The 64,191-nt window shown below is 33.6% G+C and overlaps 1 protein-coding gene across 1 annotated transcript; it reads right to left on the bottom strand.

Annotated features, from left to right (window-relative positions):
• Window positions 1-7,298: 7,298 nt before the first annotated feature.
• Window positions 7,299-35,077, bottom strand: LOC123653393 (peroxisomal acyl-coenzyme A oxidase 3). Its single transcript, XM_045589378.1, has 13 exons — window positions 34,891-35,077; window positions 34,631-34,759; window positions 32,869-33,030; window positions 30,555-30,713; window positions 27,517-27,664; window positions 17,965-18,139; window positions 12,745-12,887; window positions 11,771-11,904; window positions 10,968-11,090; window positions 10,064-10,183; window positions 8,873-9,107; window positions 8,210-8,649; window positions 7,299-7,895 (listed from the first exon to the last, which is right to left on the bottom strand). Exons 2-13 carry the CDS (start codon window positions 34,754-34,756, stop codon window positions 7,800-7,802), a joined length of 2,061 nt encoding a protein of 686 aa, XP_045445334.1. The 5' UTR covers window positions 34,757-34,759; window positions 34,891-35,077; the 3' UTR covers window positions 7,299-7,799.
• Window positions 35,078-64,191: the final 29,114 nt, after the last annotated feature.

Below are 64,191 nucleotides of genomic sequence, written 5' to 3'. Positions count from 1 at the left end.
GGTATCTAATACATATAAAACTTCACACTCACAACATATGAATTTAAAATATGTAGTTTAATAGTTACATTGAAAGAGTTCCTAATAACCAGTATTATCTCCTGATAAAGCCTAACAGTAACTTAAATGCTGGATAATCGATATTCGCAATCGGTGAAATAGGCCCTAATACTTATTTAACATGGCCATTATTCTGAATCGGACCCACTACTTAAACAAACACATCTAAATATAATTTATTTGGCTATTCTGTATTAACTCGCAATATTTTTCTACTTACATTTATTTCTTATTTTATAAAGTAATGTAATACGATTATTGAAAGAAATCAAATTAACATGGACACAGCCAGAGGTGCAGAGAAATGTTTAAAAAAATATGACTAAAAAACATAGTAAAATTATATAGGTTATACACGGATCAGTGGCGTAGCGTGGTTGTCGGCCGCCCGGGGCGGAAGAAAATTTTGCCGCCCCCGTAGGTAGGTTTAGGTATTTCAATTTAAACTATACTAAAACTTACGGTAAAGCTTTAGATTAGGTAAAACCGAATTTCGGGACCGTGGGGGGAAGGGGGGGGGGAGAGGGTGGTGAACGCTACCCCTGGTACCACTGTCACACCTCAGAACCCCATGGTTATGGAGATATCCATAGTTTAAGTTTTGAGGTTAGAAGAAGAATTTCGAAAGTTAGAGGAACGCTTGGCTCCGGCGCTGCGGGAAGTGCAACCCTTCCTCCGCGCCTCCGCGGCACAAAAAAAAACACTCTAGGGGTAGGACAAACCAAGACCACGTGGACAGCGGGGTGCTTCGATTCGGTTTTGGGTATTTTTCGAATTTCTAAACCTATATTCTAGGATGCAATGTTACTAATTTTATTAGAATATTATGTCTGACGCGTTATTTTGTTTAAAAGTGTCGATTTGTCACACAATGCAAACAGTACGAGCTCAAAGGTATTATAATAGCTTTAAATTCTTCTTCTAACCTCAAAACTAACCATGGATATCTCCATAACCATGGGGTTTTGAGGTGTGACAGTGTTACCTTGTATAGATTCCCCTATACCCTCCACCCTCCACACCTAAAAACCCCATAATTCGGTTTTTCTAATTCGATTTTACCTAGTCTAGATCTTAGCCAAACTTACTTAGCTGAGTGGCTACGACATATAGAATTTAGCCACCCCATTTCATCCCGTGGGTGTCGTAAGAGGCGACTAAGGGATAGAAAAGTTCCAATAATAATAATAATGATAAAGCTTTATTTCATTCCATGCAAAATTCATCAATCCTTATCTCAATTTGCCCAAATCAAAATTTTAATCAATTAAATAACTAATAACAATACAAAATAATTAATAGTACTTATTAGATTTTATTAGATTAGTGATCATTATTAAGCCATACTATTTAATGTAAAATAAATAAATTAATTTAATATATAAAATTCTCGTGTCGCGGTGTTTGTAGTTAAACTCCTCCGAAACGGCTAGACCGATTCTCATGAAATTTTGTGTGCATATTGGGTAGGTCTGAGAATCGAACAACATCTATTTTTCATTCCCCTAAATGTTAGGGGTAGTCCACCCCTAATTTTTTATTTTATTTTATTTTTAGATAAATTATTTATATTTTTATTTTTTTATGATACAACATTAAAAAATACATACAACCCTAAATTTTCAACCTTCTACGATCAACCCCTATACTTTATTTGTTAATTATAAACTTTAATTTTTTTTGGCAGGATTTTTATATTTATTTTGTCATGACTTAGAATAAAAAAAAATTATATTACTCTTAATTTTCAACCTTTCTACGATCAAGCCCTATTTTTCCATCGCAATTTTTATTTTTTATTATTTTTAATAATATCCTTTAATTGTGATTTTTTTTTTCTCAATTCAATTTGATCTCCTGCCTTCGCCGGTCGATAGCTATCAATCGATCAGTTATCCCCGCTAGATGTCTACATTACGTTGTCACCTCTCATCCAGCAAACATCACGAAGTAGGGATGAGAATAAAGCCGGTCTGTCCTGTCTTACTCACTATACTGTTTTCGGCCATTGTTTTTTTTTGAATTTATTTGTGTACCGATCGTAGTAGTGACTGTTATACGTATTATTTTGATTTTTCTGTGCACTAAATAAAACATACTTTCATTGTCTACAACGCTTTCGTTTATAAGTAAATCCCCGCACACTTATAGTAAATAGTTTATTGGCAAAACAACGTTTGCCGGGTCAGCTAGTTAATAATATGAAATAGCAAAGTTCCAATACCACTGTGGAACTAGCGAAGCCGACCGATGGCGGTATAGCCATCCTACATCTAGCTTTTTAAATACACAACCGAAGACGAGCAGCAGCGTCTTCGGTGCGACAAAGCTAGCCCTGCGATCACCAACCCGCCTGCCCAGCGTAGTGACTATGGGCAAAAACCCTCATGAGTTCGCGGTAGAATTTTAATCCCTCAGTTCTCGGTAGCCCCACTATTCCCGGCTACAGCAGCGGCCGCGGTAACGGTGGGGTGGAGGGTGCTGAGGATCACCGGGATACGGGAGGCTGCCACTCAAAACTACAGGTACTACGTACCGGTTACGTATAATGGAGGCATGTTACGGCTGGACCACAACCTTTCCGAACTGGAAGTAAAACCGAGTCTTAAACTTAAACTTAAGTGAAGCATACTGGGGTTGTCTGAAGTTTGAAGAGAGGGCGAAGACACGATGATCCTGGACTCAGGGGACTTGTTCTGCTTCCGTGAAGGTGATGGGCTTTCCCAAGGTGGCGTCGATTTTCTGGTCCACAAGACTCTCACTAACAACGTTGTGGAAGTCAGCAATGTGTCGACCCGGGTAGCGTACCTTGTACTTAAACTCACTGACAGGTACTTCCTAGAAGTGATACAGCTCTATGCGCCGACCTCAGCACAATCTGACAATGAAGTCGAAGCCTTGTATGACAATATTACTAGGGCCATGCATGGGACTACTTCGGCCTTCTACAACGTTGTTATGGGAGCCTTCAACGCTAAAGTGGGAATACAAGACCGCGACGAATCGAGAATCGGACCACGCGGGTAGGGGCGCAGGAATCGCAGGGGGCAGATGCTCGTCAACTACTACGAGTCAGAGGGGCTCTTCTTGATGAATTCATTTTTTTTTGAGAAGAAGCCCCAAAGGCGGTGTACATGGCAAAGTCCCAACACTATGACAAGGAACGAGATAGATTCATCATAGCGGATAAAAGGCATATATTCAGAGATGTCTCCTTGGTTAATTGGTTTAACACTGGCAGTAACCACCGGCTATTGCGGAGCACCTCCGAAAAGAGCGGGCCCGCTTAGTGAAATCTACTCTCCGACGTACGCTGCCCTAATTACTATGTGGCTCCGAGCAGTTTCAATGGGAACTCCAGTACCGTTTCGATTCGGAAACTACTGGCAACGTGGAAGAGATGACCGACAACATGGTGAAGATGGTGTGTACACTAGGTCGTAGGCACTTTCCGCCGACGAAGTCAACAAAGCAGTCCAACTCTCTTCCGAAGCCTTGGATCTAATGTGGCGGAGGCGCGAGTTGCTCACTGCTCAAGCAGCTTCGCCAGAACAGAGGGCTCTTTCCAAGAAGATACGAAAACTTGTACGCCGAGACCTCCACTGCTCAAATACGAGAGAGATTGCTACTCTGATTGAGCAGAATAGGGATGACTTACTCGTAGTTACGACTGAGCTACTTAAAGCCGCAGGGCGACCTGCCCTAAAAGTCTTGGCGAGAGTCTTTCACACTGTCACCCACCGAGGTACCACGCCGGAGGTGTGGTCCAGTAGTGTGTTTGGTGCTGTTCTTTAAGAGAGGCGATAAGTCTCTGTCAAAGAATTACACATCGATCTCACTTCTGAGCCATATCTATAAGCTGTTTTCGAGTGTTGTTACGAATCGTCTGGCCAGAAGACTCGACGAATTCCAACTACCGGAGCAGCGAGGTTTCGAAACAGCACTGTAGACCACATCCATACTGTTCGATAGATTATACAAAAGGCAAGAATATAATCAGCCGCTGTGTATGGCATTTGTGGACTACGAAAAAGTCTTCGACTATTGCTTCTCAAAAGGGAAAAACAAAAAATACTGTTTATCCAAATGTTTTGGATTAAGTTTTAAAATAGCCTAGCAACTAATATATATTTCTTTTTGTATTAATAAATGAAATTGATGTAATTTTTTTTTATTATTTCACTTTATACGTAGCCAAGCACGTACCGGGTTGCTAGTATTTACTAATTTTTATTATTATTTAAGTGTTGTTCAATTTTGCCGCCCCCTAAAAAGTGCCGCCCGGGGCGGGCCGCTCCCCCCGCCCCCACTACGCTACGCCACTGACACGGAACAGTACCGTTTACTTGTATTACTACATACATACATGAGTTCGATTCCTAACTACGTTCGTTCAAATGAGGTTTTATATGTGTAGATCACGATACGCGCGGACAAAAAATCTAACCCATTTTAAAACTTGGCTTTGTTTAAATAGACGGTTAAACTGAGGTAGGGTACAGCAGAAAATTTCCTGCTCAAAATATGGAGCAGCCCGACTGGGTTAGTACCTCGACCTTACAGAAGATCACAGCTAAATAATACTATTTTCAAGCAGTGTTGTGTTCCTGTTGGTGAGTAAGAACACCACAGTTCCTGAAGGGAATCGTGGATAGGGTCGGCAAGACGTCTATAAGCTATCGTAATCGCTTACCATCAGGTGAGCCGTACGCCTGTTTGCTACTTAGTTATATAAAAAAAATTAAGAACCCCTATCAGATCTATAAACACCTACGGAACCCCCCACTTACGGAACATAGTTACGAGTCGAACACTCTGTATAATAAAAAAAGCTGTTATATAAAAAGACGCTTGTACAATAAGATAAAATTTACCGAAAAAAAAAATTATATAGAAAACACTAACTTTTTCTAGAAAAATGTTGGCTAATGTAAATAAAATACTAAACGGGACCATTGTAAATATGTGCTTATTTTGTACCCTGTGTATATGAATACTAAATTATGGCAATACAATTTTTTTATACCATACAGGGATGCTATATCGGAATAACTCTATCCCTTCTCTGGACTTCTCCTGAACGTATTTTATGCATGACCCATAATTATCTGTATATACAATTCCTTGTGCATATAAAATTATTATATTATAATGATATTATTGTTTAAAACAAAAATATTAAGAAGCGAAATGACGAACGCAATATATTGATTTAAAATAATAGTAGGTACTTTGAATGTAGTAAATACTTCAATTTCTTATTTTTCATTAATAATAATTTCAAAAAAGTTATAATTAAAAAAAAAATTACGGGCAACTAATTTAAAATCATAATTATTTATTGTACAATATAATAAATAATTAATAAATCGTTTGAAATATTTTTGTAGACTTTCTGCGCATTGATTTTATATTTAAAATAATTAAAATTTACAAATTCTTAAAAAATATGGCAATACCTGTATTTGTTTTAACAATACTGTTGTTCATATTGTTATCCTAGATTTATCATGTAAAAAATATATTTTTAAAATTCTGCTTACATAGTAAATGTATTGTTATACATCTACTTAAAATGTTATTTTGACACAATAATATATACTTTTACATTACACTCATACAAAAATAAAATTCAAAAGCTGATACATAATTCAGAAATTCTAGCGAGTTACTATTTTGGATAAAGTATAGTTTATAACCATATAAAAAATAAATGATCTAAACTTACACTGACCATTATATGTTTTTTAGAAGTTGATATTTAGGACTACCGAAGATTGATACCTATAAAAGCCTTTTTAAATCTTAAAATAAAGTCACAAAAATACAAATGATAACCCAAGACCAAATATGAAAACACCAAGATACGATTTAGCGGCATGATAATTGAAACCAATTTTCATTTCAATCGCCGGCTGTTATCAAATTATCATACTTAGTTAAAATAAGTGAAACTACCTTCTTTTTTTGAGACTAGTGTAGAGCTGGGAATTTTATTTTCACATAGAACATGCTCTATCACACCTACAGAGCCCCCCATTTGAAGGAACGTATTTATCAAACACCATACATTAGCGAGACCAGTTTTTTTTTTATCATTGATTATTTATTCCGTTCAAATATTCCAGGTTCTCATTCGTGCTAACTGGATAGGATGAGATAGTTACAAATGGTATTATTTTATTTTCACATATCGGGTCGGAATCTGGTTGTTTCATCATGAACTCAACAAAGTCTACAGTTTGCTTAATAATACTAATTATATTATTTTGGAAGTGTGATTATTGTGGGCGAAACAGTTTTAAATCTGACCTATGTTCTCACTAAAACGTATACAAGTTTTAATTATAGAATACTGACTCTACCCTGCGCGCGTTGCTACGTTTTATTTTCTCTTTCTATTTTATTTTTTTGGTCATACCAACTCAGAAACCTTTGTGGGCTCATGCACAACACTTTGCTGAAGATCATGACATGATCAAATGCATAGTTTACGATTTTACAAAGGACATACAGACAAATATTCATTTTTATATATATAGAAGATGCCCACAAAATCGATACCTCCCACTTATATTTATTAATACGTCTAATACTTTACTTTGATACAAAAAATTAAATAATAAAGTAATAAAAAATTTTCTAGACTTCACCTAATCTTTGTCACTTGGATTCTCACGACATATCATTACATAAATGCTGCAAATTATACTATATACTATCGGATGCTCACTTCTCTGTTTGATGACGTTAAAATTAAGTTCATACATAAATTTTAAAATAGTGGTCAGCTCCAATCTTAATTAAATGTTGTTCAAAAACAACTTTATAATTAGTAAAAATTATTAAAAAACAACATACGCTTCTACTGAATATTCGATTTAATTCCTTTTAAACCTAGTTTAATTCAACGTAAATTCTTTTAAAATAATTTTCAGTTCTTCCCCTTTCAACAAATAGTCTATAATAAAAGAATTTTCACGGAAATGTTGCCCTAGATGAAAATGACCAAAAATTAAAATAACTTACTTTTAAATAACGTCCCGAACAGAATAAATATTAATTGGCAGTGTAAAATTAATTTTCTATTAATAATAATAAACAAAAATAGAATATTACATAACTAAATATTTGTTTAAAGTGCTTTTTGGTAGCTTTATTTATTTAAAAAATAATATTAGTATTTTGTCGTTAATAATAGATAAAAAATGTATTGGTAAGTTTACTTAAACGAAATGTAGCAGTATATTATTTCATTTGTAAAAAAAATCCAATTTACCAAGTTAAGGTTTAAAAAGTACATTTGAAGTACTACGCCATTAATAAGGGGACAATTTTTTAAAAGTTTATAAAAATAAATAAAAAACATACAATAAGTATTATATATGGCGTAAAAGTAATTTGAAATAATCTCCTGAGAATGAAATCTAAGAAAGAAATGGTATTTTTGTTCTTACTACAATATTTTTATGTCAATATTTGTACCACTTCCTTTCAAGTACATCATTACCTTATTTACTTTTTTTTTAAATATACATTTCGAATAGCAAAAAAATGTTTTAGTGAGAGATTTTAAAACCTAATAAAGTTCTGTTTTTAATTTACAAAACTTTTATCAATAAAATATGATTTCCTTTAATATTTACATACATTATTTCTTCGGGTAACAAAATAGATATTAATTTACTTATACATATATACATGATGTTACATACATATAGTCAATATGTATACATTTCTTACAGTTTAGAAGACGGTATTACTTCGCGCCACCAAGCTGGTCTCGTAAACGCTCCAGGTTCACTGAAGAATACTTTTTGGAGATTTTGGTATAGCTGAAAAAAAATCTCTATTGTTACATCTAAATATACCATTCGTATACACGTTTACGGTATCCTAGCACAACGTTATTCATGATGAAAAATTATTTTTCCTTTACTATTTTCTTAAATAGTAAGTTTACACTAGTTTTATATTAAAGTGTTCAAAAAAGGTTTCAAGAAAATAGTACTACCAAGCGCTGGCTTAACCTGTCATATTCATTATAACAAAAAATGTACTACAATTTTTTTTACCAATTTCTTTTATACTACTAGTAAATATAATTTATTGCTTCATATTAATAAAAACCACAAAATAATCAACTCACCTTCCCATCGCTCTTCCCTAAAACCGAATTCAAAACGAAATCAGTCGGCGCAAGCGCATCTACGACACTAACGGCCTCTGCTTTTACATCAGCGCACATTTCCATTAAAGCATCCCGAACTAATCTCGCCATTTCCTCCCCTTTGGAAAAACCACCCTGATATAATTCCACTAAATTTTCGTCGATTGTTGAAAGACCATAAAGACAGAAAAATTTCATTAAGACTGGCTGCAAGTCTTTTTCCTTTGCTTCAATGTTTTCCAAACAGAAGGTCATTGTTAGATACTCTGCGTATACTTTTGTTAAGTTTTTCCATCTGTACACTTGGGAGTTATTTCTCGCTTGAACTTTGGTGAGTCCTTTAGCTAGTTCGGCTTCATTTTTCTCATATGTATATTTTAGTAGCCAGCATAGTAGCCATTTGTACGTTGATAATATGACTGTGAACAAATTTAATTAGATCAGATTAGAGTTTTTTTTTTTTTTATAGAAATCTTATACTTGATAAAAGTTATAATGCATATTTAATTGACTGTTTTACTGTCTACCTACATATTACTTGTCGATATAATTGAAATCGATGCTTTTTCGTTAGCGGGAAAATAATTATTTTCCTACAGAAATATAAAAAGACCCTTTGAAGTAAGCTAAAAACAGACTTACACTGAGGGTTTTTAAGGTCGTTTGTAGTTTTACAGTCGAAGGTCCTGCCCTTGACGGCCGCATAGTCCTTCAGGAAGGTCAGCGTGCCCAGTGGCGAGTCCACTTGCCCGCCCGAACGCGCGCTCTCGTACTGCCGCAGCAGCCAGTTGCCGGCCTGCTGCGACAGCACGTTATTGTCACCCTCGTACGTCACTGTGGCCTCGTGGTTGCTCCGAATGTCGCCTATGTTTGATTTCTGAAATTAGCGACAAAATTATTAGATTTCTATGCGTATATGACGATCGCTCTGGTGTAATATACACGTGTGCGGGTTCGATTCCCGCTCGGAGTGGATATTTGTTTTTATACAAATATTTACTTTCAGTCTGATGTAGTCCTTGTGGGTCTCCACCTGAAAGCGATCGTTACTCTTACGTTCCTTTTAGTAGGGAATATATCCGCCAACTCGTATTGGAGCAGCGTGGTGGGTTAAGCTCTGATCCTTCTCCTACATGGGGAAAGCAGTGAAATATTACAGGGTGAAGCTGTGAAATGTGAAAGATAATCTCAGTGACAACTCAAATAGCGCAATCATTTTTTATTTATTTTGATTATACATGAATGATTCAATAAATTATTTATTAATAAAAAAAAGGTTTATTTGTTGTCATCATTGCCAGTAAAATTAATAACATGGCAAAAAAGAATCATAATGTATATTGTGCGTGCGTGTGTGTACGCAAGATCCTCATGACGTGTGCACGTGCGCGCGCGCACGCGTGTTCTACGTACACAAAAGTGTGACATAAATGAGTGATGAATGAATGTGTGTGAGTGTGTGGTTGTGTGTGTGTGTGCGCGCGCGCGTGCGTGTGGGTGGGTGGGTGGGTGGGTGTTTGGGTGGGTGGGTGTATGTGTGGGTGTGTCTGTGGGTGTGTGTGTGGGTGTGTGTGTGGGTGTGTGTGTGGGTGTGTGTGTGGGTGTGCGTGTGGGTGTGTGTGTGTGTGGGCGCGTGTGTGTGTGTGTGTGTGTGTGTGTGTGTGTGTGTGTATGTGTGTGTGTGTGTGTGTGTGTATGTGTGTGTGTGTGTGTGTATGTGTGTGTGTGTGTGTGTATGTGTGTGTGTGTGTGTGTGCGTGTGTGTGCGTGTGTGTGCGTGTGTGTGCGTGTGTGTGTGTGTATGTATGTATGTATGTCGGTGTGTGTGTGTACCTTCAAGTACCCATGTCCACCGCATGCCTCGCGACACTGTTGAGCGGCGCGCAGAGCGCCCCAGGACAGCAGCGGCTTGCAACACGACACGATCGCATGGATTTCTGACACCGCTTCGCTCTGTAATGAAATCAAATCTTTTACTACTAATCTATATTGTGAAACAAAATTCTTTTACATTTTATCCCCTAAAAAAGCCTTTCCCAAAGTGGGCGATAACGCCCCCTTGTACCCACAAGGGGGCTGCAGGCCTATAGGGGGGCGGTAAGAGACCCAGAAAAAAAATGGTGGCGTTGTGTAGATGCTTGGGGAGCGATTTAAATCATCCTTCACATTAGTTTTTATATTAGAATCGATTATGTTTGTTTTATTTTGAATAAACGATACTCTGTCTAAATACTATAAAGTAACGTTTCAATAATTATTCTCATTGGCGGGTGTAGCCCGTAAGAGTTAACTTGAGACTTGACCGCCATTGTGTACTACCTACTGCGCTCAGGTCTCAAGATAACTCTTGCGGGTTATAGTAAAAGTCTCGTTTAGAATTAATGTTTGATCTCCGTTAATATAGCTCGCAAAAATTAATTTAATTTGAAGTTATAATGGTTTTAAGTTGGTGAAAAAATGGGGACACTATAAAATAATTTATTCTCAAAGTGGGCAAAAGACACAATTAGTTTGGGAACCCCTGCTCTAAACTGTAAAGGCGCTGACGTTGGCCATGAGTCTCATCTGCTATAAAGTAGTAACATTTATTTTACTGGTGACCGCAATATGTAAGACCAACGTCTTCCACCTTTCTAAGTTCTGTCTCTCAATACAGATGCATAATAAATACCAAAACTAACTAAAATTTTATTTGCTCTAATTTAGAATTAGCAGAAAATAATTTTATCAAACTTACCAGATTATCAACCCTGTGTCCAGCGTTTGATTTCTCAACGATGTTTAAGTAAATTTTTGTAAAGTTTTGTATGTACAATCGGAAGACGACGGCTGATGCCATGTGACCGAACAGACGCCATTGCTGTAACAAAATATAAATGTGTATTTTTTTATTAAATATTTTAAATATGTATACTGTGGAAATGGTATATCAAGTCTGTTTGGAGTAGATAAGCTATAATTTTGCTAGAACACAAAGAATTTTGTTCAATAATTTAATCAAGTCAATCCAGAACATGAATAATACTCTCCTTCGTTTCACTTTCGCTATTGCTTACTTGGTCACCAAATAATTGAAACCGTAGTATTATCTTATTCTAATTCATAAGTTTTCTTCACACTCTTCAGTAGAACATGTAACTGACAAATGATTTATAAATTCTCCTAGTAAATGCTTTAGTCACTAAATTATTCACTACTCGACTAAGCAGCCTAGTGTAAACAAAATTACCTAGAAGGGTAAATGAAAATATTTTACTGTTCGTGATAAGTAACCATAAGTAAAAAGTGTTAAGTGGTAAGGCGGTAAGTGTAAGATGGTGAGGGAGAAGAAGGTGGTATATGTAGTGTAGCAAATGCAATATTATTAGTATAATTTGGCGAGAGTGACGTAGTAAGGGTAAGGTGGTAAGTGAGAGACGGTACGCATAAGTAATGTAAGCTGTTAAGTGAGTTAGTAAGTTTAAGGTGATAAGTGTAGAGGTAGTCAGCGTGAGGTGGTGTAATGTGGTAAGTTTAAGATGGTAAGTGTTAGATACGTACATGTAGCGGGTACTCAATGAGCGGCGTCTCGCGCCCTCGTTCGCCGAACTGCGTGCGAGTGGCGGCGTATCGGACCGCGATACTGACAGCGCTGGCGAGCGACTGGCAGCTCTCTTGCATTATACCGATGCGACCTGACGTACAAACAAACGTCTCCATTTATTTATACATTTAAATTACTTTCGACACAATTATATGGTGGAGTACTGAAAAATTATTTAACTATTACAGTTGATGTGAAGTTAATAGCAATTCGTTTGTATATATATATATATATACTTAAGGTTTTTTAGTTTAATGTAATTTATCTAATTATTATTACTATGTTATAAGTTACTAATAAATGTTCCTTATATTCGAAACGTTGCTTACGCTGTGAAGAATAAGCGAAGCTCCATGATACTACGGACTTATAAAAGTTTATTAAGTACTTAATCTATACAAATAAATAAAATTGGAGTGTCTGTTTGTAATATTGAAATAACCACTTTTTACTAAAGTCATTTACACGGTACATATACCAAAATATTTTTTTAACAATTTTTATCTGTCTGTCTGTTTGTTCCGGCTAATCTCGGAAACGGCTGGACCGATTTTGACGGGACTTTCACTGGCAGCTGATATAATAAGGAGTACCTTAGGCTACTTACACTTTAGTTTTTTTTTTGAACTGCGAACTAAACAATATTTTGTTAAATTTCACGAAGTCACGGGCACAGCTAGTTTATTAATAATAATAGATAAAGTGATGCTACCCTCGACTACTTTTATTAAATTAAAATAGTTATTTATAGGTAGTTATTTACAGGTTACCGCACATTCAGCAATGTCTTTGCAATCTAATGACCTTCTTTAATTGTTGTCATATGTCGTCTCTCACTCACTTGTAGACTGTAATGATTACAAGTTATATAAAAATTGGTGCTATATCCTGCATGAAAGACAGCTTACAAACATAGCTAGGTGATATTTACCAGCTGATAAGTTCTCCAACGCCGCACCGAGTATTCTGGAAGGTTCTGAGAATGAACTTTCATAAATGCCGTCTTCGGTGACATCTGCCGTTCTATTGAGAAGATTTTCCCTCGGTATTCTGTATTGGTTGAACATTATGAACCTGTAACGAAAATAAATTATATATTTTTTAAACTAGATAATTGCAGTTTTTAATATTTAAAAGCATGTAAACATTAGATTGCATCTTATCTGAGTTTAATTTGAAGACCTTGAAGCTATGACAGACACCAAAGTTTTTATATGATATCAAATTTTTTAAAATATTATTTCAATAGATTGTGATATTGCGGAAATAAATAATGTAATATCGATACTAATATTGTGAAGCTGATTAGTTTGTTTGTTTGTTTGAACGCGCAAAAATTAGGGACTTCTGGTTCGAGTTCTATTATTATCTTTGTGTAGGATAGTTCATTTACCAGGGAAACCTATATATATAATATTAAAGTACGTTTTTCCTACACAAGGGGCACAGTAGTTATAATATAAATAGTAACAAATGGTACAAAATGAAAACTCAAATCAAAATCAAGAATAGCTTTATTCAAATAGGCTTCAAAAGCACTTTCGAATCGTCATTTTACAAATTAAAACTTTAAAAATAAATTATTATTTTTGTAAAAGTTAAGCTACCACCGATTCGGAATGTAGATTCTGCAGAAAAGAATCGGCGAGAAACTCCGCAGTTACTCTTGAAAAATAATATATAAACTGTGTTTTAGTGCAAAATTAGTAACATGTTGCATAAAATACAGCGTCACTAAGTCGAAACATATTTATCAACTATGTAATCCTGCACCGAATAATACGCTTTATCTATTATTTTTTTGTACATCTTTCATTTTATGTTTTTTTTTTTGTTTCTTTTAATGGTGTACAATAAAGAGTATTATTATTACTATTATTCTTTTTAATAAAAACTTTTAAGTTATATTAAGACAATTGCAAAATTGTTTGTGGGATTTTATTATGCATGTTAATGCCATAATCCAGAAAGGAGACGTAGAAAAGAAAAATTAATAATATTCACTTTAATATTTTTTTATTATTATTATTTTAGTTTATAATATTAAATTATGTATTGTTTATATAGTGTAAGAAAGAAGAAGAAACAACATGCAAAGCAGGATTTTAATGTTCACCAGCAACTAACGTGCTATGCCCATAAAAAGGTAGAGAAGATTTGAAGTCAAATACTCTACTCTATTTCTTCTCTTCAACTCTTCTTTTTGATACTTTTGAGGTTTAGTGACCAATTTACAGTCTCTAAACGATTCACTGCTTACGATCACATCCCTAATTCTTCTTTATCGATTAAAAAGAAGAGTTAGGACCTAGTACGTCATGTCACTTTGTGTGTTTGTGGATAATTGATGACTAAACATGAAGTAAATATAGTCATACGATATCTGTCATGCGATATTGATGAGTAATGTTAATGATATGATATCAAAATGGATATTGATTTTTTATTCGGAAATTATCTGTGACATAGATATGCAGCATAGCTAATTTTTAACCGACTTCCAAAAAAGGAGGATGTTCTCAATTCGACTGTATTTTTTTTGTTTTTTTTATGTATGTTACATCAGAACTTTAGACTCGGTGGAGCGATTTCGACAAATTTTCTTTTAATCGAAAGGTGGTGTGTGCCAATTGGTCCCATTTAAATTTATTTGAGATCTAACAACTACTTTTCGAGCTATATCTAATAATGCGTTTTTACTTGACGCTTTTTTCGTCGACCTACGTTGTATTATACCGCATAACTTTCTACTGGATGTACCGATTTTAATAATTCTTTTTTTGTTAGAAAGGAGATATCCCTAGTTTAGTACCGTGATAAGAAAACCAGGATCTGATGATGGGATCCCAGAGAAATCGAGGGAAACTCTTGAAAATCCGCAATAACTTTTTACCGAGTGTACCGATTTTGATAATTCTTTTTTGTTGGAAAGAAGATATCTCTAGTTTAATAATATGATAAGGAAACCAGGATCTGATGATGGGATCCCAGAGAAATCGAGGGAAACTCTTGAAAATCCGCAATAACTTTTTACTGGGTGTACCGATTTTAATAATTTTAAATTTAATCGAAAGCTGATGTTTGTCATGTGGTCACATATAAATTTTATTGAAATCTGATAACTAATTTTTGAGTAATCTTTGATAACGCGTAGTTACTTGACTATTTTTTCGTCGATCTACGTTGTATTACTCGTCGATGTAATTTAAGTCGGTTTTTTTTTCGTTTGCCAGCAAACACAATTATGTTAGCTTGTTATGTTTGCTAAAATGTAACAACTGTAATGACCAATTCCGTACGTAAAATGCAATCTGCGGAAATAACGCACCAAATAGCTATACCGCAAAATTAAAAATGTTTTGTGCGTAGCTCTATTTGACAGATTTTTATATACTTTAGACACATATGTGGTTAGATTGGCCATATATACTTTTAATAAAACTGTAATAAAACAAATTCTGTGTATAATTAAAAATTTGAAGGGAATTCTATACTTAGAACCGAAACTTAAACGGTTACTTTTTCCATTTTGTATGTCAGTACGCATGGCCTCTCATCCAAACTACTCGTGATCATCATCATTACAGCCTATTGCAGTCCACTGCTGGATATAGGCGTCCACAAGTTCGCGCCAAAAATGGCGGGTGGCTTTGTCGCACCTAAGACACTCAAAACTATACTATAAGGGTTTAAATTAAATTTAGCACGATTTAAAACCATACGAGGACGGGTACTGAATACTTTTTACCGAAATATTTAGTACGTACGCTCCCCTAGGAAAGGGTATGAAAGTCAGAATGTGTAATCGCGATTGTAGTCGCGAGAAAATCTTATAGATTTCCTTTTTTACAATAAATATTATATATTGAAAAATTCTTTTATAGTCCGGTCAATTTAGACATTCGAAACTACATTAATTTACAACAAGCTGAAAATTGGTGAAATCGTATTATCGTTCAAATATAATTTGAAAGTTCCCCATCATTCCCCTGTATGGAATTTTATTCAAGGTCAAAGTTAAAAAAAATGAGTTTTTTGCGATTTTCAGCTAAACGGTAAGTTTTATCATTTAAATACTTCAGACAAAAATTGTAGATCATAAAATTATCTTTAAAAATGTTTAAATACTTTTTTCCCTACGAGCCACCGTTTTTGAGATAAAACGATTCAAAAATTTGTAAAAGTTGTAATCGTCATAATTTCTTATCGAATGATATCCGAATATGGTCAAGGATGATACGAAATAGTAATTATTTTTCTAACTGTCTTTATTTATTCGATATCGTTATATTTTTGAGATTACGTACTCATTTTAGAGATAAGATAAGGAACTGTGCGGTACAATGACTGTGAGTCATGTATTCGCGATTCAGGTAGACTTTATCATTCGCATTCATTCCATTGAAATATTTAGACATGGCAAAGAAATCTAAGGTAACCGCTAACTATAAAATAAATCATTAACTGTTTAAAAAAATATATATGCTAAATTGTCGTAAAAAATCGTTCGAAAGCCTAGTTATTTTTGAAGTGAAACTTTTTTACGCACGTTTGACTTGAGCTGGTGAATGCGTGACGAGAGCGTTACGGAAAGTGTGATCGGGCGACGCAAACGGAGCAAGAGAGAGGTGCGAGCACAAATTTTATTTCTCTCTTTCTCTTATAGCCAGTTACGTTTCACATATCTAAGACACAGTGCAGGGCTATTGTGCAGAAGTGTTACTTCAGTAGTGTGGTCTAAAGCGTACTCGTTTTTTACATATATTTACACAACTAAAAGATAAAAAATAATTACTTAATGTGTTAGCAAAATTCAGAAACCGTTACGACTATTTTAAATTAAAATGCAAAACGGAACAATTATCAGGGCCTGGCGAAATTATAAAATGTCAACTTCTTCTCTTCATAAACAAAACATGTAGTTATATTTTTAAAAATTCAGTCAACTTTTAATCGCACAATATTTTATAACTATGCAAACAAACAAATAATTAAGATTTCGTAGAGGATATGCCATTTAAATTGGACTGGAATTTATGAACAAAAGTTTAACTAACGGAACTCTATTCAAACGCATTCATTATTTAGGATTCTGATTAAAATTTTTAGAGATCGTTTTCCATTTTGAAACGATTCGTTGGAATATGGAAACTGGTAAAAATGGGAACTGTATTTTAAAATTATACAAAACTGAATCTCCGAAATATTTATACACGGATAATTTCTAAACGACTGCATCAAATTGATTTTTTTTTTATGAGTTCATTATATTTAGGACAAGGTTCGTATAAAATATAATAAAAAAAATCGATATATTCACAAATAAATGGTGGTATAAAGTTCACCAGGACCTTTTCTATTTCAGAAAAAAAAAACTAAGAGGCTTGAAACTTATTCTCCGACAACTACGCCATCACAGCATCATCGCAGCAGACTTTCGCAGTCCACTACTGAACATAGGCCTCCACAAATTCACGTCAAAAATGACGTGAACTTATGTGTGTTGCCCATAGTAACCACGCTGGGCAAACGGGTTGGTGACCGCATGGCTGGCTTTGTCGCACCGAAGACGCTGCTGCCCGTCTTCGACCTTGTATATTTCAAAGCCAACAATTGGATGGTTATCCCGCCATCGGTCGGCTTTTAAAGTTCCAAGGTAGGAGTGGAACTGTGTTATCCCTTAGTCGCTTCTTACGACTACGTCAAAATCAAGAAATCATTTCCGGGTAAAAAGTAAAAAGTGACACGATAAGATTAAAAAACAAATGATTCATCATTATCATCATTACAGCCTATACAGTCCACTGCTGGACATAGGCCTCCACAAGCTTACGCCAAAAATAACGTGAACTCATGTGTTTTGCCCATAGTCACCACGCTGGGCAGGCGGGTTGGTGACCGCAGTACTAGCTTTGTCGCACCGAAGACGCTGCTGCCCGTCTTAGGCCTGTGTATTTCAAAGCCAGCAGTTGGATGGTTATCCCGCCATCGGTCGGCTTCTTAAGTTCCAAGGTGATTGTGGAACCTTGTTATCCCTTAGTCGCCTCTTACGACACCCACGGGAAGAGAGGGGGTGGCTAAATTCTTTAGTGCCGTAGCCACACAGCACAAATGATTCAAGAAATGTTAATACTAATTTCTATCGCCTCACCCGTTATCAATACCGTTGACGCCAATCTTCTCCCCCATATCACCAACAATGAGTCCAGGGTACGCTTCCAGGGTGCTAGGATCTCTGACCGGGACCACGAACCCATGTAGGCCATGGTTGGTGCCATCTGGGGTTATCAGCTGCGCGAATAATAGGGTATGGGTGCATGTCTTACCTAAAAATAATTTTAGAAATAATTATACATAAATAAATATCTTCTCTACTGTAATTGTACTGTCTCTACTACACGTATCTTCGTGTGGTTGTCACCTAAGTACTCCTAAACGGCTGGACCAATTTGGTTGCAATTTCGTGTGTACATTTCAATGGGTTTATCGATGGTTTGAAAACACAATTGAAACCGATAGGTGACGCTGCTTTCAGCTTGTCAGCAATCAAATTTGGTAGCTGCTATTCCGGACAGGAAAACATATGTTGAGTCCGTTAGTACGTAGATAAACATTGCACTTTGACTCGACGTTCTAAAATATGAAGCGACTGCACTTAACGTATGTCTCGCTTCAGCCTGTAATATCCCACAGCTGGGCATAGGCCTCTTTCCCCATGTAGGAGAAGGATCAGAGCTTAATCCACCAAGCTGCTCCAATGCGGATGGCTGATATATTCCCTATTATGAATAACGATCGCTATCAGGTGTACATGATAACAACCGGGACCAATAGCTTAACGTAGCCGAGGCACGGTAGGGAGACCCACAAGTACTAAAAACCGGACCGGAAATAAACATTTGTATAAACACAAATATCCACTCCGAGCGGGAATCGAACTCGCGACCGTCGATGTTTAGGCGCAGCCGACACGGCACACGCATCATTACACCAGAGCGGTCGTCATCTCTCGGATGGGCATTCCAGAGTCTTATAACTTTACTTGTATTAATAGAATTTATTAGGAAAGGCTTTATACTCAATACGCATTCAGGATGAAAATTCTTTTGGAGGTCCAAAGTCCAAGCACACGAAACAAAAACAACATAAAATACAAAACGGCGCATATCACGAAAGAATCTATATAGCATACACAAATATTTTGTCGAAATCAAAATCTTTACTCACTTAGGCTTCATAAGAGCTTTTGAACCGTCATCTTACAAAAAAATTATATACTTTATTGCACTCAAAAAATAGATATAAAATATTTAATAGATATATTATATTAGTGATAAGTAAATTAATTATGGTTAATGGAATGTAGTCTACAGAATTGGCAAGAAATATCAATTATAAAATATGTCGTGTAAGGTGATCGAACCCGCTACTGTTAATGGATTTAGTCAGTTGCTGTGTCACCTCCTAGGTCAAACATTATAACATCTATGTACCTGACCTCACTTGTTATAAAAAACATTAACTTTATTATTAATTAGATAAATAATTATCTAATTACGTCCAAGGCCTTTATATAAGTTATTAAAGTTATATTAATAAAAATAACACCGACCGTTATCCTCTGTTTATATTAATAAATATAATTATAATTATAAAATAATAATTTTTATCTATGTGTTTATGTTTTATTACATGGATTGTATGAGTATTTATTATATTGTATAAGTTTTACAGTTTCTCATTATTATATATAATTGTTTTTGCTCGTAAACGAAAAAAACCGACTTTAATTCCGATAAATAATGCAACGTAAGTAGACGAAATAAATTAACAAACGCACTACTCGTCACAACGATTTTCGAAAGTTTCCCTCGATTTCTCTGGGATTCCATCATCAGATCCTGGTCTTGTTATCATGGTACCACACTGGGATATCTCCCTTCAAACAAAAAAAGAATTATCAAAATCGGTTCAACGACGAAGTTATCCCCGAACATACATAAAATATATATATAGGTCGAATTGAGTAACGTCCTCCTTTTTTAAAATCGGTAAAAAGCTATATAAACGATATAAACATGTTTCTTATATTCAATAATTGTTTTCGTTATCAAACAAAAAAGAACGACATTGATTATTGATTTGATGAACGAATTGATTCAAATAAGCAATAAAATTTTAAACAAATATCATATCTCAATTATAATAATTGTGTTTGCTCGCAAACGAAAAAAAAACCGACTTCAATTACATCGACAAGTAATACAACGTAGGTAGACGAAAAAATAGTCAAGTAAATACGCGTTATCAAAGATTACTCAAAAAGTTGTTATCGGATCTCGATGAAATTTAAATGTGACCACATGATAAACACCAGCTTTCGATTAAATCAAAAATTATCAAAATCGGTATACCCAGTAAAAAGTTATTGCGGATTTTCGAGATTTTCCCTCGATTTCTCTTGGATACCATCATCGGATCCTGGTTTCCTTGTCATGGTACCAAACTAGGGATATCCTCTTTCCAACAAAAAAAAATTGTTAAAATCGGTACATCTAGTAGAAAATTATGCGGTATAATACAACGTAGGTCGACGACAAAAGCGTCAAGTAAAAACGCATTATTAGATATAACTCGAAAAGTAGTTGTTAGATCTCAAATAAATTTAAATGGGACCAATTGACACACACCACCTTTCGATTAAAACAAAATTTGTCGAAATCGGTCCACCCGGTCAAAAGTTCTGATGTTACATAAAAAAAAAAATACAGTCGAATTGAGAACCTCCTCCTTTTTTGGAAGTCGGTTAAAAATAAGAGACCGAAAATGATAATTTAGATTATTAAACTTTTCATTTAATTGTCCTATTTTAATTGGTTGTAGATATAATGTCGATAGTTTGGTATAATTCCACGGAATTATTCAGTGAAGGTACTTTTAAAAATGTTCACTTACGCAGATACTAACATTGACTATTTAAATATTTGCTCTAGTACGGATTTTATCGTAAAACTTCGAAAAATTGTTAAAATCGGTACACCCAGTAAAAATTCATGCGGAAACAACGTAGGTCGACGATTTTATAGTCAAGTAAAAACGCATTATCTATACATATAATAAAATGGTAGGAAAGTCCAAACTGTACATTGAATATATTTTTTTAAAGAATACTTGGGGTGTGATCTGCAATCGATACCGAAGCCAAAAATATAGTTTTTAGAATTTTTGTCCGTTTGTCTGTATGTATGTCCAGGATAAACTCAAAAAGTACCGCATGGATTTACTTCAAATTTGGCACGAATATTATTAAGAAGTCGGGTCAACATTTGGGCTACATATTATCATGCTATCACCTACCGGGAACGAGCAGTGAACCTTTATTTCCTCAACGCATTCTGTAACAACGTGTAATCTAACGACGCATATTTGAATGTTGTTGTTATTATGTTAATAAAATAACCATGCTATATAAGCTAGCTTCACACCATAAAAATCACGCAATATAAGTAACTAAGCCGATAAACATAATTAAATGAATATAAGTAGACAAAACAATTTTAAAGCAGCGCCATCTATGAGATTTTTCTGTAGATACGAAATGTAAAGAAAAAACGGGTAAATGAATCTTATTTTTAAAGGTATAGTCGTAGGTATTTTTGGTGCTGTATAGCGTTCACGCAGACGACGTCTCGAGCAGCAGCTAACTAGATATAACTCGAAAAGTAGTTGTTAGATCTCAAATAAATTTAAATGTGACCAAATGACACGCACTACCGTTCGATTAATTTTTTTTTATCGAAATCGGTCCACCCAGTCACAAGTTCTAAAGTAACATACATTAAAAAAAGTACAGTCAAATTGAGAACCTCCTCCTTTTTTGGAAGTCGTTTAAAAACTATGAACACTTATTAAAAATTTCAACCCCTATTTCACCAACTTTACGGCCTTAACACACTTAATGAATGTTTCGAGCTTAACGGCTCCAATTCACACAACTCAAAAATAAATACGTCAAGGTCACACACGTCTGTGTGATCTATACAAATTATATCATGAGCGGAAATCGTAGACGCGACAGCTAGCAGTAGTTAGGGTTGCCACGGAAAATCTATTATTATACTTATACGGCTAGTTTTTATACTGTAACCTGAATCCAGCACATTATCGTTAAATACAGGTACAAAACAAGGAGCAGCCCAACTGGGGAAGTACCTCGACCTTACAGAAGATCACAGCTAAATATCTGCTTTCAAGAATGGTGGGTTCCTTTGTGTAAGGTGACCAGAGCTTCTGGAGGGAGTAAGGGGGTAGGGTCGCCAATGAGCTTGCGATACTTCTGATGTTGCAGGCGTTTATAGACTACGGTAATCGCTTAATTACAATCAGGAGAGCCCTACGCTGTCTGTTGTTGTCTGGATATGTGTACGTGTTACAAATTTCCAGAAAGACATTAAGGGGTCTACCCTCTTTAGACGGGCTAAGATAAGGCTATTTTCACGAATTTTTTTGACCGGTATACGTCATAAATATGGACATAAAAAGTGTTAGACCTAAAAAATACACTATTTGATTACACAAGAAATTTTTTTTTATATTTATTTTAATCAGTTTTTATACATAAAAATGAGGGAGAAGACTGGTCCAAAAAAAAAGATGAGTGTGCGCTGTTGATGAAATATCTGGAATGGATGATCTGAAAAAAAAAAAAATAGTTTTAGATTCAGTAACTAAATGGCTATAGCGCATATCATACGATTTTTTTTTTTTTCAAAAATGACAAAATGGCAGCCATTTTTCGAAAAAGTACGAAAAATCACGTTTTTTCCGTCGTTCTTTGCCAAAAATAAATAGTTAAACTCAAAATTTCAAAAATCGTATGATATGCGCGATAGCTATAGTCATCAGGAGCATGTGGTTAAATTTTGGTAAGGTTCGGTTGAATAGTTTCGGAGATTTTATCAACAAGCCGTCCAAAAACGTCATTCCGAGAAAAACGCGTTTAAAGTTTTCTGTAACGAAAAATCGTGAAAAAATTTTACTTACGTCTAATCAGCGATGCCTGCACCATACATTATGCCTTCATCTTCTTCATAGTGCACATTTTCATCCAAAATAGCCTGCCTTCGTTTCGTTCTGGCTTCCTTAGAGGCATCGGTGCTGCGGCGGTTTGCAATTCGTATGCGCGTTCTGTCACAGTCAGCAGCAAACTGTGCGGCGATCGGGCCGATTTTGACGCCCATTACTTCCAAGATTTTTAATACTGGATGAAATCCCTCGTTAAAAATACAAGCAGCTGTTTGACAAGCTATTTCAACAATTTTTTTTCCGCAAAAGATGTGTTTGGGAGCCATTGACCAGACACAGTTGTTGAAAGATTCGTTATTATTCTGCGTGTTGCCACCGAGGCATCTTTCAAGCAGTTCTTGTTTTGTCAAATCGTCGTAGATCGGTTTTAAAACTTCTTGAACATCTTGAGCAAGGGCAGGTGGATGTTTGAATTTATGAACGGAGTTATTTTTTACAGCTATCTTGTATTTACACCAGGATTCAGAACAGTATGAATGCTGTGGATTGCTGTCAGTTGAAATCTTATGATAAAATCCTGCCCAGATCTCTTTGCGCATTTCTTCCACGGAATCGGGATGTCTTTGAATCGCTAAACCATAGTTTCTTGATAGTTCTTTCATCAATTTTATCGTTAAATCCTGAGTTTTTACAGCAGGAATTTTTTTTGCGACGATTCTTCTTTTTTTCACGACAACTGTTTTTGCTGCACTTTTTTTCACTGGGCTTTTTTTCTCGTCCTTCTTTGCAGCTTTCCTTGCCTGTGTAAGAATTTTTTTAGCCTCACTAGCGCGCTTGAAGACTCTTTTTGCGACGTGTAAGACGCACTCCAACTTTTTTACTATAAAATCTTCGCCATACGGTTGTGTATTGAGCAGCATTTTGAAAGTCTTCGTGTCACCATCTCCGATGTAAAAACCATAACGCACAGAAAATTTTTCTAAAGATTGCAAAAACATTTCACATACACCGTCAACTTCCATTTTTCCAGCACTACCAGAGTGATAAGCACTACAGTATCTTTTGTGCGTTTCGTACCACGCTGCATATTCAATCGTTTTCTCAGTTCCTTTCTTTTTCTCGCATGCTTTGCAGTAACTTGATCTGATAGCGACGTTCGCGATTTTTTTACTGTGTTTATATATCAAAGAAATTATGCCAATAAGAGAAGAAAATCCTCTTTTTTGCCAGGAACCGTCTCCCGAAACGGTTAAAATATCTTCTGGTTCTCCGTGCTGAGCATTCAAGAGTTTCTCTTCTCTAACAGCCTTCAGCATCACTACATCATACACACTTTTCACCGCGATAGAGATCGAATCGATAATTTTATAATAAATAGAGGAGCTTATCCCAGTTCCAAGTTCCATAAGACCACAAAACTTATTAATACCACTCAATCCAACACCAATCAAACGCATAATATACACTAGACGACGATTAATTTCGTATCCAGTAGAAATCATGTGACACGAATTAATATACCTTTCGCCACACTCACATGTAACACAAATTTTAAAACCGAGTCCTCGGTGTCCATACTTTGTAAAAGAAATATCTTTATCACAAGTTTTACACTTTAAATACTCTTGCAACGTAGAGAAAACCAGGAAAAACTGTATAATACTGTATCCCGACGTTTGATCCACGTGTACGTCGAAACTGGTATCTTCCGATTGTTGTAACTTCGACGCAGATGCACTAGCATAACTTGTATTTGCCTCGTGGTCATGTGGAAGCACTCCATGAAATTTCCGCTTTTTCGGCTTCGAACCTGGACGTCTCCACTTGGCAGTTTGATTTACACTTTTCTTGTCCATTTCGGTAATCACGAGCACAGATACTGACGGTTGAAAATTTCAAATACGACTAATATAGGGAGAAATTCTAATGGAACGGTATCCTTCGAGAATAACCTATCATAAATGAAAATTTTCAGTATGGATAGTATATTATAATATTGTACATTTGTCAGTATACCTAAAAAAGGTTGCAACTGCTAATGAATACAAAGGCAGGTAGGCCGTACCGCTCCGAGCGGTCCGCATATTAGCGTGCTCAGATAGCTACGTAAACGTCGTCCAAAAGTACAGTTAGACTGCTCGGATCTTTATAAATTTTCAGTATGATACTTTTAAATATGTATACTTTCAAAAAATACAAAAAAAAAATTCGATTTTTTCAAAATTCTAAAGAGGGTAGACCCCTTAAGTTTTCAGGGTGTCTCTTGGTTGTTTTTTTTTTTTGTTTAGAAATCCCCTCCTCCTCTACATGTACTGTCACGTGCAGTATGGTCCGCAAAACAAAAAAAAAAATGCTGGACATGTTATTTGGTTTTCGAATGGCAGGAGGGGGCACTAAAAAAGGATTATGCCCCGGGCGCGAGTTAAGCTCGCTACGTCACTGGTAACATGCATTGGGCAGATTTGTGCAGAAGTTTTACTTCAGTCGTGGGGTCTAAAGCACACTCGTTTTTCTTTTTGTTTTCATCAGCCCTTATTGAAACCACAATATTTAAGTAATACGTGATCTATATGAAAGACAAACTCAGCTACAGTTAATTCATGAATATAAAATCACATGAAGCTATTTTAAAATCGTTGACATAACAGTTATATTGATCACGGTGACGTCACAAACCCGCAGATTGGGTACAAACGGTTACGATAACAAAGAACTGTTTTATTATTACCAACATTTTTTTCTCAAAGAACGTCAATATACAAAGTACTACCTTGCATTTTTATTGCACTCAAATAAACTTCTATTGTACGTCGTAGGGCTTACTGATAAAGAATAATATGAAAATGAAGGCACCCATGTTATATGTGTATTATGCAATAAATAAATAAAATATACTATAATCGATTTGAAAAAGATATTTAAAAAAAAGAAGTTCGAACTCTGGAATGAATTTGTGTTTGCAGGCCAAGGAAAAAAAACCGACTTCAGATATATCGACAAGTAATACAACGCAGGGAGACGAAAAATTAGTCAAGTAAATACGCATTATCAAAGATTACTCCAAAAGTTTTAATCGGATCTCGATGAAATTTAAATGTGACCACACGATAAACATCGACTTTCGATTAAATTAAAAATCATCAAAATCGGTACAACCAGTAAAAAGTTATGCGGATTTTCGAGTTTCCCTCGATTTCTCTGGGATCCCATCATCCGATCCTGGTTTCCTTATCATGGTACCACACCAGGGATATTTCCTTTTCAAAAAAAAAAAGAATTATCAAAATAGGTTTATAAACGACGAAGTTATTCCCGAACATGCATAAAAAAATATACGGTCGAATTGAGTAACCTCCTCCTTTCGATCGATATATATATACCTACATCGGAAAAAAGCAACAACATCAAGCGTACGTAAAGAAGTTTGACTTCAATAAACTTTAAAATAAGGTCAAGGTTTTATATCCCAGTTAAGAAGGTAACAGTTTGTCTATTACAAACAATTTGACCTATATTCATATATTGCGTAAATATCTGTTACAGTAGAGATAGGCGGTGAAAAGAAAATATCGACACCCGATATGAAGAACATTGTAACAACGAAACAATGTTTTCTAACTATATGTACTATTAATATATTGAGGGGGAAAAAGTATTTTCAATCTGGGAATCGTATTTATACGATCCTTAGAACAATTTTTTTTATGAAAAAAAATTTCATTGTAATTCAAGATTATTCAGATTTCTGCTTTAAAAAAACATTGTAATTTCAGTTATGAAAATAATAATATATATCCGTAATGAAGTTAATTAATATTAGATCAATTTACTTCATTACGAATGCAGCTTTATTTAACATCACTTGGCCACTTTTTAAACGCAACAAAATTGAAAAAAAAAAAGCTCTCCTGAAAACTTAACAAAATGAGATACAATGTTCTTCATATCTGGTGTCGAAATACCATAAACTTTTATCTGATGGATACTGTTGTACGTAAAACAAGTTTATTAGCAACTGGTGAAATAGTCCTACTAACTGGTGATATGGGCGCCGCGTTGGCGCAACGGTCACAGCCTTGGATTGTACCTGTTGCGCTGGCGGTTGCGGGTTCGATCTTTGCACATGACAAACACTTGTATCGGCCATACGGGTGCTTGCCGTGATCTGGGTGTTTGTGCAGACCTTGTGGGTCTCACAACCGTGCCTCGGCCACGTTAAGCTATTGGTGCCGGTTGTTATCATGTACACCTGATAGTGATCGTTACTCATAGTAATATATCCGCCAACCCGTATTGGAGCAGCGTGGTGGATTAAGCTCTGATCCTTCTCCTACATGGGGAAAGAGGCCTATGTCCAGTAGTAGGATATTACAGGCTGAAGCGAAATAGGGCTTATTCAATCTTTATTATTATTTCCTATGTCGTGAACTTCGACTGACAAATTATATCAGTATCTTGTTTCCGAGACAAAAATTATCAGTGTAACATTAGAGATACTTTTAGATAACAACAATGAGTTCATACCGATAAAAGAACAAGTAACAACTTAACAATTTTCATTACACATACGTCTCTATCTAAACACAAACCGATAACAAACAAAACGTGCAATATATACATATATAGAATGAAAGAAAAAATAAAGATATGAAAGAAAAAAAATCACACATAGTTTTACCTAGATTACCAACCCAGCATTTAGCTGCCTCGAAGTCTGGCGTGTGTATGACGAACTCCTTGTTATCGGGATCGTAGGTCGCCGTAGTGCGCATGAGACGCGCGTCTGAACCGTGAGCGATCTCTGTCAAAGCGAAGCTAGCTAGTATCTGCGGATGTCGGATAATAATAATAAATAATAATACATAATAATAAATTATTTTATTTCAGTCAAGCATTACAAATTTCTCCAGCATACTGATATCAGAAATATGGCATATACGATTACAATACATTTATTAAATTGGCATTTATTATGGGAAAATAACAATAGTCAATGAGAAACTAACAATAGAACAACTCAATAAATAATATTTACAACCATCATCATAGTAAAAAAAATCATATAATAGGGAAGATCGAGGCACAAAGGTACGTAAATAAAAGGTACCAACATAAATATTTAAAAATCGAATGTCGAATGTCGATTTTTATCATTTTTTTTTTTTTTTTTTGGAAATGAGATATCCCAAGTGTGGTACCATGATAAGGAAACCAGGATCTGATGATGGAATCCCAGAGAAATCGAGGGAAACCCTCGAAAATCGTAGCGACGACTAGTGCGTTTGTTAATTTTTGTCGTCTACTTACGTCGTATTACTTGTCGATGTAATTGAAATCGATTTATTTCGTTTGGGAGCATACACAATTATAGCTTCGCTGAATTTTTTCAGCTTAGTGTCGTAGCTAAGACTAGCCGCTATTTCAGCTTCGACTGACAGAACCGATAACGCGGATAGTCTGATTAGGCTCATCGTGCTTCTCAAATAGGTCTTTATCAATTACAACTTTGAGTAGCTTCTCTTAGGGTAAGCTGTACTGACCGGAATTGTGAGCATGATTCTAATTGTAATGTAAGCATTCAGATATACTTCAACTAAAGTATTTTCTAAAATGTATTGGATACGTTGTTTCGCGTCGTTGATAGAGTCTAGTGAATTAGATTTTAAAAGCTTTAGTTCTTCATATAGTTCGAAATGGCTGTATGTCACTGTTTTCGCCTTCAATAGAAGATCCTCTTTTGGTAGACATTTTAAATAATTGATGTCATAAATAAAACCAAATTGGTCAAAATATTGATTGAGCGCTTTTAATCGACTCTGAACTGCATGGGCGCCGCCACTGGCTGGTAGCTTCACCCTCACCATAATTAATATATAAAAAAATTATTGTTAAAAGTCCATATTGGACAAATTATTAACTTATCAAGAAATGTTTTCTTGCTTCATTTTACACAACTATGTACGAAAATCTGACCGTGGCACTAAATAAATGTTCTCTATAAAAAATCAAAGTTCGTGCAATTTGCAGCAAAATTTGAAATCTGGCTTCTATAAAAATAACCTAAATTCTGAATTTGGTGACGCTTCACATTAATACATTAGCCGTAAATTTTTGTAATAAATCCTCTTTATTTTTTTTTATTTTTTTTTTTATTTTTATTATTATTAAGACATCTTCAAAAATTTAATCTTAAGATTCTTCAAATTAAAACATATTTTAGTCCTAGAATATTGTTGTTCATGTAATTCGTGAGTGCAGACTTGCAGAGTTCCAAACTGTGTGAGTTAGTTGTCTTTAATGATCAAATTGATCTAACACTCATTTTTTTCTTTAAAACTAAAATTTTCCGATTACTCTTTCTATATAAGTATCGCTCTTATAAGCGGATTATCATAATTTAATAACTTAGAATAAAGAAAACTTAGAATAAAGGCGATCTCTGTAAAGTCGAAAACTGCTAATACTTCTAGAGGTCAAATCGATCGAATGACGCAATTCTTAGCTAGATAAAGCCTTTAGAGTAAGTAAGGTCACTTGGATATCCTATGTAAAAAACATTGCTAGTATTTTGCTAAGTCGTCACAATTGTACCAAAGTATGTCAATACAAATATACTTGGAGATCAGGTTGGTCTAACTATTGGATTCAATTTAACAGAACACCAGCTCTAGTTGTAGACATAATTTGTTGTTTTCCTGAATACGTAAAGTTGATAGTAGCGACCTGGCAACTTCCCTAAGGATAATATTGCGGTTTTCCGCCAATTCAATTTCAATTCTACGGTGATTTAAGAAAACGGTATTACATTATTATGTAATACCGTTTTCTTAAATCACCGTAGAATTGTAAACCTTAATAATGCTATAATCGTCGACAAAATTGCTTATGGGTTTTTCACGGTCATAATATTAATAATTCACTCTGTTTACATAATGTAACAACTAAAATATACACATATAGCAGAAAGCAGTTAAATGTGTATAATATGACGACTTGTTTCTGCTGTTAGGCTGGCGGTTGCGGGTTCGATCCCCGCTCATAGATATCATTTGCGTAGGTCATAAAGATGTTTACCGTGGTCTAGTGTTTGTGTATTATGTGTTTCCGAAGCCCCGACACATGAGCTAATCCGGCCGTTGAGCGTGAGGCGATGAGTTGTATTTATTTGCTTATTTATACTATTTCCTCGCACAGACAAAATGCAATAATACGAAAAGTTTAATCTTAACATCGATTGAAATATTATAAAATCGTAAAAAAGTTATATAATTAGCATAGTAATAAAATTGTATTAAAATAAAAACAATATATATTATACATTTTTTTTATAATCCTTATTATCAGAACGACCTTCTTTATGAACATTATCATAAATTATGTTTCATAAAAATAAAACACATTCACAAGCTAGAGAGACAAATTATATAGGTGACCGTTAAAAGAACTATTTAAAAAAACAAGTTACTGTATTTATCTATATACCTACGTATGTAATTATTCTATGCTATTTTCAAGGAACTTTTCCCCGTTATATTTTATTATTATTTAAATATTATTTTTGAAAGGAAATGAAAAATTTATTTCTCATTACAGTGCACTTAACAAACATAAAGAAAATCTATATTTTTAAATAGCTAACAAGAAATAATGTAAATCATGTTTTAAAGAAAACTTAAATTATTCACAACATTTTAATTAATCAAAATAGACACATACCTCTCTATTTTTAATGGTATCTTCGTAAATCTTCAGATGTCTCTCAGTTCCCAGGGAGAGCAAGGCGTTCGAAAATAAATATATCCCGATTGCCATCTTCACGGAAACACTTGGATTTACAGCTTGAACGGCCTCGTTTATTGTCATTATTGTTCGCGTCTAAAAAAAAACAAACGTCAAAAATGGCGGGAAAATGTCACCCTTAAGGGGGTGATAGACGTGGGAGTAAGTCCGCGAACTTGTGGCTCGACAATCTTTTTCGCTAGTGTGTCACCCTAAGTTCGCGTACTTAAAAACCGCCGAGTAAGTTCGTTGGCGATCCAACAAGTTTGAAATTTTGCTCGTAACCCGCCTCCGCTCGTGCGTGTGGCAACACTGCGAGCCGCGAGCCGCCAATTTTAACCGACTTCCAAAAAAGGAGGAGGTTCTCAATTCGATTCAGAATCTTAGAACTTTTGACTGGATGGACCGATTTTCATGATTTTTATTTTAATTTTAATGTGCTGTGTGGCTACGGCACTAAAGAATTTAGCAACCCTCTCTCTTCCCGTGGGTGTCGTAAGAGGCGACTAAGGGATAACAAGGTTCCACAACCACCTTGGAACTTAAGAAGCCGACCGATGGCGGGATAACCATCCAACTGCTGGCTTTGAAATACACAGGCCGAAGACGGGCAGCAGCGTCTTCGGTGCGACAAAGCCCGTACTGCGGTCACCAACCCGCCTGCCCAGCGTGGTGACTATGGGCAAAACACATGAGTTCACGTTATTTTTGGCGTGAACTTGTGGAGGCCTATGTCCAGCAGTGGACTGTATAGGCTGTAATGATGTAATGATATTTTAATCAAACCGTGGTGTGTGTCGTGTGGTCCCATTTCAATTTGATTGCTATTTAATAAGTAGTTTTTGGGTAATATCTAATAATGCGTATTTACTTGACTGTTTTTTCGTCTACCTACGATGTGTTACTTGTCGATGTAATTGAAGTCGGTTTTTTTTAATCACAATTATGTAGTCCGTGGACGCGCAACGCTTGTAGTGTAGGTATTTGTAATTTTTATTATTTTTGATTGAGAAATTACTCAAAATGAATTATTTCAGAACTTCGTCTTTTTTGGTTTTTTTAATGTAATACGATAGAATGTCTAAATAACACAAAGCTTCTTCTGTAGACGACATCGCAATACAGAATGAGTAGGCACACGTGTGTCACCGACGTCGAGCCGAGTAAGTTTGCGATCTTAAAAACCGCGCACGTTCGTACGTCTATCAGCCCCTTTAAATTAAATGTGAAAAATCCCCATCAAGTGGGATGACTATTGGAAACAATTTATACATACATCTCCAAGTCTAATATAAGTGTAAATCTCTTAGAGATAAGTTTTAGAATGTCCCTCATTAGAAAAAAATAGCCTATTACGAACAAATTTTCTTTACAATGTCATCGGTCAGTTTTGAAAATTACCTGTTCAATTGCAGATTAGTGATCACGAAATAAATTTTAGAAAATTTGACTATTTTTTTCGTACGCCATTTCTTAGGTACAGGAATTCATAAATTTCAAAACGTATTCTCTACGTTAAGCATCAACATGCGGTCTATAAATAACTACACACTACAATTCTCAATATTTAACACACACAGACACACACACACATACACACATTGTAATGAAGCAATAAAATTGACAAAGCCAAAATTAATGCCTATTTTATTTAATCTAAATTTCTTTTATTAATAATTGTCTATCATATCTATTAATAATAAAGCAGCATACACACACAGGTGATAGTAAGATTCTGAAAGATTCTGATACGATTTATTTCGTAATCCTTGTATACATTATCATACTCTATCACTTGGGCAGTAGTCCATCAGACTCAACACCCGTCTGAACGGAGGGATGGAAAGTTGAAAAGGGGGGTGTGGACCATACTCTATCACTAAATAATTTATGAATTAATGCAGGATTTATTCACTGCGTTTAAAACCTTTTTGTTGATTGCAATAAAAAATATTTGTTTTTAATGTTATATAATTCTAAGAAATTTGGCGGTAAAATATTATTATTAGTCTGTGGTCTTAATATTAGTCGTGGAGTCGGTTTCGCTGGCTGTGGATAAATTTTATCCTGCAAGTAACTACTTCAGAAATTTTAGATTCATATGGTGGATAGAAATATTTTATAATTACAGTGGAATTTGATGGTACAAAACCCATCCGTTAAATAGTTATCCACAACCAATAAAACTGGCCTTTTATGTATTTATATATTTATTCATTTTTAATTTGATAATTTGTAGTTTTATCCATACCCGTTTGCTATAGCTGGCATTGAACACTTCCTTAGGAATGAACTTATAATCGTTAATCTTCTTTAACTGCAGCTGTGTTAATCTCTTGATTTCATCCACTGTAGGCGTTATCGCTGGTTGAGCAAAAAGGGGATCCTTTTCTAGCGTACGCCATATTTTATACTGTTATAGAATAAAAGAAAATAAATGAGTCATAATAATAATGTCGCTGTTTAATATTTCATAGAAAGAAAATACCTCGGAGAAACTTTACTGTATCGAGTAAATAATAATTATTTATGATGCACAAAATGAAATCAAAAGAAAATAATAATTTCGTCCTAAAAAAATTCTACATTTAAAAAAAAAGTCATGGTAGCTCAAAAATTGCAAAATTGCTATAATACTAACATTAGATATATTACAAACTTAGGTAATGTACTCAGTAGTTGTAGAGTAGTTCTACAAAAATATTTACAAAAGCATGTCTTATCACCAAGGAGCAATCGCTTTCAGAGAACTTTTACAAAAAGGGCATAAAATTGGATAAACAGAATATCTTTTATTATATGCTTACTTTAAAATAAGATAAAAATTAAACTTAGATTTATAGCACATGTTTTTTTTTGTAAGCAAAGCATCATTCGTTTTTGATATACGTAATTTTTTTTTTATATATTTTAACTTGAATAACTCATATTAAATCAAAAACTGTATTTCGATACTTGTATAATATAAACTTGGTTTCTATTTTAACATATATATACCTCAGTTTAATAAATAACTGTCTTCTTTATATAACTTAATAATAGTTACTCTTTATAACTTGTAAAAAATATTTTTGCTGATTTCAGAACACGTAGCTTATAAATTGAGTTCACATTACATATTAAGACTCCGATTGTTACTACAAAGTGATGTACAAATTTTAACAAATTTTAGCAACCTACTAACGCCTGTCACACAGGATAATCATCTTAGTAAGTCCCATTCAAATTGTTTATAGTGACCGTGGAAACTTAAACATATTTATATTTTTTATATCCCTAAATTAATTAATAATTTAGTTTACAGCAGTTATAACTCTGTCAACTAACATCTTAGATAACAGAATACATGTTAATAAATATATAACAGTCAGCATTTACTTTGAAATATGATCCATTAACTTCTTTAATACTCATATGCACTTGATACAATATTTAAATAGACCTATTGAACATGATTGCTAATTTAAACAACAATAGTTAATTTTAGTATTATCTTGCTAATTTTTGTTTTTGCAGATAACTTTAAAAAAGTTTCACAAAAGTTTTTTGAACGATTGAGTTTGCAAATGATTCTTTATAGTTTCTTTATAGTCTTTTTAATTTCTTAATAGTATATTGCTCGTTTTATCGAAATTAATATTTAAATTTAAAATCAAGAACAATTAAGTAATTGTACTAACAAAAAGTTTTAAATGAATATCAAAATCCAAAGCTGATTACACAAACAGTTTTTAAATAATATTATGTTTATTAAAATTACATTATATATTACGGAATTTAAACGCTAATCAAGTTTAATTTAATCTGTATGTTGGTATAACTACTCTAAACTTACAATATTATAAAAAATAATAGTTTTAATATTGAATCAGTATAATATTTATATCAGTATATATTATTGGTACAAAAAAATTACATTTCCATCAATTTCCATCAAAATTCAACTTAAGTTTTTATGATACTAGAAAACATAGTAATATTTTGAATAAATTATTATATACTGAATAAATTACCTTGAGTTTAAGTTGATCAATGTCTTCGAGGGCTAATTTAAGTCGCTTCCAGTTGAAAGAGGCTGCATTCCTATAAACGTCCAGGGGCCCGTTCGGGAGATCGGGAATAAAACTTAAGTCTTCCATGATCTTAAAAAAAAAATACTACAGTACGTCTTTAGACCATAACCAAACAATAATCTGGGTGTGTACTAGAGAACCAGTACTAATTTTAAAACTATTTAAACTATAAATTAGGCTGGAACCATATAAACCCTCACCTTGATATTGAATTAATAAAATTTTACAAGCAGAAAAATCTACGGTCGGACGTCCTGCCGATGGTTTGAACAAGACTGAAATTAAGTTATGAGCAGGAGAGCTTTAATAGTAATTTATACTTCCTGTTATATATGTTCTAAAATATACACTCCCGTAACGAAGCACGAGCGGCGGGCGTTTATCACTCAAAGTAGCAGTCTACTGACACCTGTCAAATGGAAATTGTCACGCTATGAACGTTTAGGCCGCGTTCCACAGAACGTCTGCAACGCCCGCGACGTCCATATCATTCCACCTAAGGCTCGTGGTCGTCGCGAGCGATCACTCGACATCATAGATGACGTCACTGTTCACGACCATATCGCCCACACAATATTAGGTTGTAGAGATGGGTTCCTCACTCATGAGGTGCCTCATTTAAGGTACTCGTGATCGTAAATTGAAAGAGTTACTCGAATTTGAATATTGAACCACCTCACTCGTTTACGCGTCCTCACATTGACATTATTGACGCTACTCACGAAGACTCGACAAGGAAGATTAATTCTCACCTCTATGAGGATGATTCTGTGCGGATGAGGTGGAAGTACTTATTTTATAATTGAACAGCGAGTTAGAGAATGAGTAAGGAGGAGTCGAAATTTTGAAAACACAGTTAATTCATACGATGGCTAGTTCACGCAAATACCGTTGATTATTAAGTATAATTTGGAAATTCATTCTAAGAATAAAAGATGTTTGTTGTTGTTTAAATTTTGTTTAAACATGTTTTACATATTTTTTTTATGTTTAATAATTATAATCCCAAGCAAAACTATTTTTGTGTTTATGTTTCGTTAAAATGTTATTTAAAGATTATTGTCAATAAATAATTTTCGACACCTATTTGTTGCCTTTTCATTATTCCTAATCGATGCATAATGATTGCGATGTTATTATCATGTAACATAAGCTCACGGTTAAAATTTTAAAAATAGTAAATCATTGCAAATTTAATCGATTCCGTCAACAGAGTGCCTAGTGCGAGTTTTGTTTAATCCGTCTCGCAATAACGCGCGTAAATTTTAACTTTAATTTTGTATGGGAAATTCGGCATTTTAACCTAGTTCGCGCGTTTGCCGCTAGACAACTCTGTATCGATTGTATCGTATACTATTCTTTATCGTCTAGGCTGCAGTGTTTAAATTCCCATGCAACATAATCTTCACTATAAACGCGTTTCTCTCATGTTTCTGTGAATAAAACTTGCACTAGGCACTCTTTTCACTTGAAGTTCTACACTTTACGTATTAAATCAAATTAAATTTAGAATAATTTAAACAAAAGTCTGGTTCAAAATACGTAAAAGTGAAGAAAATGCACTTTACGCAATATGTAATGTATAAGTATGTTTTCTACAAATTACGAATGTTGTGATGCCGCGATATCATACTGCACGAGTACGCATTTAGTAATATTATTTTTATCACTGAAAAGTTGAAAACAAATTAAAGAGAGAATTTAGAAAGATATTTTTATTAGGTATTGGTATTACCATGAATTCTAAAAACACCTAGATTAGATTGGTATTCAAGTATCATTGATTCGTTTATTTATTTTGTTGGCGGTCTGAAATTTATCAGCGAAAGAACATGATGTGTGAGGGAGACGTAAAAATCCGAATCAATCATTTTTAGAAAATTTCGTTTTATCCCTGTTTCTAGAAAATGCAAAATGGCTACATTATTATAATTATTTATGGCTTCATTAGAATTCGAAGGTAAATTTCGCAAATGTCAGTAAAGTCGTGTTAGCTCAGGTGGGACATCGGCCGGTCGGGACCAACCGAGAAGACGATGGTTCAAATCTCCATATGATTATATTTTTCTTTTTTTTCTAATTGTACTCGCGTTATTTATTTAAATAACCAGTTCATATTTCTTATTATGTCGGTAAAATTGATTTTTTTTTTTTTTTTTTATCAATATGTAATTCGTATATAAATATTATGATTTCCAAAAAACACGATTTACTAAAAATACCGAGCTAAGCTCGGTAACCCAGGTACTCCAATTTAAAAAATCATTTAAAAAATACATTATTTATGAATAAATATTTGGTTTAGTGTTAAATAATATGTAACGTTTAACAGCGCGCATCAAAACGCGTCGTTCTAAGAACACTTTGCTTCTTATAGCTTTTATAATTATAAAAAATAAAAGTAGTGTATCGTTTATAAGTTAGCTACTCGTGAGGCATGCGTGACTCATGCTTGCCGCTTTCTCGGACAATCGGATGAGTTCGGCTGTCCTCATACAATACCTCGCCTCAAATGAGGGGTTTCTCGTGTCTCAAATTAAAATGACGAGTTACTCATCACTATTAGGTTGGTCAAAGTTGGCTTTCATCAAAATATGGCGAGAATTAAAAAAAACAACTGTCAATTTCAAATTGTGAATGTTATCTCTCATTCGATTCTGCAAAAACTCAACGATTAATTGCCTGGAACCAATGATGAATTAGGTTTTACTCCAACCCTCGCGAAATATTCACTCATAACCCCCCAGCTGCATGTTTTCACCATGCCACCATATTGCGACCACACAGCTGACTCCCGACAGCGGCGAAATATGCGATACACTTATAAAATTCGCCTAAGAGTACAACGCCTGCGCCATTTTTTACCTTAGTGAAACGGCAATTTTTAGCAGTTGCGATCGATGGCGTTGTGGGCCTTAGGTGGAATGCGCTCAATGTCTTCGTAAAATACGTTTGCCATTTTTGGGAGACGAAATTTAAAAATTAAAAAAAAATAATTCTTCTTTCTAAATTCTAATGTCAGTGCTTTGTTGCTAATATATGTCTATTTTATCTTTATGGTAGTATATAGTAATGTTATGCTTGTCTAATTGCGTAATTGATAAGTGTTTAAATATTATACTGAACAATGTCACAGGTAGTTGCTAGATTACTTAATCAAGCAACTAAGAAAAGATTTAATTAATAGTTATTTTGCTTTTAGTCTTAAACACGTGTGTAATTCTTTAAATGGGAACTGGAACGTTTTATATTTGGAAGCAAAACATAAGGCTATGCTACGATTCATACGATTGAAGCGCAAAATACAAAATATTTATACATATAATTATATTGTAGCGGAAATATAAAAACATAACTCATTAAAATATTCGTCCATCATTATACTAATTATTAACTCTACTTACCAAGCGATAGCACATAATTTATAACATAGATGACATTTGATAGCTATGTCAAGGCACAAGGCTCATTTTATTTCAGTAGTAACTCCTCAGTATATTTGTTTGTCTGCTTTTTATATTATTTTAAAAAAAATATAGGTACGTTACTCATATTTACTTTGCGGTAAATCTTAGTGACTATAATAGTTGTATTTTACAATAGCATCATAGGAAGTCAAAATCAAATGTGAAAAATGTTTTTTTCCTATTATGTTTCCTTTATATGTATTTATTCATAAATTAATGAAGTTTAGTTTCATCTAGTGATATGTTCTGGAACTACGAACGCCGACTTTAAATGTTCAATTTTAGAACATAATACACTCAGGGATGCAATAGATGGCAGCACGCAGACATAAAAATAATGAATAGTGGAAAAGAGATAGTAAGATAAACTATGTTCGAAAAGAATGAGACGCCCTCTAACTCACATTAATAAAATTAAACCACTACATTGACGCGTATTTTACAACATATGACACGAAAAGAGAAGTTGTAAAACAACAACTCTGTTCATTGGCTGTGCTTGGTTTTCTATCAGATGTAAAATGGACGGGCGGTCGAGTCGTTGCGCGTTCGCTTGCTCCGCATGTTCGTAATAAAGTCGATGTTTATTTTGACGTGAATACGAATATTGTTTACGCGATTGTTCGACTTCTTCGGTTTTCGTTTACCGGAGGAGATTGTGTTGTGTTTGTGTTTTTTCTATGACTCTAACGTTCGCTTCACTTGCAGTGATTTTGCTGATAGCTCACTTACCGGTGGGTGCGCGCGTGATAAACTGCGTGTTCGGTATTAAAAAAATAAGGCGAATAGTCGTCTAGTGTGGGTGTTTCACAGTACCACGATGCTGTGCACGGTGACATAGTGAACGTTGAATTTGACCCTGACCTCTGACAACCATGTCTGGTCGATCGGATTGCAGAAAATTTGCACCAAATATCTTTAATAAGAGCAAGTGCACTAATTGCTTCCGACAGAAGGAGGAGCATAGTGCCGAGGCTTTGGAATCTAATCGGGTAAGTTTTGTTTTAATATCGATATCTGTTTGGCTTGATCAAAAACACTGTTACGAGATACATGCGAGAGTGTTTACAACGTGTATGTGTGCGTTGCCAATTCAATCTTCAGGTGTTGATCTAACGGACAACGGTTGTCATGTTAAAAAAGCAATAACTTGCTGTTTCATAGAAATAGTCTTGTTACGAGTCAACCACTGGTAGTGTAGGCAGTACGTTCTTATTTCATATAAACAGTTTTTGGTATACAAAAGTTGTACACCTACCCTCAAATAAAAAAAAGTCTACTTTATAATTAGCTAGGTGTTTACAAAATTACTTTTAAACAAGATTTATCACCATCAGATAAGAATGACGCAAATGAAGTAAATCATTTCTAATAATAATATCCTTATCATCATAGGAACATAGGAAAATAATCACATGCCTAATTTATTATATTATTGTACGCTTATAAATTGAAAACATTACGTCATAGGTTCCTTAGTATAATGTACAATATTTGTTATATTAGATGTAGGTCCACTAGCACCAGTTCAAATCTAGACCCATTCATAGATACGTACTAAAACGCGAAAACTTAAGAAATAAACAACTAAAACCTGTAACTAAAATTGTAGACGTGATATTTTAATCTAATAAAAAAAAGGAATTTTTACGCTATCTTACTATTTTTTTTGAGTATATTTTTATACATAAAACCTGTCTTGTAATTACCTAGTTACGTTTCCGGTGCGAGGATGAAAGGTTCCGGCGAAATTGTAATTTATAGATTTATGCTTAAAACATACAGAAATCACATCTTTTGCATATTAGTGAAGGATGTAATGTATAAATAATTATTATAATTATATTTTTTACACTTTAATGGAAAAAAAAATAGACTATTAGAAGTTTTCTGAAAAAAAAAAAATGCTTTGAGATAAAAAGGCACATATTGGACTTGTCAATCGAGGTAGGAAACGAGTGGAATAAGTACATCTCGTGTTTTGTAAGGTGTAATTTAAAAAAATACTACTGGGTGCAAATTGCAGTACATAAATAGATGTGTTCAGAAACGCATCCTGCTCGATGCGCTCACGCAACGGGACCGCGGAACGATGCATACTGACTATCTCATCCATACATAAATACATTTTATACCTACACGTCTTAATAATATCATAAATGTATCTCGATTCTCGGTACATTATCAGTGGTTTTTTTTTTCTATTGAAGTAGTCGCTAAATCAGCCAAGCCAAATTTGTTCTAATTTCTAATTTTGTTTTGTTTCACGTGACTAGTTCTTTTAACCGACTGCCAAAAAAGGAGGAGGTTCTCAATTCGACTGTATTTTTATTTTATTTTTATTTTTTATGTATGTTACTTCGGAAGTTTTGACTGGGTGGACCGATTTCGACAAAGTGTTTTTTAATCGAAAGTGTCGGTGTGTGTCATTTGGTCCCACTTAAATTTATTTGAGATCTAACAACTACTTTTCGAGTTATATCTAACAATGCGTTTTTACTTGACTATTTTTTCGTCAAACTACGTTGTATTATACCGCATAACTTTTTACTGGTGTACCGATTTTGATGATTTTAATATAATCGAAAGCTGACATTTATCATGTGGTCACATTAAAATTTCATCGAGATCTGATAAAGAGTTTTTGAGTAATCTTTGATAACGCGTATTTACTTGACTAATTTTTCGTCTACTTACACGTTGTATTACTTGTCGATGTAGTTGAAGTCGCTTTTTTCGTTTGCGAGCAAATACAATTATTTTAATTCAAGTTTTCAATCTGCCGTAATTTTTTGTAATTGTGTGCATTTTTTTAATATTTATTTGTTTACTTATGAAGTAAAAATTACGCCGTTAGCGATAAAGCAAAGAATTTCAAATCAATGTCGCCTTTACATGACCTTCGTAAATCTTTACGAGCTAAATAAATGCTACATACAACTAACTAGCATTAGTATGCAAGAACTAGGCATGTATTGATGTATTATAGATTAAAAATTAAATAAAAAAAATTGTAATCATGAAACTCCGTTAAGAAATTTGAACGACTATTTCCTTTTGACAACTTGATTCTAATAATAAAAAGATAAACATTAAAATTTTATCATATTTAATTAAGATATCGAAGCTTTTACAGAGATATTTAATTAGATCATATCAGTAAAATTACTTGTATTTCCTATAAGTATAACGAAGCTGGCCATTGTGTAAATACCTATAATTATATTTATAAAGTTATGGTACAGGGATGCAAAGATAAAAGTTTACTAATAATTGAAAAAAAAAACCATTTAAATATTAAATGTATGTAAACAAAACTATGATTTTTTATTTGCTTTTTTTTTAAGATCGGTGTAGGCAGTTTATCGTTATGATAATAAACAGTCAATTTCATATCTGTGAATTAAAAAAGAAAACGAGATTATATGCGACAAGGTTAAAAATACACGGCGATACATGCAAATTGGATATAATGAAATGGCTAGATGTGTACAATAGCTATTAATTATAAAATAAAAATTAATTTTATCTCTGTAGACATAGGACAAAATTCAATTTGCATAGCATATGTAGCCTACTTCATTTTAAGTTATAATGTGTGTGTATTTACTGCATGTATCTTGCGGTATCACTCGCTTTTTAACAGTAAAAAAAACCGCTCAAGTAGGCTTTAAATAAACTGTAAAATAAACAGAGCTATAATTATCAAAAAAAAAGATATATATATGTTTGGTTTTGAACAAAATAGGCTTTTTTTAATTTTTTTTTTCAAATGGCTATGTTTATCAATACAACATGCTTTCATACTTTGTGCTATACTCGTATATAATATTTTTATTTCAAACAAAACAAAGAAACGAATGAAGACACGGACAGCACTTGAGATAATAAAGTTTAGGAGTAACTGATAACTATATTCAATTTACAGCGTAAACCGCTTGGTACACCTGTTAAAACAATTTATAAATACTACTACTTACTCCGCGATGGTTTTGTCCATTATTATAGGCAACATTTAATTGATTTTATCAATAACATTATTCTTAAAAAATCTTCCTGGCGATAGATCAAAATCGCCAAAATGTATCAAAAAAATCAGTCACAACATTCTCATTCCAAATGTCTTAGAAAAAAGGATTTTTTAAAATAACAAATTTATAAAAAATAAAAGTACTTTTAAAAATACTATAATTTCTTAGAAATCTGGTTAACCTCCTTAGATCCTTTCGAACTTTTCAACATCACATTGACACAAAAAGAAAGCCGATAACCCTTTCTATATAGATACGTTGACGTAACCCAATTGAGGCCCATATCACACATGTTTACATGATAAGGAGGTATAAAAATATTAGTCATTTATTGTACAGGATCAAAAGTACAGTAGGTTCTAGGTATAGAGGACGAAAATAGCTTTGAATACATCAGCATATTAGATGTAAATTTTACATTTTGTTAAGGCACAAAAACATCTCCGATTTCAGAAAAAAAGGTGATGCTGTTTTGAGGGACTTTTGAAATATCTTATAAGCGTTAGTGATTGTTAAATCTTTTAAAGAGTAGAGAATAAATTCAATATTACTTTTGGAGATTTATGTTTATATGATAGATGTTAATTAAAATACCTTTTAAAAAATGCAAATAAGTAATTTTAAAGATTTCTTGTACGTGAGCGAAGTCAATTTGCTAAAGGAATCACAAATACCAGTCTCAGTAATGTTTGCACGAAGAGAACAAATACATAATAATGCTAAAAGATTTAACACAAAACAACTCGATTTGGAATACGTGACAAGATGTCAAAGCCAAGGCTAGTCATGTGCGACAATATCAACATTATGAACCTTATTTCCGCAAGCATAGGATATAGAGGTTATCGTTCACTCGAAATGAGTACTATTTATAATAATACGGAAACGTCAGAACTTCAAATGGCGCGGTTCGAGCAATTATCTTGACAAATGCTTCGCTAACGAAGCGGCCTGACATGTTCCATATTTGATGCGCGCGCGCAAGGTGATGTGACCAATGAGAAGCTAACGAACTACACAAAGCGCTCTTGTCCGCTTCACTAAATAGATTGCTATTTTTTAATAATGTGTCGGTGAAAGTTTGTCTATTAAACAAATGCGTTTGCATTGATCACTTCATTATTATGTTTGCTTATGCTTATGACTTGAAAAGAGTAAAACACGATTTGGTTAAGTTATACAATTACATTTTTTATACTAGCTGTGCCCGCGACTTCGTCCGCGTGGAACTTAATAAAAAAGTTTTTGTTCGCAGAGTTATAAAATAAATAAATTTCTTAACAAAATAAGTTACTCCTTATTACATCAGCTATCTGACTGATAGTCCCGTCAAAATCGTCCAGCCGTTTCAGAGATTAACCGGAAAAAACAGACAGACAGACAAAAATTGTAAAAAAAATGATATATTATGTACCGTTTATATATATAATAAATAAATACATTCATAATTACGCATTTAATTAAAAGCGGTTATTTTAATGTTACAAACAGACACTCCAATTTTATTTATTTGTATAGATTATTATTGGCCGTTTAAGGCAATAGTCAGAAAGACATGAAAAGGTCTTGTTTCAATGATATAGATTGGAACTAAACATTTGTGGTTTGGTGAGAGATCTAATGTGTACAATAGTTACTAAAATTAGGAGTAAAAGATTGTTTTTCCGCTTTCGCGTAGCAACGTAGTTTGTAGTATTGTTTGACAAAATTCAACTTTGTCGAAACACGTTTAAGATGTTTTCGTTATAGAGTGGTGCCGGTCGAGGCACATTTTTGCGGTTAACGCGTAAGTTTAAAACGCAAACATCAATTCAGTACTTTGACACACTTTTCACATTGTACGTTTATAACTTTATGTGACTAGTTATTATTAGCGTTTATTAGACCTCGATGACCTTACGTTTTACTCGCTTACAAATACTTAACAACTGTAGTAATATTCATCTTCAAACAAGTGTAATTGTTTACAAAAGCCCACAATGCTCACATCTTCGTATGGTCTAACGCAATTGAGCCGGCTAAATTAAAAAATCACTCAATTCGAGGGCGCCCGCTAATTCATTCTGTTCAAACTCGTGCTCTCTAAAAGGCGCCATAAATCTATCGAGTAAACAGCTAGGATTTACACGACGTAAATATTTACTCAGCGCAACGGCAGTGCGACGGAGCAGGCCGTACGATTCCGTGTCGGCTAGAAAAAAGTGTTTAATACGACCTGCCGGGTAACAATGATGCGGAGATGAAAATTAAAAAAAGAATAAGTAGACGATGCGTTCCATTGCTACATAGGTGGCTAATCGAAACCGACCTCCGAACGAGTTACGATGTCAACTTTTCTAGCCTGTCAGAATTAGAATAGAGGAGGAAACGGGGCTCAGGTAACACCGGTCGGGTCGAAACCGTAGTGTAGTATAAAAAGGAGTGCGTAAGGAATGCGCCGGCGCGATCGCCAGGTGCAACGGCCGCGCGCCCGATCTCGACTGGGATTTTTGTGCGCGCCTTATATGATACTAGTTTGGTAATCAAAGGCGCCCCATTAAATGGTGTCAATAGACACCGTACCTTTCACAACCACTTATCAGAAAACGGGAGTACAACGGGAGGTTGTTCCCATTGATAGTATTTACCGATTTACAAAGTCAGTTCGGTATATTAGAGCTTTATTGAAATGAAATTTACCAGGGTATCTGACTCCGAATGGTGTGGACCGTTAACAATACAATGGGTTGCAAGCGAAATATCACTATCAATATAATGTGGGTCACTGTCGCAGAGACACCGGCAATGCGAACAATTAATGTCGACACCCTAGGTATAGTTTCAGGCCTCTCTTGGCGCGACGGCCCATGTCTAACTTATACCACCGATGTTGCTCCTTTTTTGGGCAAATTGCCATAATTTGATTTAATTTGATGAAATTTTAATTTTGTTAATTTTTAAATGTTAATATTTAAAAGAACTATTTTTTATATAGTAACAATATGTTGATTGTAGCTAGAATTACTATGAAAATCTACTTAATATGTTTAATTATAATTTTGGCTTCTAAAATATTGAAAGAAAAAAATCTTGCTTAGTTTTTTTTTTTCATGAAAATATAGTCATCGATTGTAAAAACGCTAGTGTTATTTTTTTTTTAAATAAAAAACAAAGAAATAAGAATATACAATATAACAAATATATGTTTAGTAACTTATATAGTTCTTAACTAAAAAAATGGCTTATCGCAGCAACCCTTTTAACGACTTTATCATTCGCTGTTATCACCGAAAAATCAGCAGTAAAATTTCTTTTAAATAACTTCATATTATTTACTTTATTTTGTTTTCTTCTTATCTGTCAAATGTTTTAGTAATGATCGCAGGGCGGTACGTCTTGTGTTATACGATAGTTCTGTTTCTTGTTTATCTAAGTTCGTACGAAAGTAAACGTAACTCTACACTTGTTTATTGATGTATATAAGTTTTTGTTCACAAGTATGTCTATAATCTACGCCGACGGAACCCTTGATAAGGTGTCGATTGTTGATATCGTTTCAAAATGTAATATATTTTTATTGGCCATATTCTCATTTACACATGGTATAGACAAGTGTTATCATAAAGGGCTCGGCTTTGACAGCGCGCCGTCACTACAGATTTGGTATACATTTTTATCACTTCACATCCTGTTTGTGATTATATATAAAGATATCTCGTTGTTTACATAAAAAGGTTTGTTTTAATTTCTGCCGTTTCAAAACAGACGCCACGGTCGTGTTTATTTAAGTTTATAAATTAGTATAACTTACGAGTAGTTCAAGGGTTTTCCGTCCGTCGTAAGTCGGTAACTGACAGATAAACGAACGGTACACATTTTTACCTCATTCCTCATAGTTTCACGGCAAACTGACACTTTGACAGGTAGCTGTGAAAAAAAAACTTTGTTTACGGCTGCCTCGCTTTTAACTTTTTTTCTAGTCTACAGATAAACCAATTTTTTTTTTATTGTTGGCTGATCGCTTCGAAATGACAAAATGTTGTGCTGCATTTTTCGTAATTGATTTTTTTGTAAATAATAAAACAAAGCCATTCTCATCATTGTACTCTTTGTGATATTTTACATAATTATACGTTAATACGCGAGTGTTTAATTTTGTGGTAATTTAACATTTATTCTCAGAAGGTAAGCAAGTCGTGTCTCAATCGATTATAAAGTGAATATTTAAGCAACCAACAAAAAATATACTATTCAAATTGTTCTCAATATTCTAGAAGCGTTAGTTCTACACTCGAATCGCAACTTGTTCCGCCCTTTGTACGTAATGAGGTATTTGACCTTTTGATGTCCTTAAGATAAGTTGATATGCAAGACCAGATTGCGATGACGTAACACTCACGTACCGTCGGAAAATTTAAAACAGTGTTTATCACGCTACTCTTATTAGGTAACTTATGTTTACATATACTACAGTCTCAGTGTGATGTAAAAGATAAGAGGCTAAAATTAATTCGAATTCTGTCAGTTCTGTCATTTTAATGCACATAGACAATATCTTTTTATTTCATTCTTCTTTGGTACTGCATTTGAATAAGAGTTATGAAATTGCGATGTTGCGTTGTATCTAGCTGATCTTTATTATCTCATTCAAAGATCTCCACAACCATTGATGTGTCTATGTAATAAATTTCAGTTTAAAATATTTGTCTATCACTATTCGTCGACATCTATCATTAGGTCTGATGACATGTTAATTTTAAAAACACTAATTATTTATTATAGAACAAAGACATAAGAACTTACGAAATTTTAAATAATGACATTCATTCACAGGTACATTGTAATTTCATTGTACGCATGCGCATCCTACATAACGCGACCTAATGATCGTCCTTTGTGCTATACCCATTCTTCGTCGCTGTATTGCGTTACATGATAGTAAATCTCGGACTATAATATATGCTTCGAATTAAAGTTTACGAGCCGCTCTGTCTGCGGCCGAGCGTTGTCACATATCAAATCCACGGGAACCCGTTCCCACAACCGCACCTGTCAGATTAATGCTGGATATACGTCTGTACTGGAGGTAAACATTATTTTTAATACGTCGAGGCAAGAGCTTAAATATTTACCGAGTACAAATCTGGCTAAGGAGTCCCGTAACGAGGATTTGAGTCAACATCAAAGCCAACACGATCGATGCTTACATAAAAAAAAATGAACTTTGACGTAGCTAACTAGCTATTATCTGTGGAAACCATACTACACCTTAGCTCTGCGCAATCAATGTGTAAATAGCTTTATCTTCTCAATGGGATTCCAGTCATTAACATGTATTATTTACAAGCGCTATCTGACAAATGTTTTATGAGTCACGATGCATCTATATTTATGAATATTCATGAAATAGAGATCACTGATAGTGACGTTCATATAAATAAATTTATGCGTTACGAAAAAAAGGTGGTTTCCGAAGAATATTAAAATGTCAATATGGCGGCGATGCGTATTAACAAAATGCGATATGTGGGTGCGTAAGTTCGTTTACTGTTTTATTTGTCCGTCGTGGTTTTTTTAAAGGGTGTCAACTCTCTCCTTTGGTAAAGTCCGATAATCTGTTTTTTAAATATCAACACGACATTTCAATGTTGGTTGTTAAGATAATAGAAATTTAAATGATAATCGCTGACGGTATTTTCGGTGTTGTAAACTGCGCATGTAAAATATGTGTATGTACATTTGAAATCCTTACCTTTAATGGGATTTTTGACTAATATTTGTTACGGCAATTGGATATACGTGCAGCGTTCACTTGCTATTATTTATTAGAATAAATTAAAATTATTATACCATTGAACGGTACCATGGCATTGCATAAAAGGACTAAGCTATTATATTAAAAAAAAAAAAACATTATCATTAACGCACTCATGAGATTGTTACTTCATTTCTATAACATACCGAGTAGCATTATTTTAAATTATAGTGATCACAGCTTCCACAGCAGCGGTGGTCATCATCCGGTTTAAGTTACACTCACCATTAAAACATTAAAGCAATATGAAAGCTTACTGGTAATTTAGTAAATGCATATCGTCAATAACTATATTTTGTCTCGGGATTCAAGTACATATAATGAAAACGAAGTTACATTGTTGTTGATTCGATCTCCTCTCGTGGTATAAAGATCCTTGCTTCCTAAAGTTCTCTAAGATAAAATCGGTTTTGATTGTCTCGAAGTCGTTTTGTCACGACTTCACTGTGATCTGTTGGTAGAATTTCTCCGAAAATTGGACTTCACTAGTCTGAAGTTTTGAATGCTCTAAAATATTTAAGTCTTTATCAAAATATTCATTGTTTTGGTCTCTTTATTTACAGTTTTGCAGTAATGACTGCTTTAATTATTAAAATGATTAAAAACGGATTGTCTTGAACTAAGTAAACATAAAAACTTACCATATCAATAGCTTATCGCTCATACATATTGCATTCAGTTGTTGTAGTTGACAGCAATAATTACACAATAATTAATGTTATCGCTTGGCTATTGCTTGTTACGCAATAGCAATGCGTCTATTTACTTTATAAGTTTTAAAAATTTTGCTATAGTCTCTTGATCGTAATCATGACATACCTAAGTTCCTTGGCCATTTACTCTACCCAAAGGGTAAAAAAAAAATTAAGTAAAAAATTAACACAATGAATTTTGCCGCTCCATATGCAATGGTACAGAAAATTACATATAATTAATACTGGAACGTACGCGTCTCCCCGGCGCCGTTCGCTACTTCTAAGACATCAGAATGTTTAATTAAACCGCTATTTAGAACTAACTAGTACTCGAGGTAGGCTCTAGTTAGAGCCCGAGGCTGCTAGAAGACGTAATCTCAGGTTTTGAATTGATGGACGTTTTCGACCTACCGCGTGATGGAAACCGAAGGTATGCTATCGAGAAATTGTAATTTTATGATTATAAATCAGTACTTTTCTAAATAAATTGTATGAACATTATCATGGTAAAGATATATTTTATACATGTTAGTTTCATTTTAAAGTAAATTCTACCCGACGTTGAAAAGGGATTTTTTCCTCGTCTCCAATTCTTTTCTAATATTTTGACCTGTTTTTGTTGAGAAATTTATCTTACGAGTACTATGCATTTAGCTCAAGATTCCATGAACAACTAATAACTTGTAAATAAAGAAGACATACATAAAGCTAGTTTTACACAGAATTTTTTTTTTTTAATTTAATGAATATTACTAAGAATGTTTTACAAGACAATAATTAAAAAAAAAATAGTAAAGTCTTACTCATAACTCGGTTGTAATTATCATCGTACTAAGTTTCTAGTGCCCATGCGTGAAACATATTACATTTATATAGAAGAAGAGATAAAACGGCGTCCTTGCACGATACCAGCGATATCTTTATCACTAGCATACGTTTCAATTATTACGTTTTTAATGTAAATGAATTTTTATTATGATATTATATAGTTTAAAAACAGGTAAATATAATTTTTATTACAAAATTTAGAACACGATTAGCTTTACATAGTATGTAACAATGATAAATTTTGTTAGATTAGAGCTTTTCACGTATAGTCGACAATCTTGTATCAGTGTGATTTGATTAGTATGTTATATATGTAACAAGTTTTATCTGTTATATAAAAATATTAAGTATTACTCAAGACTGAATTATTTTAAGTAAAATTTAATTAAGTTTATTGTTTTAATTTCGTACAATATATATGTTAATGTACTTAAATGTTTATATCTGTTTAGAAGAGAACGTTACATATAGAGCGACGATATAACATCCATTAGTAAATAAGAAGCTATTTAGAATATCAACGCGTAGATAAATGAGTCCATTTTGAGCTGTCGGCGTTATGTGACTAAGCTTTTACTGTTTAGAATATTTAATACGAACTACCCACATTTAAATTTGCATAGTTGCTGTCTTTTAAAGTTAGATTTGAACCTAGAGTGACTTTTGATAAAAAAAAATAACATAGATTGCTAAGAACCGTTGGGTATTTTGAATATTGTGTTGTTCTTATATATATATATATATATGATTAGTTAAGGGTTAACCAGAAATCCCATATTGTATAAACGGTCTTCAAAATTATATTAAGGTTGCAATCTCAACCGCATCAATTGGTCTCTTGTGGTTTCTCTAGTCTACGTGACATTGGAGAAATCATCCATGATATTTAGGCCCTATTAAAAGCTATTAATCTAAATTTAAAATTGTTAAATTTTGTTTACGTTACGAGTTTCTTATTTGTTTTGATGTTGATAATCTCGATATTTAGTTGGAATTTGGCTGTCTAAACATCGCACTCGTCTTAACACCGCTTGTAGAGCGGGATATAACTGTATGTGGTTGACGTTTATCTGACGGCTATCAGAGTTTAACGCAGGTAAAGTCGTGAAGAACGTCTAGCCTAATAATAAAGTAAAGAGTAATGTCTTTGACATATGATTTGTTTGACAGCGTTGCCATTGTAATGGCACGTTACGTGCAGTTACGCTTACGCTGTACGCTTTAGCGCGGCGTCAGATCTTTGGGCTATTACGCCTTTAGTCTGACCGAGACGTAAAATTTTCTATTATTGTGTTTTTTAGATAAGTAATAATAAATAAATAATGTTAGGTAATGTGTGTATTGTAGGTAAATATGTACTTATTTAAGTAAGTGTGAAGCATAAAATAAATCTTCAGACTCAATTTCCAAAAGTATAAAATTCAAAGTTTCGGGCTTTAAATTTCGGGTTTCAAGTTTAGTTTAATTTAGACTTAAAAAAAATGCTAAAAAATATTAAATTATTAGAGATATTTGAAAGGTACAAAAATGTAGTGTCCCAAAATATAATGACGCAATTCATTCTTTCTTTCACCTTTTCACAGCATTTCTTACAATAACCACTATACAATTTCTAAATCGTAATTAGACAAACGACCTATTGCAGTTAGCTACGCTCGTAATCAAATCATCTCGCATTATTTGTCGTTGTGAAATGCCAGGTTGATTGTTCATCGTAATATCGCGGGAACGTACGCGATGCGCCTTGCGCAGAGATCGTGTTGCACTGTCACCGCCATTGTTTCCTTCCAGAATCTATCAACACGTTCGCTTCATTGTTACTTGTTTATACTTATGTTTACTAATAAATATCTCGTTTACCAAGTATCGGATGTCGACAGACCGTCAATTGTTCGAACGACAAACGATTAAATTCTTTGAAAAGAATTTGTTTTGAGAGCGTAAAGCAAATATTTAGTTTGTACTTTGTGTTCTTGCATATTCTTTAGATTTTTTTTTTTGGACACGATCAATTGTTAAGTCAGATCCAGGTTTTTCGAAGTTTTGCGATAATATCCGTACTAGAGCAAATGTTTAAATAGTCAATGCTAATATCTGCGTAAGTAAACATTTTTAAAAGTACCTTCACTCAATAATTCCGTGGAATTATACCAAACTATCGACATTATAACTACAACCCATTAAAATAGGACAATTAAACAAAAACTTTAATAATCTAAATTATCATTTCGGTCTCTTATTTTCCCTAATCATTTTATAAGCTGTACTGAATGAATCAGTCGATAAAACTATATCCGAAAAAAATAATTCCACAACACCATAATAATAATAATAATAATATACTTTATTGCACATTTAAATAAAGAACAAAATTAAAATTACAAGCAATTATAGTAACAAATTGTACAACCAGGCGATCTTATTGCTAAAAAGCAATCTCTTCCAGACAACCTGATAATGAAAGGGATATTGCTTTTCACATGGGCAGGTGGTAAACAGATTTAAATAAGTAAAAGAAAAAAAAATAGAATATATAACAATTATATATGCATATACATTATACACATACGTACGCAATAAAAAAATAAATAAATAAAAACATTTACATACACACTAATATATAAATACAGTAATCGTATAATATATAGATTCATGGCAAATTTAATGATCCATATTTCCATACCATACCACCATAATTCCAATTTGAATGGATACATAATGAAAATGAAGTGTATACAAATGTCGCAACTAAGCTTGCGTGTCGCACGTTTGTGAACAATCAAATGTTCTAAGTTGGTACTAATGTAACCTCCCTGGTGGAGCATGCAAAGTATTAGCATACCCGCCGGACGCCTTGCCCACGCGCACTGCAGGCAATCCATCATAATCGCTGCTGTGTGCGTAAACTGAGCCATTATAGTAACCGCCATCATAAATTTGCGCTGCACCTTCTTACACACGATTCGAGACCTTGCACCCTTAGATTTTGGACGATTTTAAGATTTTAAGCGAATAAAATCGAACTACGTTCGGCTAAAACTAGAAAGCTGACGCCAATTGTACTAAGAAAGTTTTGAGACGACCGATTCGAAAAGGCACATACATTGGTAACTACGAACATAACAGATAACTATATAATTTTAAGCAATAATTTGCTGATTGATTCGAGATAACAAACTATTTCTCCGTAAGATGTATTGCATTGGATGCGGAAGATAAGGAGAGACCAATTTATTTTGCTTTTAAAACGAATGCAATGGAAAATTACCGCAGGTAATAAAAAAATAAGTTTTTAATTAGCTGCCTGATTAGATATCCGATATAAAACAAACAACTGAAAGATTACTAGATACGTAGGTATTTTTTATCGTTAATAACGTTACTTAACGTTTACTTAGCGTACGCGTAGCGTACGTTTTAAATTGGTCATGCTTTATTATTTTATTCAAACAATAACTGTCAATAATTCTAGTTATTTTCAATTTTAACATTCTATTAATATCGAATAACTATTCCATGTCTGAAATATAATTTTGGATGATGAAGGATAAAAGTTAAGTCATAACACATACTCGTAATACACAAGATTGAAAAAGAAAACAACAGTTCTCAAGCCCCGATTAGTGTTGTAACACATAACACGTTAAAGATAAAAAATACTAGTTTCCGGAGACGATATAGATAAATCAACTCCTCATATCTCAAACTCGACATAAGTTATGTTGGCTAATTGTAAATTATCCAATAATGAACTGGTATACCTTCTGAGTTTATCATTATTAGTTTTTGATTGTTTGCTTTGAATTGTGTACGTGCGACCCTGGCGCCTACGTTCTATCTATTGCCATGTTAAAAACCATCTGTGCCAACAATTATTTGGGCAATGGAAAATAGGTACCGATGATTGTGTCGACATCATCAGCCAAATTAATTGACAAATTGAAAATGAAAACAGTAACAAGGACTTGAAACGCAATACTGCACAAAATTATGTAAATAATCAAATGTTTCTAAGAATTTAAAACAATTCCGTTTCAGATTTAGATAATGAGAGTTTATAAACGGATAATATTGTAATAAAATAAAATGAAATAATATAAAATAATGTTACTCAGGATAATATTTTAAAAGTTGAGTGTTGTTAAATTTATTTTTAAAGAAAAACTGTATATGATGATATTTGCCCACAAGAGCTGACATTAACCAAAATCGTTGATAATGCATTTAATTTACAACTTCAGTATAATGATTTGGAATAAGGATTTAATTACCGACCGAGCAAATGACACCGTTTGTGCAACAGGCAAAAAGCCTTGAAATTTTAATCTCGAATACTTTTAGAAGCGTTCTCGTAATTAAGCAGTTTGGCTGCAGACTTCTTAAAATACTTACTTTGTTTTGATTGCGGAGTAATCTGTTTATAACGTGGTTTATTTGTAAACTTTACAAATATGTAACAATGTAAAGTAGTTCGTCTTATTCCTCATATCATATCTCAAACAGCATTCAATAAATATTGTCTTCGAGTTGTTGGAGTTTATTGTGTCCAATAAAAATCGATTTTTATTCGTTCTTCAAAACACTCATTACGTTTAATTAATTGCTTTTTACTTTTTGTTTCAGGTAAGTTATATGGCTCTTTCTTCGAGTTTAGCGATTTAAAAGTTGGTTATTCCGAAAGTAAGTTCTTTAAGAAATATAATCTTATTCGTATTTTACAATTTTACCTTCTATTTATTTTAAAATGCGATTTGTTAAGTATTTCATAAGTTAAATTGAAGTTGGTTTGCTAAAATCTTTTATGAGTTGATGACTTCATCTGTGTACTGATAACTATAATTAGCGCTATGTCTATATTTTGTTCATGTTTGTTACAATTATAGAAAGTTTTATCTTAAAATTAGTCATATATCCATTTTACTTTGTAATGACAAATTCCAAAGGCAGTTTTGGTGATAGGATCGCTAACAAAGTTGCCTTTGTGTCCTTAATGACTCTATCGCTTTAAAGATTGCATATTATTTCCATTCAAATTAATGAATCACCGTATCTATTAATCATATCTTAATTTTTTTCCTTAATATGGTCATTATTTAATATTTTAAATGTAAAGCATTCAAACGTTCTCCGTTACGAAATGTATACGTTAATAATAAAATACTTTCTCTAAAATAATTTTCATCGTTTACATTCAATAATAAACATTATTTTAGCTTCAATTATTGTTCTATTTGAATTTTATAGAACTTTCTAGCAATTATTCCGCGTTTCAATACTTTAACGACTGTAATCTGTCTAATTTGTTGTTTCACAATGTTCGGGACACCCGATCGCTACTTTATTGCCGATTTCTCTCCGCGATCGTTAATATTGTTTTAAGAGCTTAATCATATTTCATTTAGTTTTATTTTACGTCGGATCGGTGGTTTTAGATGAATAGTCGGAAGTTGAATTTTTACTATCCGTGTGTTCTTTGTCACTTCTATGACTATAATTTTAAAATTATTATGTCATCTAAATACTATCATTGAATCGTGAAACGGGATTTTGACCGTTTTTGGTTGTGAGCTTCTGCAAGGTCGTTCGCTATTGAGCTGCTGGAGATTTTGAGCCAGGTTTTGTTTTTCTATTATACCCTCAATAAAGATGTCTATAAGAGGATCTTTATATCTTTGAGTATGAAATTTCAAAAACCCGGAACAAATCCCAGAATAAGGCCAGTAAATATACGGCCTAGTCTGATATAAGACTTTAATCGCAATGTTGTCTTCCATCGCTGGTAAAAATAAACTACTATGTTCCGTAATTAATAAAATCGTTTATTTTAAACCTTGTCATGTCCAAGTATTCAGGTAGTCCGGATTACCGCAATACCGCCTCGTGAACATCGATCATCCATATACGAAGTTTAAGGAAGTAAGTGAGGTAGTTTTTACTCACCCAATATGGAGTTCCTGTTACTTCTAATTAATATAAATGTATTATAAATACTCTTGTTATATTTAACTTGACAATCTCTTAGTGTAGTGGTGTGTAGAGTCGCCTTAACGCTGATGATAGTGGATTCGATTTCCACTCGGGGCAGATAGTTTGTTTAGTATATCAACTAAAACAGTAACTCTATATATACATATGGTTTCATTGTGACATTGAATGCGCCTGCGCATATGTTAATCCGCACGGAGGCGGGCTCATGTCATGTTCGTTAAACTTAGTAACGGTTTTATATACAAATTAACTACATTAAAGTACTCAAGTCTATGGTTTTTTACAACTGTAGTAAATAATTAAACGCATGACGTTAAACCTAAAAAAAAAACTATTTTTTTAAAAGTATTTATTTGTTCTTTATGTAACATTACTAGTTCTCTGAATTATATTTTTTTTTATCAAACTTAGATTATAAAAATTATCTATAAGGAACATTAAGGAGCGAGGATCGAACGTGCGAATGTAGCAAGCGAATAAGTTCCTGAGCACTACACCAAAGCGTAGTCATAATACTCATTCAATTATATGTATAATACAGTGAAAAAATATTACGTTAAGCGTGTCGTGTATTTCTTGACCGAACCGAATTGACTTGATCCACAAAATGGCCCACGCAAATTGAATTGTGTAAATCATTACGCATTCAACATTGTGTAAAGTTTTTTTTTAACGTAAAACGCTGATCGTCTTTTTGTGGTCAGAAAATCAAAAATTAACTTTATTTAAGTAGGCTGTCCTTTGAATCGTCATTTAAAAAATTAAACTTACATTTTTTTTTAATTTATTAATTATAGTTAAAAGTGTACCACGGATTCGAAATGTAGATTGAAGACAGGAAACAAAAAGAAACTCTGCAGTTATTAAAAAAAACTATTTTATTATAAAATTAGTAACATCTTTTCATGTTATGTTGTAGGTCTTTTTAATACTTGTTACAAAGGGTAACTGAAAAAAAAATTGACATAATACGCAAAGATAATATTGTTTAATCGTCAGATTATGTGATAACAAACTTTTCTTTTTCGGAATTAAAAAAAAAATCAAAGTATTAAAGATAGATTGCCTATTTGATTGCTTTAAAATTTATCATCGAAATTATCTAATTATATAATAAAACATTCGATTATTTTATTATTATTTATCAATAAAACTAGTCATAGATGACACGCGATTAACATGTCACATCGATCTTACTAAAGCACGGCAACACAGACCGAAATTATTTTCCTCTTTCACAGTAATGGATGACGTTTTTACTACTTCACTCATCGAGGCGTGTTAAGAGGCTCCCCCTTCTCAATGACCTTGAGCATTTAGACTTTGCCACACCCCACCCACCCGCACTTCACCTGATCAGTATTACGTAAAGGTTATTAAACTCGGCCATCTACCGGCTCTAGCTTGTACTACTTAGGACATGCGATTGATCCGTTTCCTATACCAGGAGCTTGCGTACAAGTTGTGATCATCCATAATTATTATTTAATTTTCTTCTTGTCGTGTCGATCATTTAGGCTATAACATTATATTAATTACTAGTTGTTATTTGTTGTTCAGTTCGCAGTTATAAAATAAATAAATTTCTAAAATAAAAGTAGCCTAAGTTACTCCTTACTCTATCAGCTATCTGCCAGTGAAAGTCCCGTCAGAATCGGTCTAGCCGTTTCAGAGATTAGGCGGAACAAACAGACATACAGACAGACAAAAATTGTCAAAATGCTATTTTTGTGTATGTATCGTGTATACATCCATATGAATTTAGTAAAAAGCGGTTATTTTAATATTAAAAACAGCCGCTCCAATTTTATTTGTATAGATATACTAAATTTATATTTTATTCTATTATCGGCTCGGAGAAGATCGACTTTAGGTTCGGATCTTAGACCACAAACTAAGCAGCTTTACATTTACACAGCTCAAAATTAATAATTTAAATTATTTTTTTATTTGAAGTAAATACAATTGCAAAATTCAAAAGTAAGTCTGTCTGCCTGTTACATTTTCATGCCTATCTTGGATTAAAAAAAGTAAATAGATTTGCGCGTAAGCAAGAGCAGCGTGCGATGACGAGCGACACAAGTTCCCCGTACAAAGGCCTCTGGCCGTCTGCCGCGAGCCGCCTGTCGCCCGGAAAATAACCAGAAATTATATTTTTACGATTTTCTAATAAAATACTGCACTTAACAAAAAACCCTTCTGTAGAAATATTAAGTACAGGATTCTTAATTAATAAAAAAAATATTCACTATTGTAAGTAGTAAAATTAGAAAGCCTATACGATTTTTGTACGCGAAAGGAGGTCCAGGAAAACAATTATTTCTCTTTATTTAGAGAGTTTTATACAATTATCTTACAGTCACATTAATAAACTGAATCCGAGTTACAACATATATTTATTTGATATTTTTAACGTAACTTTAACGTATACTTTATAGCACATGAAAACGGTCGAATTTGTCTGGGATCCCCTTAACACTTATGACTTCCCTTTACAACATTAAGGGCCTGTTGCACCGGTTTTGGGTAAAGTTGGTAATCTTTTTAATAAACTAGAATTCTCTTCTAATCATTTTCCAACAGATAAAAGTTTTTAGCATATTATTCTTTTTTTATATATAAGTAGGTCAGCAAACAAGGGTACGGCTCACAAGATGGTAAGCGATTACCGTAGTTTATAGACGTCTGCAACAACAGAACCATTGCAAGCGCGTTTTTGACCCTATCCACAATTCCACCTAGGAGCTCTGGTCACCTTACTCACCATCAGGAACACAATACTGTATGAAAGCAGTATTATTTAGCTGTGATCTTTTGTAAGGTCGAGGTACTACCCCAGTCGGGCTGCTATATTTTGAGCAGGATATATTTTGCTCTACCCTACCTCAGTTTTGACCCTCGAATTCCACTTATTTATGAGATATTTCTATTCGTAAATGTAAACCCGTTGTTCATAAATCATATCCATTGGTTTTTGTCCTGTTGTTAAAGCCTATTCGTAAGTTACTTGTAGAATAAACTTAACCTCCTCGGTAAAACAGGCGCTAAGCGAAGTTGCTAATTTGAGTTCTCAAACTCGTCAATTTAATCTGTCAATTTGACATTTAATTTCCCGCCAAAGCAATCCCTAAGTAGGTTCTTTATAGTCAGCAGTTTGCTTTTACTGACGAAGGTATTTTTTTTTTATGAAACATGATTATTTCTGTCTCGAAGCTGAATGTTGACGTGTTCAATTTATTGGCTAATATAATCGGTCATTAAATAGTTAGAGTGGGTCAATGTGCCATGTTTGGTTTGCGCAGTTGTGTAATGTATGGGCATTGAACAGAAATGGAGATGTTTTTACTGAAGTTCCAATGATAAAACTGACTTTATTAGTAGAATGCCTCACGAAATCCTCTGAATGTGTATTTATTGAAGCTATGACGGGACTTTGTTCTAGCAATTGTCTTTGGAATATAGTTTTAAGTCGATTGCTTTTGATTTGTTGTATAGTCTGTTGCAAAACGTTACCATTAGAAAACCGCTGATAGAAAACTTTAACATTAAAATATAATATTGTATTTTTTATTTGTATTAAATACTTATTTATATTTTACTTTAAATTTATTTACAAGTAAAAAACGAGTGTGTGTGTGAGTGTTAGATCACACGACTGAAGTAAAACTTACAAAACTTAACTCTCTTTCAATCTTCACTAACTTACGATCACTCTTTTCGTAACGCTCCGGTCACGCATTCACTAGCTTATTCCCCAAGTCAAGCGTGCGTTAAAAAGTTTTTCTTCAGAAATAATGGTTTTAAAAATTATTATTAGACATACTTACATGATAATTTTTATTTTAAAATCATATCTGAAGTTCTACGTTTTTCTAATATTCAGTATGAATTCACCATACGTCTGAGATGACTCAGAAACTTGTGAAACTTTTATAGTACCTATAAAACATTGAAACGATATTTATTCTTAGATACGCTTCTGCCTGTAATATCCCACTAGTGGGCATAGGCCTCTTTCCCCATGTAGGAGAAAGATCAGAGCTTAATCCACCACGCTGCTCCAATGCGGGTTGGCGGATATATTCCCTACTATGAGTAACGATCGCTATCAGGTGTATATGATAACAACCGGGACCGACGGCCTAACGTGCTCTCCGAGGCACGGTGGGGAGACCCACAAGGACTGCACAAACGCCCAGACCACGGCAAACATCTGTATGGTCAATACAAATGTTTGTCATGTGTGGGGATCGAACCCGCAACCGCCAGCGCAACAGGTACAATCCATGGCTGTGACCGTTGCGCCAACGCGGCGTCATTTATTCTTTATTTATTTAAGAATTTATTCTTAGATAATATAAATCTAATTAATTAATTAAATAATATATAACACGTTAAAAAGTTTAATTTGTAATAAATTCTTAGCGAAGCTGGTTCGGAATTGGTAATCAGTATTTAATATCGTAACTTGAGTGAATGTATTTTGTGGAGTCGTATATCTCTCAAACGGGCCCCGGACCCGCCGCGAAACGCCTAAAATGGCCGACCGGGAAATTACCACATCGTAAATAATTCATACATATTACTCAATCATGTCTGCAACGGTGTATGTTTCAGTTAAAATATTTTTTTTTCGTATTACCCTTATGCGGTCGACGCGTTTTTCTCCTCTCACTGTTCATGCCATCCGAAATTTAAAACGCGCGGAAAAAAGTTGCTGTCACATTGACAGTTAAGAAGAACCTAAAAAGGTTTTATATGTAATCTTAGATGAAATATTTACATCTCATTACAAATTAACTTTAAATCGACATATTTGAAAAAAAAAATGTTGTAAAGACAAGTAATATAAATAACCGACTTGATTGTAAAGTTGTGTAATAATTATTTTTTATCTCAAAACAAAAGAATACACAGATTAGGCTGAACGGTGTTGGTGCTTTTCCTTATTAGAAGATTAGTAAAAATGCAGGGGGAAAACACGATTAGTTCTTTAACTTCCTTTACAGTTTGGAATTTAAAAATTGTAACGGCATTTCGTCTCAGTGACCTAACGAAAAAGAGAAGATCGACCGGTCACGGAGCTACAGGTGCGCCTACATTCACTTTCAATGTCGCTACGATTTATCTTTATCGTCTTATATTATTAGTATTATATTTTTATTTGACAATTTTATTATAATCTCGCTGTGAAATATACGAAAACATTCTTGCCATTTTATTTGCAGTGTCCCATATATTACTTTATACATATATATATATATATATATATACATATACATATTTACTTTATTTATACTTACAGGTCTTTTCATCCGTTGATAGTTTATCTGGCACATAATTTGTTGATAGACGTTATTAGCAGGATGATTCACTTTAACTAATATACAATTGTGATAGAAATATTGAATAGATAATTGAGTCATATAGCTTTATCAGCGATCGTTGCCTTATATAACGGTTTAGTTATAATGTAATTTTCTATACAATTTTTATAGTATTCTTAGTATTCCTATTCATTCATAAAATCAAATACAAATCGCGCTTGATTATTTTAATATTGCCAATTCAAACAAGTCGGCTTATTAAATGGCGGCCGCGGCCTCGAAGTGTTTTAACAGATTCAATTGTTTAATCAACAGATGCAGGGATTGAGATAAGATCTATCTTTATACAAGTTACTTTTGTTTCATAAATAGAAAAAAAACCAATTGTTTTTTTTTTTTATTAAAAAATAGGTGAGTACTCTTGAAGATAAATTGTGTTGACCGTTAAATATTTCAATAAATAATAAATCAAAATGTGTAATGAATTTGTCAATACATAAAATTTTGCTTATAATGTGTCAAGTTACAATTTGATAATTATTTTTTTTAAACTTTGACCATGGGTCTTTGCATAGTGCTAAATAATAATAATAAAGTAATATCCGTGTGTAGGTAATTCTTTTTTCAAATATTACCGGTTCATAACGGTCAATACGACTATGTATTTTATAATTCGAACTATAAAATTTAAAACATAACCTTATTCAAGGCTACAAAACGGTAGCTCTGTTAAAAGCTATATGATCTTGATTGGGTCGAGGTTGTAAAATTTTATATCTCGGTTTATATTCAAAGTATCTATCTATATTAGAATTTCTAATAAGCCAAATGCGTTTGTTGATGTTTGAAGAAGGTCAGGCGTTGGTGCTGTTTGCTCATTCCTAAACGCAGAATTTTATTGTACAGTTAAACCCTATAAACGTGTGACCCTACCATATAAAATGTAATGTTAGGCGATGGGGTTTTATATTAAAGATGATAGGAACCTAATTTCTTATGCTGTTTTATTGTGGAAGCCATACATATTTCAGAATTTCTTTCGGCATAAAAGATGCACTTTCGCTTAGATTTTGCCCAAGCGTTAGATGTTTTTCAAAACTATTGATGCTCTAAAATCTCAGCATCTGTCTTATCTTAGATTTGGATCTATCGAGTAGGATTCACGTGCTCTATTCATTCGATTATCGCTATAGGCAATTTACTATTCCAATTTAAAAAAAACTCCAGAAAACAAAATTCCAGAATTTTCCTACAGTCGATGATCAGAGATTTCTACATTTTAATGGTAAGGTTATTATATAAATAACTCACATTTGACGATGCTGAATGCTAAATGAATATTTAGGTTACGATGTGTATTTATATTCAATATGCCACTGGTAAGGCCATAAAGATATGCGGAGGTCAGGTGGCAATTACTATGAAATTTGTTAAACATCTATCGATGAGGGGATTAACATATGCAGATGTATGTTTAATTGGTGGCCAGGGTTCAGCACAGGTCTCAGGTTCACCTAGGTATTATTCATCAAGCTTTTTATGTGACACCAATTCTCGGACCCCTTAAGCTGGTATAACACGGGATGACTTCTAACACAAGGTCCGAGAAATCATACTATTTTTACTACTAATATAAATGTGAAAGTGTGACTGGGTGTTTGTTTCTCCTGCTGAATGGATCTTGGTGATATTAAGTATAGATATAGGTTTATAGTCATGATTATCCTGAAAAATGTATAATTCCTCGGGGAAATTTTACCACGCGAATAAAGTCACGGGAAACAGTTTGTGTAAATAAATACATATTGTAATTCGAAAATATTGAAAAAAAAAATGTTATTCATCGGATCTGCTAAACTAGAGTACTTATTTGGTTCCATAAAACATCAGTAATCGTTGGTCCAGACAAGAAAACAATCACGATAAAGCATTGAACTCTCACCAGGAAAATTTCAATATCAATAACCATTCTCAGTATCACTAAAATGAAACTGGTCATACTAAAACCAGAAGAAGGGTCAGCAATACCCGTTTTAAACTTACCGAAGTACTAATATCAGCCGTTTCCTGCTAATTGCAAATTGGATTCTGCGACATCCGGCGTTATCTAGCCATCTTGTTAGCCATTTCATTACGGGCTAGTTTTAATCTTACGAACTCGTGATCTTGCGTAATCGATAACGTTACATCTCGTTCCTTCTTCCACACGTGACAAGCAAAACAAGTGATTTTCTATATATTTAATATCTTCCGCGTTTAGAAAGTTGTTTCCGTTCCACTAAATGTTAGCATATATTGGACTCATCGGCTTAAAGCTGCCATTCGTGATGCGACAGTCTCACAAACTATTTCATAATTTAATTTAAAACTAACAGTACAATAATTTGGCTGGGTTTATGTCACCAATATCACGTAGAATAGACGAGATATTAATGATGGTGGTGTATATAACAATGTCAATTAAATTTTGAGTTTCAAATACATTTCAGCTAGTAAGTTGGTCCTGTCACTTTTATAATAAATTTAACGATTATCGCATTAATTTTAAAAACACAAAAAAAAGACTAGTTGAGCAGTCGCAGCGTGAATGGTGGGCATTATACGTCAACTGTCTCGTTTCGTTTGTTTGTGTTACTTCTAAATTATGCGTGTCACGTAAAATCGTAAATGCTAAAAATATACACATCGAGTTTGTTTACAAATATACTGTTCTCATGTTAAAGATGCTGAGAAATATTTTAATTTTAAATTAGGTAACGATTTTGTTCGAGTTTTGTATCTATTCATGAAAATTTTATGTATGATTAAACTTATGTAAGAATTTCCTCATATGTGGGTAACACAAAAATAAATCATACGAATCAAAAATAGCATGGTGTCGTCTCCTGTCAAAGAGTCCATTGTAATGTGAAACTTTGAATAGTAACGAGTGCTGTAAAGGACTCACTATAGACGGCGCCACGGTCGCTTAGACCGAATATAAAATCATCATATCAAAAGCGGTTACATCGTTCCGTAGCTTAATTGGCTAAAGCACCGACACGTTAAGTCGGAAATGCAGGTTCGATCCCCGCTGGAACGATAGATTTTTGATATGATATTAAAAATTGTTTGGAATTTCCTTATGTAAGTAATTACTAAGATTTTGTGTTTTATAAGTTGTAATGAAATACTTTTATACGTTTTATGTATGTCCATCCGTTCACTTATCTGTCATAAAGCTACATATATCCTTAGAATTATGATATGTATGTAATAAACATTCAAGCACATTGTTTTTGCGTATCATTAACTAAGTGACGGCAAGTATTGTACCAATATTGCCAATAAATTGCATTTCAAAATAGCAACATCTTGCGATCAATTGATAA

This window comes from Melitaea cinxia, chromosome 5, assembly GCF_905220565.1.
Source record: "Melitaea cinxia chromosome 5, ilMelCinx1.1, whole genome shotgun sequence".
Classification (NCBI taxonomy): Eukaryota; Metazoa; Arthropoda; class Insecta; order Lepidoptera; family Nymphalidae; genus Melitaea; species Melitaea cinxia.
Note: the sequence above shows the minus strand (reverse complement) of the source record. Positions and strands in the feature narration are given on the sequence as shown.

Bases quoted from the DNA above. Each gene is read 5' to 3' on its own strand.
- LOC123653393 (XM_045589378.1), bottom strand. From the start codon at position 34,756: ATGGAAGACTTAAGTTTTATTCCCGATCTCCCGAACGGGCCCCTGGAC. The intron at 33,031-34,630 runs GTAATTTATTCA...ATTCTATAACAG, and splicing joins TTGATCAACTTAAACTCAAG to TATAAAATATGGCGTACGCT. The intron at 11,905-12,744 runs GTAAATATCACC...TTTGTACGTCAG, and splicing joins GTTGGAGAACTTATCAGCTG to GTCGCATCGGTATAATGCAA.